The following is a 72,089-nucleotide window of genomic DNA, read 5'->3' as shown; positions in this document are numbered from 1 at the left end:
ATCAAATCTCTTTCGTAACACAAATATTCTTATTCTCACATCTTTCATGATTCTTATTCTCTAACTAACGGATAAATGATGTGTTTAGTGGATAAAGAATATATTATTATTCTTTATCCAATGAACAATGACTTGACCATCAAGAAAATTGATTAATGCCGGTTTTGGAATACGACTAAAATCCCAATGCCTAATCGCGACTCTTTTTTTCATTTTTATGAAAGATTAACTTAAGACAATTAACGAAAACTCGTTAAATTAATAAAGATGAGCATAATTATATTATGAATCATTTTATTAAAACGGTGGTTGTAGTTATTGACTATGACTCACGAAAATTATACTTCTAAGCCAAAACTGTAATCCCCCATGATTTTAAAGGATTTTATAAATATATTTTAGTATTTATATATTTATATTTAAACATAATTTAGTTTTAAATGATTTGACTATTTAAAAAGATTGACTATTTTAAAAGTCAAAATAAAATTATTTTAAGGATTTAAGAAAGTTAAAAATATTTTATTAAGGCATGCTTTGGAAAAGGTTTGAAGTACTAATTTAATTTGAAAAAGAAGTCTAATTGGACTTGAGGAACGTAAATTCTAAGTATATTAGGAAAGGGGAGTCATATTGATGATAGGAGTTCTAATTTACTTATCTTATTCATCATCAATTTTAATTGAGCCCAATCTACTTTTCCTAAGCCCAAAAGGGAAGCCTCCTTATAAATATCTTAATACCTAATTATTTTACCCCACACAAGAATTATTTTCTCCCTCCTCACCCTCAACTCTCACGGCATTCTCTTTCCTCTTCCACGATTTTTCTTTTTCCCTTCTCTCTTTCAAGTTCTTTCTTTCTTTCTTCTTCAAGTAATGTTTCTTCCTCAACCAGAGACGTCACAAAGCTTTCAAAAATCACCAAGTTCATGCACTGTGATGCTGCCGTGAGCCCTGTTTTTCGGCGTGTTCTTGGTTCTTCTTGGTATTGGTTAATTTCTTTTCTTCTTCCTCAAGATTCCATTAAAGACTATGTTTTCATTCTTTTAATGTTAATCATGATTGTTGGTTTTAATTTACTGTTTTAATAAATAATTTTGATTCATATATATTATACAATATAAGAATAAAAATTCAGATTTATTTATTATTGTTAGATTGAAGTTTTAATTATTAAAGCATGAATTTTTAGGGTTTTAATTACTCGAAAACCATAGTAGCATGTTATATACTATGAGATTGATTTAGATTATGATTTTAATCATCTCTACATATGTTTAAAGAGGGTTTTATGATTTTTAAAGTTGCTGGAAATTCAGAAAAGATTTTATTAATGGAATTTTAAGAGTTTTAATTACTAGTATGGTAGTACTATGCTAGGAATTAAAAGCAATTGAAATTTTGATAGTAAAATCAACTTTTGAAGATGTTTAAAGGGGATTTTAAATATTTTATAGTATCTTCTCCACTACTCTTCTCCTCCTTAATTTTTCCATCTAAGTAAAAGTATTAATTTGTAAGTAAAAGAAGTTCATCAAAAGGAAAAAACACAAAAAGAGTTTAAGTTAGCAATTAAGAAGATTTAGTAAATCACTTAGAAATTAAGATAGATAAAAAAAAAAAAAAAAGATAGAAAATTTTGCAAAAAGGGAAGTGCATCATTGAGCTAGCATGGTAAAGTTGAAGTTCTTGTTATTTTGATTATATTCTTAATCATTTATAAACTCTTTCCTTGTTTTCTTCTTATCATTTTTTAATCTTTGGAGTGATTTGGGTATGTGGAAGTCCTAATAGGTTCCCAACCTTAAATCACCCCACCTAGAATAGTCATCTCTAATGGGGTGACTCTTAGGAAACAATGTGATTATGTGATTTTCCTTAATCAAGTTGTTATTCATAACAAAAAATGATTTCATAAAAAAAATTCAAGGTAGTTATGCATAAACATCTCCATAAAAAATGAAAATGTGATGCTGTAACTATAATCAGTTTTAATTTCGTACTTCATTCCATTTTTCATCTGTATTATCAGAATAGTTTGTAGGATTTAATTTTTTTCCTATTAATTGCAAGATGTTTCTAGCAACTAGGCTTTGGAATTTCTAAAAAATAATTTTTTTGTAAATATATAAAAATCATACAATTTTGTTGTGCAAAACTGATTTTGTTCAGTACCACCTAAGCTTGTTCTGTCAGTAAAGTTAAAACTAAAATTATTTAGATAAAACTTGTTGGAGTTAAGGCTTGAAAAGCCTTAGCTTCTTTTATTCTTTTGTCCCACATTGCTTGTGGGAGGGAATGCCTCCTTGTTTTTATATTCCCTCCCTCCTTCCTATTATTGAGTTGGTACTTGAGATGCTTTTGTGGTTAGATGTCATGTTTGATTTGGGCTTTCTATCACACACGCGTGCGCGCGCCCGGACCGGGACAGGGCCATGGGCCTTGGGCCTTGGGATTTGGGATTTGGGCTTTGGGGAATTAACTTAACTAAAGTTTTGGACCGAGAATGAGCGTGTGTGTGTGACTGTTGGAGTTTTGACCGTTACAGGATTGACTGAGCGCGTGTCTTTTGGCCTGATTTTATCCTATAAATCAGTGCCTCTAATCAGTTTACGAAACACACGAAAAAAAACACTCTCTTCTCTTCCTTCTCTTCTCTCTCTTTTCCTGGGTTTCGTGCTCTTCTATGAAGTCTATTCTTCTAGTGGTCGCAGTCTAGGCTGCTGTGTAAACCTTGGGGAGCTTTCCGGCCAGATCGATTACCACCGTTGTTGTGCCGTAATTGCTTTCAAGTTAGTGGTCTCCTACCACGGCGCAACCTTGAAATCTTTCTCTTCTGCCATTGCGTACTATCATTTTATAACAATTTGAAAGCAATTAAATTTAATTTGCAATGGCTGAAAGTTCAACCAAGTCCATGGCTCATCTGTCCAAACTTGAGTCCCTTGACGGAAATAATTATAAACACTGGGCTCAGAAACTGCTCATGTTTTTTGAATAGTTGGACATTAACTATGTTCTCTTTAAGGATTGTCCCGCTGTTATTACTGCTACAGGTGACTCATCATCTTCTCTTTCTGCTACTGTTATTAAGCAGAATGAGGATGCAATTTTAAAATATGAAAAAGATAATAAAACTGTTCGTTTCCATCTCCTTAATCTGATGACAAATAATCTGTTTGATTTATTCATGGTGATAAGTCATCTAAACTGATTTGGGAGGCCCTTGAGAAAAAATATGGGGCTGATGATGCTGGGAAACAAAAATATGTTGTCAGAAAGTGGTTGTCTTTCCAGATGGTTGATGACAAACCTGTCATGGACCAAGTTCCCTACGAAAATTTGTGTGATGATGTTATAAATGAAGACATGAAAATTTGTGAAGTTTTCCAGGCTAATGTATTGTTGGAAAAATTTCCTCCCTCCTGGAGGGAGTTCCGTAACAATCTTAAGCATAGGAAAGAGTTCATGTCTCTTCGGGAACTAATCAATCACATGAGGATTGAAGAGGCAAACCGGATCAAGGATAATCAGGACTCGATTCTTGTCAATGTTACCAAAGCTAATCTGGTGGAATCTGCTTCTGCTTCTTCTGGTTCTGATAAGTTTAGAGGTAAAGGTAAGAAGGTCATCAATAAAGGTAAGAAGCAAGGGAAATTCAACAAACCAAAGGATTGTCCTTTGCTATGTATGCGGCAAGCCTGATCATAAGGCTTATCAATGTCCTTAATGCCAAAAGTCTGTCCAAAAGGAAACACCTCATGCTAACCTTGCTATATCTGATGATGTTATTGTTGCTGTGGTTGTTGAAACAAACTTGATCGAAAACAATTCTGATTGGATTCTGGACACCGGGGATTCAAGGCATTTCTGTTCGAACAAGGAGCTGCTCCATGATTTCCAGGATGCAACAGAAGGTGAGTGTGTCTACATGGGCAATGCAGCAACTGCTGGAGTGCTTGGACAAGGAAATGTCACTTTAAAACTTACCTCTGGAAAAACCCTCTCCCTTTCAAATGTCTTGTATGTTCCTACTATGCGTTGCAACTTAGTGTCTGGTGCCTTGTTAAACAAAGCTGGTTTGAAATTTTTTTTTGAGGCTGACAAGGTTGTAATGACTCGTGGTGGGAAATTTGTGGGGAAAGGGTATTTAAGTGGGGGTTTATTTATTTTGAATGTTACTTCTTTTGTTGTTCCTATTATTAATAAAACTGTTTGTGCATCTGCTTATATTGCCGAGTCTTTAAATTTATGGCATGGTAGATTAGGACATGTGAATGTTGCTTCTATTAAGAGACTAAGGACCTTAGATTTAATTCCTAATCTGTCCTCAACAGAGTTTTCTAAGTGTCCAGTTTGTGTCGAAGCAAAATTTACTAAGAAACCTTGCAAAACCGTGACTCAAAGGACCACCCAACTTCTAGAATTGGTTCATACGGAGTTAGCTGATTTTCAGAACATTAGAATTAGAGGAGAAAAATTTTGGTACATTTCCTTTGTTGATGATTACTCGAGGTTCACTAAGTTATACCTTCTTAAGCCAAAAGTGAGGCAGGGGAAGCTTTTATAAAGTTAAGGCCGAGGTAGAAAACCAACTTGATAGGAAAATCAAGAGGGTTAGGTCTGATAGGGGTAGAATATGAGAACTTCTCTTGAATGACCATTGTGAGAAATTGGGTATATTCATGAACTTAGTGCTCCTATGTACCTCAACAAAATGGTATAGCTGAACGAAAAAATAGGTCCTTGAAACATATGATGAATGCTATGCTTGTAAGTTCTGGGTTGCCTGATGAAATGTGGGGGGGAAGCAGTTCTTTCAGCCTGTCATGTTCTTAACCGAGTACCTCACAAAAGTTAGACAAGACCCCTTATGAGTTATGGAAGGGTTACCTCCGAACTTGAGTTTCTGAGATGTGGGGTGTCTAGCAAAGTTGGGCTACCTGACTATAAAAGTAAACATATGGACCAAGACTTTTGATGTTGTGTTTATTGGTTATGCTCATGCTGCTTATAGATTCATGTCTTTGAGTGATAGGTATTTTGTGAATACAGAGATGCTGATTTTTTGAACATGTTTTTCCTTTGAAAAAGGGTGATATTGCTCTGTGCCTTCTTGTTCTTCTCCTGCTGTTGATTTATCTACTTGTTCTACGCATGATGTTTTCTACCTACTAGTGATATTCCTGCTGATTTGACTTTGAGTAGTAGTTCAGTTGACATGCATGCTAGTAGTTCTCTGTTGTAGATGAGCCTAGGAGAAGTAAAAGACCTAGAGTAGCAAAAGACTTTGGTTCTGACTTTGTTATTGCTTTTCTGTCTAAAAGTTCTTGTGTTGACTTGTTGAGTGATGAACTAGTTTATGCTTTCATGATAGAAGAGGATCCAAAGACCTTTGAAGAGGCAATGAGATCTGTGGATGCTAGTTTTTGGAAAGAGGCCATTAAGAGCGAGTTAGATTCCATAGTGTCTAACTCTACTTGGGAGTTAACTGACTTACCTAAGGGATCAAAGACCATAGATAATAAATGGATCTTTGAAAAGAAGTTGACACCTGATGGGACTATTGAGAAGTTTAAAGCTAAGTTTGTCATCAGGGGCTTCACTCAGAGGAAAGGACTAGATTACTTTGACACTTATTCTCCTGTGACTAAGATAGCCACCATTAGGACCCTGCTAGCTCTTGCTGCTATTCATGACTTAATTATACATCAGATGGGTGTTAAGACTGCTTTCCTCAATGGTGACTTAGAGGAGGAGATTTACATGTCTCAACCTAAGGGTTTCGTGGTGCTAGGTCAAGAACATAAAGTGTGCAAGTTGATAAAGTCCTTATATGGTCTTAAACAAGCACCAAAACAATGGTACTGTTGTGTCAAATGGCTTCATTGTAAACAACTCTGATTCCTGTGTGTATTCAAAATTGATAGGATCAGATTGTGTTATTATATGTCTTTATGTGGATGACATGCTGATATTTGGTAACAACTTAAAGGTGGTTAATGATACTAAACTTTTTTTGTCTTCAAAGTTTGAGATGAAAGATTTGGGAGAAGCTGATGTGATTTTAGGAGTAAGACTTAAGAGAGTCTCCGGTCGCATTTCCCTTAGTCAGTATCATTATGTGGAAAAGGTGCTTAAAAAGTTTAATTCCTTTGATGTTGTTCCAGTGAGTTCTCCCTATGATTCTAGTATTCATTTGACCAAGAACTTAGGTGAAAGTGTCTCTCAAAGTGAATATGTGAAAATCATAGGAAGTTTGATGTACCTCATGAACTGTACTCGACCTGACATAGCTTATGCAGTGAGTAGACTTAGTAGATATACCCATAACCCTAGTAATGAACACTGGAGTGCTCTTCATCATATTCTCAGATACCTAAAAGGAACTGTTGATTTTTGTCTGCATTACTCTAAATTTCCTGCTGTTCTTGAAGGATTTTGTGATGCAAATTGGGTGTCTGGTGGTGGTGCTATATCCTCGAAGTCTTCGAAGCAGACTTGTATAGCACGTTCCACCATGGAGTCTGAGTTCATTGTCCTCGAGTTGGCAGGGCAAGAAGCTGAATGGTTGAGAAATCTATTGTCTGATGTTCCCTTATGGGGAGGACAGGGTGCATCTGTCTCACTTCATTGTGATTCTCAAGCAGCCATTGGTGTTGCAAATAACAATGTCTACAATGGTAAGAAGAGACACATATGGATCACACATGGAGTCGTCAAACAACTCTTGAAAAATGGGGTAATTTCTGTGGACTATTTAAGGTCCGAAAGAAATCTTGCAGACCCCTTTACTAAGGGGTTATCTAGGAGAGTTGTCCTAGAGTCGTCGAGGGGGATGGGGCTAAAGCCCATTAGTTGAGATTTTAAGGTGGATACCTCAAACTTGCACAACGTCACTCATCCCTATGACGCATGGTAGTGCTTTTTATCCATAGCCTACTGAATTGGTGGTGCTACTGAGAGGCACTTGATAAATATACATTGAGAGGTTGAGCTTTTGCTCTTAATAGTTCCATATCCCTCCGGGGTGGTGTTATTGAGAAACACTTGATGGACTACCTACGTACGTGTGGAGGTTAAGCCTCCTTCTATGAAAGACTGGGCTGTCTTTCTAGAGCACTTATTAGACCCGAGGAATGCGCATGGCTATAAAGCGCTAGTGATGTATCGCGGAGAATGCACGATCTTAAGGTAGGTATGTGTTGCGGGGGTCACAACGGAACTCTAGTGAGTTCAAGAGAAATTCACTCACTAGATAGTAAGTTGTTGCCTCATTTCACTATGCATCAATTCAAATCGAAAGATATTGGTGCTTAAGTACTTTCCTTTTCTTACCCAGGAATTTCTTTTGCTTTTCAGAGCCTTTGTGGGGGATTGTTGGAGTTAAGGCTTGAAAAGCCTTAGCTTCTATTATTCTTTTGTCCCACATTGCTTGTGGGGGGGAATACCTCCTTGTTTTTATATTCCCTCCCTCCTTCCTGTTATTGAGTTGGTACTTGAGATGCTTTTGTTATGGTTTAAAAGACATTTTCTTATTAGTGCATTGATGTGGTTTATGGGGAGAGGCATCCTCTTATGGCTAGGGACAATTTTGGTCCACAATCTATGGCGTATGAGGTAATATGTACAACCTAAATGTGTTTAATATGTTAAATATGACAGTTTTGTGTATTGAATTATGAAAATGTCTTTTAAATATATATATGAAATGTCATGTAAATATATGAAATCAGTTTTGTGTTTAATATGTTAGATTAGATGTGATATTATGAAAATGTCCATGTAAATATATGAAATCAGTTTTATGTTTAATATGTTAGATAAGATGTGATATTATGAAAATGTCCATGTACATATATGAAATTAGTTTTGTGTTTAATATGTTAGATAAGATGTGATATTATGAAAATGTCCATGTAAATATATGAAATCAGTTTTGTGTTTTATGTTAGATAAGATGTGGTATTATGAAAATGTCCATGTAAATATATCAAATCAATTTTAATTGAATTATGTATTTGTGTATTGAATTATTTAAATTGAAAATGTCAGATTGCGTAGATAGTACTAAGTGGATTGGGTGTAGAACTTCAAGGAGGTGGTTGAGTGCGTGACTGTAATACTCCGTATTTTTGGAGTTAATTATTTATAATTAAGAAAATATAAAGAATATAATTAAAAGGTATTTTAGTATTATTTACAAAATATAATAATAGAATAATAATAATATGGTTCGGTTTAGTTAAATCTGGAATTTTAAAAGATTACACCGAGTTTAGTTAGACCTAATTATGCCACACTATAAATAGAGGAAATAGAATAAAAAAATCAGAAAAAAACCCTAAGTTCTCTCTCCTCCCTCAGCCATTTTCGTTCTCCATCTCCCTCAGCCGTCCTTATTCTCCCTCTCTCTCAGATTCCCTCTCATTCTCTTCTCTCTCTCTCCTCTCTTTCGTCGTCCCCTTTCGAGTTGTGTGTGTGTGAAGTGTGTGCTGTTGTGCGAGGCTCGCGAGTTCGGACGAGGCTGCGAGGTGCGTCGCGAGCGGGGGATTTTGTGACGAGTGGTGAGGGTGTGTGTGAGGAATTGCGAGTGAAGTGCAGTTCGGTGCGACGTGCGAGCGAGGGCGTCGTGTGCGAAGTGGGGTGTGTACGAGTTTCGAAGTGTGCGAGCGACGAACCGAACGTGTTGTGCGAGCGGTTCGCGCGACGAGGTTGTGCGAGGGTTGGACTGTGACGCGAAGGTTGTGCGAGCGAGAGGTCAACAATGGTGGTGCGACGAGGCTGTGCGAAGTCGCAGGGTTGGTGCAACGAATCTGGTTGTGCGCGCGGAAGTGGTGCGCGAGTGTGGTGTTGTGCGTCGTTGCCGGAGGTCGGTCGTCGGAGTTCGGTTGCTGGCGAGATTTAGTGGTATAAAACCTAATATGTATAATATGATATTATATTAGTTTAGTATTATATTCTGTTTTTATAATTAAGTTAAGTTGTAATTAATTAATTTGTAATTCGAGTTAATTAGTAACTAACTAAGCTGTATAATTAGAGCTTGTTTGGTTAACCTTCAAAACCATGGGAAATTAGAATTCCTAGGAAGTAGATATATGTGTTGTTGTTTGGTTGGCAAAAACATGGGAAGTAGAACTTCCTAGGAAGTTCTATTTCCTACAAAATGGAGGAAATAACTTACCTAGCCCCCCCCCCCCTAGGTAAGTGGAAATTCCCATGGGAAATAGAATTTCCAATGTTCAACCAAACAAAAAAATGTACTTCCTAGGAAATGAAATTTCATGGGTAATGCAAATTCAAGCAAGCTATACTTCCCAACTTCAACCATATGACCCCTTAGTTTAAACTCTTAATCTGATTTATGTTGTGAATCTGGTTTTAGGATTGTAATTAAGTAAGGTGGGAAGTAGAGAAATTATATTATTGTTATTAGTTGGAAGTACAATCTTATTATGCGAACCTGATTTTGGACATGAGACTTGGTTGGACATAAGACTTGGTTGGACATAAGACTTGATTGGACATATGACTTGATGGGATTTGGTAAAGATAGTGGACCATTACACGAACTAAAACCAGTTTGCTCACTAACATTGACTCCTAAAAGACGCTAAACTCATTAGAATAGAAAAGAAAAGGAAGTTCATGAACAATGAGTTTAGCTATCGTTTATAATATTATCAAGGACGTAGCACTAAAGTATTTACTTAATCGTTTAGGTCTCAATTTCATAAGCGACACGTTCGGTTAATACAACAAAAATTCTCCATTACAGGTACGTACGCGTACCAGTTTAGTTGCAAAGTACTAGTATCATGATTAGGTTGTGATTTATTCTATTGGAACCTAGAATCATGATAGGAAACATTTTGTTTGTTGAGATTGTTTGGTAACATGTTTATGATTGGAAATTGATATGTTGCATTGGAATGCGTAATTCTGTCGTATTATGAACATGAGCATTGTATTCATATTAATCTTATCCATAGTGTAACAAAGGTGTTACAAGAGAAAAGATTTGAGAACTGTAACTAAGAGAACATGTTAAATGATCATGTGTGGTTGTGATATGAATGGACAATACTAAAAGGGAACTATGGCAATAAACTTCTAGTTGGACTCCCTACAAGTGATGAACAATGGGGGAAGTGTGGGACTTGTCCTACACTCCTACGTAGGCCTACTGTGACGACAGTAGTGTCCTTATAATTTTTGATAATTAGAGTAGGCGGAAGGTTATGTACGATCTTTGGGGTATGCATACTAAGGTGATGGGTGTGAGACGGAACGAAACCGTATTTGCATTTCAACTAATAGACCAAGTTGTCTATTAAGGATTAAGTAGCCCGTATGATTCTAGTAAGACGACGGTACCCGTTCGATGCCAATTAAATAAAGAATAAAGGATGTAACGTATGGTAGTATCATGCTTAGGATTGTTCACTATTGTTTTGTTATTTTTATATGCATTCAATGGTTCAGTATGTACTCAGCATAGCTGATTGTGTGTTATTATGTGCTTGTTGACCTGTGATGAACCATTGATGCTACAATGGGGAGTAGACTAGGTGTACTGGTGCTGCTGCATGATATCGAGCATACGGGGGATAATCATTAGTATTTGAATTTTGAAGCTTTTTGATTAAATACTATTAGATTTCTAAGATTTACGTAATTAGTTTGTGGTTTGAATAAAAAGGGTCGTTGATGATTCCCAAGTTGTAGTTACACTTTTATTTCCGCTGCATTTCAGTTTTCGAGACAATGATTTGAGTTAACGTTTTTTCTATTTATGCCTTGCGTTTCATCGCGGCGGTAACACTGCCAAAGTCGATGCGATGTAGTCGTAGACGTGTATGTATTTTGGGGGTGTTACAGTAACATGAACGAGAACAATGTGGTTGTGGAGTCGGAGTCGGATGGGGAACAAAATGTTGCACAAAGGCGAAGGGGTCCTAGGGATAACCTTAACCCCATATCAGCGGAGGATGTTGAGGAGGGCACAACAAGTCGGTGTTAATGTACAAAATGAGGGGTTTGAAGGTGGTGAAAATGAGGGGTTTGAAGGTGAACATGGGCAGGGATTTGATGTGGAGGATCATGTTTTTGATGATGAGCATGATGGTGAGCATGATGATGAGGGAGAGGTCAGAGGTGAGCAGGAGGTTGGTGGTTGTGTAGGTGCGCAGTAGGGAGGAGGGGAAGAAGGTGAGGAGATAGGTGGGTAGTAGGGAGTAGGGGAAGAAAGTAACGAGATGGTGGAAGAAATTTGTAGATGCTAATGTTCGATACGTGATGGACCCTAGATATGCGGTAATGTCCACTCAATATTTCTTTGTTGCTCTATATAGAGTAATTTATCTTAGCGGATATAAATTGATGTTATATTATCATACTGTGATTCTTGAAGAGGTTGGGGAACCTAATGCTTGGTTAGCAGCAAAGGTTTCTGCACGAAGATATGCTGACATCTTAAAAGGCGTTAAAGCACCAAGAATGTTTGTGGTAAATATTTGAGCTTAGAAATGGAACATTGTCTTATATTCTGTTATATAATTTTATGTGTTGTTGAATTACCGGGTTCTGGGTTTGGTGTTTGCATATTAGGTGTTTGTACCCGTATTTGACGGGAGTAGTTGATGGTGTGCTGCATTTTGTTTAAACACAAAGGAGGTTTGGGTAATTGACGGAAACTCAGAGATACGAGACCACGGCGAGTCCATTAAGAAACTTGTACTTAAATACACTCTATTTATTCTATATATACATGTTATGATGTCATGAATTTGAATGGTTATTGAAACTTTTAAATATGGTTGTAGACTACAACTAGGCGGATAGGGCGACATGTTTGTAACAAAGATTCCATACGGGTGTTTAAATTATGTAACACAATAATCATTTCAGTTGGGGTTTCAATTCTTTTTACAATTATATTGCCAAGGGGATTCTCACCTGAATCGTAAATTCGGCGACATTCGGTGGCTAATGTGTTCACCCGTATAGATGGGAATGGCCCACTTGTGTTCACGTATATAGATCGACAATAAAGTCCCCCTAGTGTTGGAGACTGTGCGCACATAACAACTTCTAGGCATAGTTGTGTTTTTCCAGTTGCATTCTCAACGCACACCTCGGTTAAACATCTTATCTGATTCGCCGTCCAGTATTTCGTCGATAGATGGACAATTTGTACTTATGTGTGACATTTGTATAAAAATATGTGGAAAAGAATAAAATTTGAAAGCTGTATACAGATTATTTATACTTTATGTGTCACTTAAGTATACAAATATTTAAGTAAAAAAACAAAATTGAAATACTTAATAAAGATTTCAAAAATTAATTTTTTTGAAACTATTATAAAAAAAATAGTTTGAATTCCGCCGTTTAGTATTTCCACAATTTATACTTTATGTGTCACATAAGTATAAAAATATTTAAGTAAAAAACAAAATTGAAATACTTAATAAAGATTTCGAAAATTAATTTTTTTTTACAACTGAATAAAGATTGTAAATATATCATTTAAAACATAAGTTATAAAATAAATAATTGCAAAAAGAAAAATTTTAAAACTTCAATTAGAAATGTAAAATTTTCGTACGAATTTCATATTCATTGGTCCACTTGTACTTTTTTTCACAACACGCAACCTTTTCTGACAAATTGGGCTTTGTGTTTCACGCTTTTTGCAGCCCAACAATACACTTTTTGCAACCCAGCAGTATATATTTACTTTAGTTTATATATATAAGTTTTGAAAAAATTAAATACCTAACATTTGACATAATATATCTAATTTGTTACGAAATTATTTAGTAAAAAAACAAAACAAAGCATTTCACATAATTTATGTAATTACATATGAACATTACATAAAAAAATATATAATGACGTACGACGAACATTACATAAAAAATACCTAAAAAATATTAAATATAATATACATATAATAGCCAATAATAACTAAAAATGAAGAGTACATAAACACCACAATACATAAACAAAAATAACCAAATTACTACATTAAAAAGCCGCTTTGTTACTCCAAAATGTGTTCAAAATTTCTACCCAATTTAATAGCAAAATAAGCTTCACATAGCATGAACATTTTGAATCTCCCTCTAATCGTCCATGTAAAAAATAAATTAAATTTGATATTATAAATGTTTGGTATTTACTTTGGAAATATAGTATAAAGTTCAATTACCTTTAACAAAATCTTCATCCGTATGTCCACCATGTCATTGACGGGAATGGTGCCAAAATCTAATTTCATTTTAGCTCCTCCCGCTAAGTACCATAAAGAATGGAATTGATTAGCTGTTTCCCGAATCTCTAGTAATACAATGAATCGAGGTCCATGGTCGCGAATAACCGCAAACAAATTATAGATGAACGCTTGCCTCGTGATTCCCCTCATACTCCATATTATGATTGGAGTATGTAACGCAATTGTCGGGGAATGATTGTTCATTTTTGGGTTTTTTATAAGAAAATTGAATGGCCTATAATAATTGTTTTCTCTCGTAACCCATTCTTTAATGACGATATTGATCTGATTCATTCCCCCTATATCACCTGGAAAATCTCCATGGAATCTTCAAATGTAGCCATGCATAAATGACATGGTCGCGTGCGCAGGAGTAAAACTCTTCCTCTAATGTACATGACGGGATAAGGGTCCATCATACTCTCGAAGCGCCATGGAACAGTTATATGTTCCACGCATTGCATGTCGAGTTACACCATCTCCCGCTTTATGAAGACCCGAACAACTTTTGGAAGCCCCCCCCCCCCCAAAATCACCCATTGAAGGTATGTACGCGTGATTAACGTACCCATCACTAGTAGAAAAACGACGACTTGGGTCTCCCCAAGTGCGTCGAATGTAAAGCAAAACGATGCAAAAGGGTAATTAGCCTCACACGCAAATTAGAGTGCGACACACATCATGTGTAAACAATCACCAGTATGAGCTATATGCGTCGCATATACCATAGGTGCGTTGCAAAATCCCAATGTGCGTCGGACCATCAGGCACATACGACGCAAATCGTCTTTTCTTTGAAAAAATTAAAGAAAATTCCACTATCTGCGTCGCATGGTACTTTAGTGCGTTGCAAAAGCCCAATTTGCGTCGGCCCTCATGGCCCATCCGACGCAGGTCCGCAGCCCACAACTTAACCTAAAAACTCCAGCCTTCACTAGTAGAATAAATGCTTATTGCTGCGGTCAAAAAGTGGCTTATTGCTGCTGTTTTGGGTTCGCAGCAATTAAGGGGGCAGCAATAGGTAAATAATATATTGCTGCGGTTTCTAGCACAAAACCGCAGCAATATTATTATTTTATATCAGAAAAAATCCAGTATATTGTTGCGGTTTCTAGCCAAAACCGCAGCAATATGACCTGGTACAGATATTTTTTTTTTTGCATTTGCCAATTAAATTTGAAATATTAAAACCAAACAACTAACATATTCACTAGCTATCCATTAAATTCATAGACAAACTGAAGATAAAATGTTTATTAATATATAAAGATGAAAAATCTAATTACATCAATATTACAAAAGAATAAAATGTAAAATAGAAAAGCAAGATTAAAAAAACAGTTACAAGTAAATGACTAATAAAAATAAATAATACTGAAACAAATAAAAAACTGAAAATAAAAAAAGAAATGTAACTGCAAACCGAACTTAAGAAACGAAATGAAAGGAAAATAAAATCGAAAAAAAAACAGAAAAATCTTAAAACAAAAAAACGAAAAAAAAATAGAAATTGCGTCGTTGTTGTCGTTGAACGAAGAATGAAGCGCGAACAGACGAATGGACGTCGTCGTTGAACAAAGAATGAAGCGCGAACAGACGAGGAAGACGAACAGACGAGGACGAGAGACGAACGACGTCGGCGGGGATATGAAGGACGAGGACGAGAGACAAACAGACAAGGGAGACGAACGACGTCGGCGAGCAGATGAACGAACCTCGCCGGAGCAGATGAACGAACCTTCACAATCGAAACCTTTTTTCTTTGTCAACCTCGGCGGGAAGATGAACGAACAAGCCGCGATTTAGGGTTAGAGAGATGAACGAACAAACAAGCCGCAAGCCGCGGTTTTGGGTTTAGAGAGGGTGAGAGGAAAGAGGAGAGAGGAGACAGGAGAGAGGTATGAGCGTTTGGCGTGAGAAACTGAAAACATGAGAGAGGAAAGAGGAGAGAGGAGAGGCGTGAGAGAGTGTAATAGACTAATATCCCAAATTTTGTAACTATTTTATAAAATTTATTTTGTTATAATAAGATTTTATAAATATAAAATTCTGAAAAATAAAGTAAAATCATAATAAATCAGATTTTTTTTTATGAAACTGTTTTATTTATTAAATCAGATTTTTATCTTTTAAAAAAAAAATTCGAAATCAAAATTTTTGAAATTAAATCAGATTTTCCGTTCAAAAAGGAAGATAGAGAGAAAAGAAAATTCTGAAATTGTAATTTGAGTTGGTTTTGGGAAAGGATTAAATTTTTTTTAGATACTTATCTTTTAGTGAAACCCTAGTTTTACATATATATATATATATATATACCCTAAACACCAAAAATTCTCACGTAATTCACCTCCTTCATCTCTTTGGTAAGTTTCAATTTCAAATCTGAATTTCCCATCAATATCATTATTCGAGGTTGAAAAAAAAAAAAAAAAGGAGAACCACCATCTTGTGTGCGTGTGAAGTTGGGGCTTCGCCGGAGTATCGACTGACCACCATACCCAATCTTCTTTCTCCTTTCCTTCTTTCTTCTTCCTTCTACCTTTTGGTTTCTTCTTTATTTTTTTCTCTGTTTTCTATCGTGTACAAGTACTGGAGAAAAGAGTTTTGACTTTCTTATTTAAGCTATGGCAGATGGGTTGATTTTGTTGCTATAGAAAAAAAAAAAAGAAAAAGGAAAAGAAAGTTTTGTCTTTAGTGTACTAGGAAACATGTTTATGAATTATGGTGAATTCATACGCATGGCAAGTCATTTTTTTTCAAGTAAATTTTTTTAAAAAAATTCTTCTTTCTTTTGTTTTCGGATTTTGGTTATTAATCTTGTAAACTTTGGTTAATTATTTTCGGGATACTATACTAAGTGACTAACTTTAGGTAATATTATTTGTTATAGACGGAAACTTCGTAGAAGGCGACTTTTAGTTGATATTGCTATACTTGGGAAGCGTTTGAGGTAATTCACAATGTCCATCAACAACTAGAATCCCGTTAGGAATTGTATGTGCTATGTGTAATACATGTGGTTGTGATTCTAGTTTATGTTAGATGTATATTATGTGACAACAATGATAGTACTTTCTATGACTAAAATTATTTATTATATATTACTATAGTACTATTATCCCTGCGTATAATATATTGTATCTACTAATATTGTTGTTATGAAATTGGATTTTTAATGTACCTAATTATACCATCGTATTAAAATTATAATAATATTGATAATGTACTTAATGGGTATAACTAGTGTGTTAATGATGTAATGAACGGTATTATAAGTTGATATGTATTGTGACTCTATGAGGCTCTAATGATGGATATATTGGTTACTATAAATTATGGACGTTGATTATTATAATTCTATAAAGTGGTTAAGTTGTGAAAAATATTTATTGAACTGAAGATGTTCCTGTTAATGTTAATGTGATGTTTGATGTGTCATAACTTTTAAAATCGATTAATCACGTAAAGTGGAAATATTATTGAGGAAATCATCCTGTGGACTTGGATCCTCCATAAGTGATGAACAATATTTGATTTTATTATGTTACAACTCTTTATTGTCTTCCTCCTAATACTATTGGTGCTCATTACGGATACCCATTAGATTAGTGAGGGGTGTGCACACTAGGGACGTTCTGCAAAACGATATTGGTCATTACTCTTAATTTATCTGGGTGACGACCCATGTTGAAGTAGGTGGTTACTAGGATTAGTCCCGGCCTACTGACGTTCAATTCCCTTCTAATAAATAAAATTGTTGTGTATGACTCATATAAACTTGAATAATTGAAATGGTTAATCATATTATATACTTGTCTGTATTATGTTATACTTGTCTATATTACGTTATATTGTCTGATTATGCTATAAAAATTATTTTTAAAATATAAACTTATTATGTTATTATTTTACGGGATGGAGTTGTAATTACTTAGCTTTCGCTAATTTTTGTGTTTTTGTTTTCTTTGTTCTGTTCCATAATATTGTGCAGGTTGGTGAAAGGGCTACGTTGCAGGAATGAGTGAATTTATAGTTTTTAAGTTCACCTAGTTTAATAACAGTACTGTCATTTGAGATTGTTTAGTTTTGGTTTGGTTTAAAGTAGACAACTTAGTTTGGTTTATTTTGATACTTTGGTTTGTGAGTTAAATTTTTATTTCTAATAATTAGCCTTGCATTTATTTTGAACAATAGATGTGGCGGTAACACCCTAAAGGTTTGGTCAGATATTTTAATGAAAAGAGGATGTTTTATAAAATTTGAAACCAAAGTTTTGGGGTGTTACAGAGAGAGGCGCCTAACATGATGTTTAGGGTTAGAGAGATGGGCTTGTAACCCTAACATCTTAAAATACTTTTTAAGGACCTATTGCTGCAGTTTTTGTCAAAAACCGCAGCAATTTATTAAAATAATATTTTTTACATTATTTTAATATATTGCTGCGGTTTTTGTCAGAAACCGCAATAATATGTTTGGTCAAATAATAATAAAATATTTCGTTTAAACCATATTGCTGCGGTTTTTGGCCGAAACAACAGCAATAGGGTTATTTTATTTTTTCCTTTTATTTTTATGTGATATATTGCTGCGCAGCAATAAGCAATTATTCTACTAGTGCTTATACCCTTAACCCCGCTGCTTCTCACTCTCACTCTCAAATTCTCCTCTCTCACTCCATTTCGTTCCTTAACCTAAAAACTCCAGCCGTCACTCATCTCCTCTCTCTCTCTCTGTCTCTCTCTCTCCCCCTCCCCCTCCCTCACTCCATTTCGTTCGTTCCCTTCACCTAAAAACTCCATTTCGTTCGTTCATCATTTCAATTTCTTCACGCTTCTCAAATTTAACATTCGAAGGTTATTGAAGAAGCGCAACGAACTTCGTGAATTTATTGAAGTGCATTTGTGAACAAGAAGTATCGATTTTGTTCTTCGAGTACCAATTTCGTTCTTCGCATTCCAAGAATAAGGTAACTTGTTTATTTTATCTTTTTCTTCTTTTTCGCCTGTCTTAATTTTTCGTTATTTGTCATTTTTTCCAGATCTGTTTGAAGACCTCCTTGTTTTTTCAATTTCGTCTGTGTCAACATTTCTTCGCTTTCTTCATCAACTCAACAAAAAAAAAGTTAGGCATTTCCCAGTTCGAATTTCCAGAAAATTTGACAAAGAACAATTGAAGAAGAGCCAAAAGAGAATTGAAGAAGAACGAGAGTTCGAACAAAATGACAGAAAATTTGGTGATTTAGATCTGATTTTGTTTTTTTAGGTTCAATTTTTTAACTTCGTTTTGTATTTTTTAGATCTGACAAAGAACAAAATTGAAAAAGAAGAATATTTTATTTTCATCCAATTATTAGATTCAATTTAGTTTTATTTTTGTTCAATTTTTAGGTTCAATTTCGTTCAATTTTTATGTTTAATTTCCTTTTATTTTCTTTCAATTTTATAGATCTGATTTCGTCTTACTTCATTCATGTGTTTCATTCTATTTTGACATTTTGTATTCAATTCATGTTGGGTTCAATTATGGTATAATATGAATTTTAATTATACGAAGAAGCCAGTATGGTGAGATGACTTTTTTTCTCGAAAAATGAGCCATTTGCGTCGGATGTGGCCCCTCTACTCGACGCAAATCCTACTTTTTTTAAAAAAAAAAAATGAAACATATACGTCGCACAAAGCCTAGGGTGCGACACTGATGAGTGATTTGTGTCGCACCTTTGGCTATGTGCGACGCAAATTCCCCTTCTTTGTTGGGCTGGGGAGAGCCATCTGCGTCGCACCGTTTACAACGTGCGACGCAAATAGCTAAACGATTTGCGTCGTTTCCACATACGATACAATATCAATTATAGGTCATCTGCGTCGAGACCTGTGCCACCGGACCCATGTCCGACGCAAATAGGGGTCCCAGGTCCGACGCAAATCGACATTTCTCTACTAGTGCATCGGGGCCGAACATATATAATGGTAACATATGTGGAGGCCATTAACAAAAAGGAATTCTCATTAAGTGCCTTACTTGTGTAGCACTTAGGTACACTTGATTTTTTTCACACACTTCATCTCTTGGAACGTGATAAAAGTATACATGTTCATTAACGTTGACTTGGGTAGAATCCCTAATGAAGAGGGGCGTTTTCCTAACCACCAAATTCGGGGTGTGTTCATAAATGAAATCAGGTGGTGGGTGTAGTATAGGATAAGAATTAGCCATATGTGAATGGGTTAATGATGAAGTGTTGAAGTTGTTGGTGATTTGTGTGGGGTAGGGATAAAATGAGGGATGGGGAACATGTATTTATATTAAACCATTGAAGTGGGGTACATACATAAGACAAGTGACCACCAATATATATATATATATATATATATATATATAAAAAAATAATATATATATATATATATATATATATAATATATTTTTTATATATATATAATAATATAATATATATATATATATATATATCTCTATTATATAAGGGAAGGGGGGAGCAATGGTGTCCTCTTTTGAAACGCCTATTCTGCCCCCTTCTCCTTCTAAATTACAAAAGGAATGTCAACATAAAAATACCGAAAATAAATTTACATCACTCACTCACAAATCACTTAAAAGAAGAAACTTTACAAAGCACCCATACAATTGAGAAAACACGTTATAAAAACACGCAAATCACTCAAATAATCAGGAAACTTTATTAAAACTTAAAAAATATACAAACTAAAACTAATAACCTAGAACGTCAATACATACAAAAACATTTACAAAAATTTACTTACAAATCACTATTCTGAAGAACCATTCACAATTAATGGTGGGTCATGATTAAATATAGAGGTGTATTTGTAGTGAAATCAGAATTTGGAAATTAGACAAGGAAAAAAATTATTTACTTTTTTTATAGTGTTTCCTATATATAATGTAACTTTTACATATATTTGGACGTATTTTTTTCTATTATATAATAGTGATAAATTATCAAGGTAAAAAGGTTTATATAATATCATTCAAGAATTAAAGTACAACATATCTCTATTATATAAGGGAAGGGGGAAACTATGGTGTCCCCGAATGAAGAGACTATCTTACCCCTTCCCATTCTAAATTACAAATTCACTTACAAATTAAAGGGGCTTCAAATAAAAATATCAAAAATATAATTATAATAATAACTCACAAGTCAACTAAAATTATAAAATTGCGTAATTTACGTTATGCAAATCACTAAAATGAGGAAACTTTACAAAAACTTAAAAATCACTTACAAACTACAACCTATGAACAAATTGACTTGAAATCAAAGTGTCTACTTTCTTTACAATTTATGAAGTACTGTACTTAATTCAAAAATCAACTAAAAAATTATAATATTAGAAATCATAAATAAATTCAGAAAAATTTCTATTTTATTCATAGAATTTAACTTTGAAAAGTAAAACAAAAAAACAAAAAAATGGTGAGAGACTTAAGTGACATAAACTAAACCAATCAAATTTTGCAACTAAAAACAATTATACTTCGTATGTCTAATGTTCAAATTTTGACTCTTATGCCGAAAAAAATTGAGTTTTTGTTCGAAAAAAAAAATTCAAGCACGCATCGCGTGCAAAAAATTCTAGTATATACATATTGGAAGTAAGCAACATCATTAAAGTTTGAGAGCACACAAATTTGTATTCATCTACACGTAGAAAAAACACATTAAAGTGTTACCACAAACGTGAAGCAAAAGTGCGTATTGCGATAGGCAAGGAAAAAATGTTTTTATTAAAGTATATACTTTATATTATATATGTGTTACAAGTATCCTGGAAAGGTTTATGAAAAGTTAAATGCTTTGAATGTTTAATTAAGTAAAGTGTTTAATATTCCGCATATACATTTACTCAATATATTTATTGACATGCTTTTATATTTGTTTTGTTTTGTTTATGGCTTTTCCCTGTGATGATCCTATTTTGGTGAGCAGAATTACATGTTGATATGATGCATACTTCAAATGGGAGAGCAAGTGTGGAATAATATTTGATCTAGGAGTTGTTATCTTATTTTCTCAAAATTCCATTATTATAGTTGGATAATTATTTTTACTCCACTAAAGATTCGTTATTTTTCAGTTATTCCGCTGCATTAGTTTATAGTTCAATTAATAACTAGTATTAAAGCCTTTTAACTTTATCACGTGGTGGTAATACTCTCAACTCTCAAGCTTCTCAAGAATTATTTATTTTATCAAAATTTGTTTGATTTAAAATATTTAATTGGCTATTTCAAGAAGAAAATGTAGGAAAATTGAGAAATCATATTAAAAACTTCTTTTTTTTTATCAGAGTAATAAGTTAAAAGTAGGTGTGGTGTATTTTAAAACAAAGACGTCGTATAATTGAGATTATTTATAAAATCTCCTATAGTTACAATTATTCAAAACTAGTCTTATATGCACGCGATGCGTGCGTTAATTTCAAAACTTGTTATTTTATTATAGATTTTTTTTCGGAAAATGCAGCCCTTCAAAGTGATCAATTTGTTTATTGCATCCCTTTGATTGCAATAGTAAAATTATAGTCTCAAGTAAACCAAACACTTTTAAGTTGCAGCCTAAATCCAACTTATCTTCATGCTTTTTGGGCTGCAACATAAAAGTGTTTGCTTTATTTGAGGCTGCAATTGAAGATATTGAAATGAAAGGGCTGCAATTAATAAACTAACCACTTTAAAGGGATGCCTTTGTCAAAATTATTATATATACTCCATTCGCTATAAGCATGATTACACTTAAAATGTCAAAGATTATTAGTTAGATGAATTTAGTTATATTGATTTGCGAATATAAAAAACTAATAAAGGTTGTGAGTGATTTTTAATATATATTTTTTGTGACTGAATTAAAGAATATCAACGGTAGCGTGTGTTTCAGACTTTTCAGGTGGACCGCCGTGGACGTCATGTACACCATATTCTCTTATAAAAAAAGGTCAAGATATTTTGTCCATTTAATCTTCTGTTTGAAATATTTGACATTATCATTTTTAATTTATTTTGGCTGACAAGTTCAAATGATAAATGATTTTTTAAATTATTATTTTTTATAATTTTTTTCATTCAATTAGATCATTAAGGGTAATTTAATACTTCCAAATGCGGACACTATCTTCCTTCCCCCCTTCCCTTATATAATAGAGATAGATGACCCAAAGTTTAGAATATTCCTAGTGGTTGGTGTGTAGGTGTTAGCTGTCCAAGTAGCGGTATAAAATATTGATGTTCGGTAAAAGAAGCTGTCAAAGTAGTTGTTTAAGAATAACTAGTTTAAAACTCTAAAAAAAAAATTGTAACATATAATTTATACACCACTGAAAGACCTTATCTGAACTGAACTTATTGAACCTGAACTGAACTTATTATAACTTATTAAACCTGATTGGACCTGATTCAACTTATTGGACCTGATTGAACCTGATTGGAACTTATTGGACCTGATTGAACCTGATTGGAACTTATTGGACCTTATTGGAACTTATTGACCTTATTGAAACTTATTAGACCTTATTGGCCCTGATTGAAACTTATTAGACCTTATTGGACCTGATTGAAACTTATTAGACCTTATTGCACCTGAATGGAACTTATTGCACCTGATTGAAACTTATTGGACCTTATTGGAACTTATTGCCCTTATTAGACCTTATTGCAACTTATCTGAACTTATTGAAAAACTTAATTTTTTAAGTTGAGCAGAACGCACCCTAAAAGCTACTTACACCACTATCTTGCCGAACACTCTTATTTTTTCTAAGGAAAACGATATACATAGCCCGGCCCGTTTGGTAATCGTTAATAAATTGTGGTAATGGGAATGAATTTCAAGTGTAATTTTATTAGGGAAGCACCCTTAAAATCTCCATGGGGATGCATTTTTTCTCCATGGGAAAGCAATCTTACCCCAAACTTGTGATTTTGTCTCCAAGGGGAAGCAATTTTCATTACCACTCATTACCACCCTACAAGTGGTATTGGATGGGAATGAAAATTCAAGAAGGAAAGTGGACACTTTAGGACAAATTAGCATTACCATGGGAATGGACAATGATATTTTTCACAAATTTACACACAAATTCATTCCCATTACCATCATTTATGACCAACTACCAAACGGGCCGTTAGGGCTATGTATAAGAAGCTTAAAATAGAAATAAAAATTTGAATCAAGCATTTATTACCTCAAGATGTGAAATTTGTCATGAATTCATGAATTGTTTCCATTTTAAGACATGTATTTAATGCTTTTTCTAATTAGTGTTTTGACCGAGTCAAGACACTAAGGCTATGTTTAGTTCACATGAAATTTTCTGATCTGAACTTATCTGAACTTATTTTTTCTGATCTGATCTGAATTGATTACAAGATCTTATCTTTTAGTTTTTTCTCAATATATAAGAAAAAATATAGTCATGTGGGGTCTTGTTTGATTCGTCTCAACGAGTACTTTATTAATATTCAATATAATTTTTACTAATATGTAATGAAAGATATAATGATTTTTAAATATAAGCATGATCTGAACCGGTCTAAACTTATTTTTTCTGATCAGATCTGATTAGCTTTGAAATAAGCAAAAATAAGGTGAATTGAATATAGCCTAAAAACTACTTAAAAAGTTTGTGCCGAACATGCCATAAATGTACAACTCAGCTTTTAAATGCATCTCTATTCTCATCTTCAAAAACTTAGAGCTCATTGAAAGAAAAAGAAAAATTCATAAAGAGGTCCTCATTATACGGGTAACACCATACCCACAACCAATTTGAACAAAGAGGAAAGGGACAGAGACCAAAAAGAAAAAAAAAAGAAAAAAAAAGAAAAAGTTTCAAACCCTAACCCTCGAATTTGCAGAAATTGCGCGATTACAAGGGGAATTCCATCTCTCTCCACAGTGCGCATTCCAGTTCTCTATCTAAAAAGTTGAATTTCGAATTTCGTTTTTCGCGCATCAATTCAAGTTCCTTTTCGCAGATCAAGAAGAGTTAGATGAAATAAATTGAATGATTTTTTCGACGATTTCAAGAAATTAAAAGGAATTATTCGACGATTCCAAGCAATTGAAGGATTGTTTCGACGACACCAAAAAAATTGAAGGTTTGTTTTGGACTAATATTGCTATTGTTAGTTTTAAGATTCAAATTTTGTAGTTTTCAAAAAAAAATTTCAGATTTTGGGGGTTGAGTTTACAGCGACCCTCAATGGTACCTGCAATGTGACTAAGAAGGACGATTGGATTGATACTATGTTTAATTTTAGTTGTAGTTGAATCTTGCATATTGGTACCTGAATATTGTTTTAGTTAGCGAAATGGCGAATGAGGGCTCAGTTGATGTGATTCTGGATTTTCTGCAAAAGAATGGATTTTCGCGGGCGGAGGCGGCCCTGCGTAGTGAGTTAAGTAACCGTCCTGATAATAATGGGTTTCAAAAGTTAACCCTGGAAGAGAAGGACAAGGACAAGGACAAGGACAGGGGTAAGAAGGCTCTAGGAGGAAATGTGGATAAGTCTAGCTCCTGGTCTAGCTCTGAGGTCTCTAAAGAGCTTATTGTCAAAGAGATAGAGTGCGGGACGAACAGTCATGATAAGAAGAGCAAGTGGAACTCGACGACATCCACTGTTGAGCATACAATTTCCGGTGATAAAGCATACAACTCGATCTTAAGCAGCTCGCAGGATACTGTGCTTGATCTGTGTACTTGGAAGTATAATCAAAATAATGCTTCTGGGGATCCCTATAAAAGCAGTAGTAATATTATAAATCCCGGCCCTGTTAAGTTGCAGAGTAGTGGTTCTGAGTCAACTAGTACGCGAAAAGTCGATTTGCCACTTGATAATGATGTTTTCCCTGAAAAGCGATTAACCTGGGTTTCCAGTTCTGGTAAAGCAAGTGTGGATACAAATTGTGAAACTAACCAACCAAATGACCCTAAAGATGACAAACGGAAAAGAAGTGAGTATATGCAGTCTGAAGGTAACTTTGCAGATGTAAAGGGGTCTAGAAATGAAGATGCTCCTAATTCCTCATCAGGCCAATGGAATGAATGCAGTGTGAAGACTGTTCTGTCATTTTCAAACATGGACATTCCAACTACCAGTGAGAGTGCTGTTGTTTCTGGAAACAAGGAAATATCTAGGAAAGCAGATATGGTTAGCATTAGAGCCGCTATTAAGGAGCAAGTAGATGAGGTTGGAAGATCTTTGTATCTTGCAAAGCTTCAAGGGATTTCTGACAAAAAGGATGTTGACTATTCAGGTCTGCCTCTGGTTTCTGAAATTTCAAAGGAAGATTATCCGAGGTTGCCTCCTGTTCGACTCAAGTCTGAAGATAAGCAACTGACTGCTAACTGGGAGGAGAGATTTGATAATGATGGTCCGAGCTTGAAGTTAACTAGTGCTGACAGTACCTATCTTTTAGGCTCTTATTTGGATGTTCCTGTTGGTCAAGAGATCAGCTCATCAGGTGAGCACGATTATGATTATTAGCTGGTTAATTTTATCAATTTGCTTTTAGTTGAACTCTTTAGCTGTTAGTTGCATATGTATCTGAAGCATCATTTTTTGAATTTCTTTTCAAAATGCACAATGTTGCATTTGCTTGTTAAAATGTTCTTAATTTTTTGTTCACTGCCTGGAATAGTCAGTCATTTGTTGTTCTGTATTCTTAGTTCCTAGGATATTTGTTCTGTGTAGAAGAATATTTTGATGGTACACCTTGTTAGTTTATGTTACATGATTGGATAATTTGTTCTGATTCTGACTTTTCCATGAAAGGCAAAAAGAAAGTTGTTTGAGAACTAAATTTTTGTCATTTTTCGAACTGGACATTTTAGTGACTCATATACTCAACTTCTTATGGGTACAAATTTTATAAGGCAAACTTGGAGGGGATGGCGGAGGTTGATTTTCTAGTTGTTAATCTCTTCTAGGACCATGCTTAGGATGAGAGTATTAATTGGAGGTAAAATATCATCGTGGAAACTAATATGTTAGCCTAGTAGGTAAACTATTACATTACGTAGCAAGGGAGTGTAATAGATCATTTTCAAACTCTGTTAGCCTCACACGAGTAAGGATGTAGATGAATGTCGAAGCTTAGTTATAAACATTCGCCAAGGTGTGTTTGGATTACATGCGAATTAGGTTTGAGGGAATTTTGCTTTTGAAGGGTTGGTCCAGAACGGCAGGAAGAGGAACTCAGCAGCGCGGAAAACGAAAAACAAAGCTCAGTCAAACTCAAAAGCTTCGGGGACAAAGAGGATGGTTTTCCCACTTAGTTCGTCCATCAATCAATGATTTTCTTCTCAAAAGTAATACAGAGATCTTTTTCTAGTTATACGTTTAGGTGACCGGGCAAGGCGAAGTAAGAAAAGCGTGAACATCAACATTTCTGGTTAAGCACGATTCCAGAATAATGATACTTTTGGGAAATAATGAGCAAGAAATAGTGTATATCTTAATGCGAAGCACATTTCACTTTTGAGGTGCATTTTTCCTACTATCGGAGTGGCGGGAGGGCGGGGGGATTGAATCAGAGTTTCGTTAGGTATCCTACTATCAATCGCAAAAGTCTTCCTCCCCTACTATCTGAATCAGATTCAAAAAATGAGAATCAATCAAAGTAAGTGGTTCTGAATTGAAACATGCTGTATTAAAGGTTCGTATATTAGGCCGCCCTAGATGAGGCACAAGGCAATGCGCCTAGCTGACTTTTGTCTAGACGTGCAAGGGACAAATTGATATGAGTAAATTGCCCAAAAAAAACCAATTCTCAGTTTGATCTTACCTAGGCTTTTCGTTGCAAATTCGGGCAAACATTTTTACTAAAAGAGAAAAACTAAAATAGAAAAGCTTATTCATTTTAGCTAAGGGCTTGTTCGTTATCGTTTTTTGGTTTTTCAGCTTTCAGTTTTTTCAAAAACCAAAAACAACATATGGAAAACCAGAAAAAGTTCAGTTTTTTGTTGTGAGTTTTCAAAATTAACATGATTAGTATAAGTATGACTAATTTTAAGTTTATTATACCCTTTATATCATATGAGTTTTACATTAATAAAACCAAAAAGTATCAAGTTTCAACTGACAATGATGCCACCATAAGTTCTCCGTTCTCCTGTGCTCCTTAAGTCCTTACCCCTTCCTTCCTTTCTTTTTGTTTCCTTTTCCTAGTTTATGAAAGCTATTTGTTTCTTTTTTCAAGGAAAATGTATCATATTTATTTACTTATATTTATAGAAAAACATATATTTTTTTACGTGACAAGTTTTTCAACATAAATTATACCTGACGTATTGTAACTTTTACAAAGATTTGGGCTCTCTTACTGAAATTTATACCAAAAACAAATTAATCTTTTGAGTGAATCCGGTACAATAGGGTGAGAACGAAATAAATTACACATGAATTTTATTTTTCAACAAGAAGAAGTTGAAAATTAGAAGGAAAAACAAAGCTATTGGTATGTAAAATCTTAACAGTGGAGAATGAAACTAGAAAGGTTCGTGGGGGTAAAATGTAAAGTCTTATTTGGTTTATTTGTTAGAAAAAATTGATTTGAATATAGCTGTAAAGCCACCCATTGAAATCCCTTTATTTGATGAGTTGACCATTATATACAAATGATGAGGAAAACCTAGTGATAGAACTACAAGAGACTAAAAACCCCTGCAGTAAATATATCTTCTATCTCTCTTTCTCTCCACTCTCCATCCTCGTTTCTATAGCAACAAGCATGTCTCTGGTCACTTGGTAAGTATCCAAAGCCACAGGCTTCTATCCCATCCAGAGAGCATATGGTGAGTCGCAAGACTAATGAAACAGGTTGTTACCTACAACGATCTTGGTCACGTTCAACCCGCGATTGGGAATGTGCTATCCGATTTGCGGTACAGGGGTCTGACCCGCAATTTGGATATTAGTGGGCACGCCTCAAGCTTAGGTCCAGGGACCCTTTGTGCCTTGGTATACCTCGCAGTGTTATAACTAGGTGTCCAATTGTCAGATAACACCATCTCTCAAAATTTAAACATGGATTGATTGCTTTAATTTCGGACACAGATTTGGGGACATGTTTCTATTTTGAACAGCTTGTGGAATTTCATGTTAGATATACATGGACATATATTAGGCTCATGTGTTCGCTAGCTTTTGCTAAATATCTACTCAAGTCCATCTGTGAACATAGATTGCATCACATTCTCTTCTTTTCTCTTATTCTTTCTCTAGTTTTTCTCCTTCCTTATAGACTCTAGAGTAATAGCTTCCTCTCTTTCGCTTCCCTTTCCTTTGCTTGCTGCTGACAACCATCACCAGCAATCTCCCTCCTCATTCTACTCCATAAGTGGTACGTTTTAGACTTTTAACTTATTCCCCGTCTTCCATCTTCGAAGCTTGGTTTTTAGTGGTACAAAAATGTCAGAATGCAGAACTCTGCTTTGAGATTAATGTATACAATCGACATAATATTGGGTTGTTATTGTAGAGGATTGAGTCTACTTTCTTTTAGTTCTTAGAAGGTTTGTTTACATCTGTCTCTCATGCTTTCAGAGGCATAGTTGGGGACGAGAAGGGCAAGAAAAGGGGAAAGTGTTTGAAGCCGTATTATATGCTGATTGCTTTGAAATCAGCTTGACACTATTCATTGTCTATGATCATGTTTGTTATGATAGCTGTATCATAGGGTACTGATGTAGTGCCATTTTCTGAGAGATTTTGCTTTGGGCATATATAGGTTGGACCTACTTAGCTTCTAAATTTGATGGTTTTAGTGACCAAATGGTATATATCAGTTAGAATACTTCAATTTACCATGGGGTAGTTGTGAACGAAGCACCAAAATAAAGAGTTGATTTGTCTGAGAAAATCACAGCAACTTATAAATCCATCTTTATCTTCAAGCGATATTTAGAAGTATTGCAGATCATTCAAAATTATCAAGATTGCTTATGGGCCTATATCAGAATTTGGTCCAAGTTAAAAAAAGAAAAGTGTAAATTTAGATTTTTCATTGCATCTAATTGCCAAATCTTGCTTAATGAATTGCATTTCGATCTGGTCTAAATGAAAGAGTATTCACCAAAAAATGAAGCTCTGTAGAGTTAGGAACTCATGAGGTTTTGCTCGATTGAACTGCTTGTTTTTGTTACTTGTGATCTATGCGGGTAGTAGGGAGGAGATAGTGCTCTGATCGCATCTGAAATTGGAAGAAGGAGAGGAGAGCTTGTTGTGTGAAAAGAGGTGGCATTTGGAGTGTGCTGAAGACAGCATGTGAAAGACAGGATCTAAGCTTATTAAGGAGATGTCAATCTTCTGTGAGGCAGCTCTATGTTTGAACTATTAGTCCCTTACAGAGGGGTCAGAACCGAGGATTGCACGCACATTCTACAGAATACATGCTGATCTATTTTATTTTTGATATTTTTCCATTTTAAATCGAAAACTTGGAACTCGTCATTTGAAGTAATGCTTTAGAATATCATATTGTAAGCCCTCTTTAATTTGCATGTGGTAATGTAAAGCTGTTTGGGATGATGCTTTGCTAACAATTCAACTAAGATTAAGAAGGATTAAGCAAGTAAGAAGAGTAGATAAGGGCAGAAGGGTTAGATGTTGTTTTAGAAATGATCAGAGTTTTCAAATCTGATTCAATTCTTTACTTTCAAGAGGTTCAGAGATCTCCAATGGATGCTTTCTCTCATTACTTTTTCAGATACTGTCTCATAGCACATGCTTCTTTTTATTACAAGTTTACAATGTCACTCACCCTTCCTTTCTAATATAAGACACAGCCTTATATGCACGCAATGCGTGCAAACTGTCGTTGCATTTTGTTTTTTCAAATTACTGCTGTCCAGTTTAAATGTGGTACTTTTTACCTTTTAGAGAATACTATTCTCAGCATGTCCTCTTTCAGCTCTGTGCTTCCTGTTGCAAGTCATCAATATGGGAGATCTGGGTTGGTTCACTGCATGCTTGGAAAGCATAACAATATTTACTACTTGCTTGACCAGCTCCTGAATGTTTTATGGCAATCTAAATTTCTTTCTTGTTGAGTGTACATGTGTTCAGATAAGCAATCGTTTCTCCTTGTTTCATTTCCCCTGTCTGGTTTTGTAGTCTTTTGTTATTTAAAGTGTCTGGTTTCTCTTGCATGTTTATCAGAATTTTTTATATGACCATATAAGAGCTAACTTTATACGTGATATGATAATTTAGGTGCCAAAAGAATGACAGGAGGCAACTGGTTATCTGTCAGCCGGGGTATAGCAGAAGATGCTTCCGATCTGGTCTCTGGCTTTGCAACTATCGGTGATGGATTGAGTGAATCTATTGACTACCCTAATGACTACTGGGACTCTGATGAGTATGATGATGATGACGATGTTGGGTACATGAGACAACCTATTGAAGATGAGGCTTGGTTTTTAGCTCATGAAATAGACTATCCTAGTGATAATGAAAAAGGACCTGGACATGGGAGCATTCAAGACCCTCAAGAAAGAGCTATAACTAAAGTTGAGGAGGATGATCAGTCTTTTGCTGAGGAGGATTCTTACTTCTCTGGTGAGCAATATATCCATTCAAAAAACATGGAGCCCATTTCAGCTTCAGATGATCCTATTGGGCTGTCTGTTACAGAGGTGTATGAGAAAGCTGATGGTAATGATATAATAGCTCATTATGATGGGCAGTTGATGGATGAAGAGGAACTGAACTTGATGCGTTCTGAACCTGTTTGGCAAGGCTTCGTGACACAGTCAGATGATCTGATCATGATGGGGGATGGGAAAGTTATGAACGAATGTGGAAGACTTGTGCTGGATGATGGGTGCATTGATGATGACCAGCATGGCTCTGTTAGATCAATCGGTGTGGGAATCAACAGTGATGCTGCCGACATTGGTAGTGAAGTACGTGATAGTTTAATTGGTGGAAGTAGTGAAGGTGACTTTGAGTACTTTCACGATCACGAGGTTGGTTTAGCCGCAGCGAAATATCCTCCAAATAGGACTATCAAAGACAGGAAAAAAACATCCAGACATGATACTGATAAATATTTGCTTGAAACTGATAAAGATACATGCTTACAACTCAGAAATCATTCAGATGTAGGGTTTTCATTTGTTCCTCCTGTGCGAGGTGACCCTGCAGGCTCTAGTAAACCTTTGTGGTCAAGCAACAACAATAGTGTTGGTGATGAGTTACATGATAATTTAAGAAGGGATGATATGCTTGCACCATGGAGACATAAAAGTAGCACTTCTTCACCTGCCAGGAGCCCTGGAGATGAAAATAATGCTCCTGTTGTTAGATCAGCTGAATCTACTCCCTCTACTATCTCAGATTATGCTTATGCTGAAAAGGAGCGTGTAAAAAGAGCAGATGATGAGAAGACGACAAGTGTGAGAGAAGATGATGCTGGAGCATCTTTAGAGGATGAAGAAGCAGCTGCGGTTCAGGAACAAGTGAGGCAGATAAAGGCCCAGGAAGAGGAATTTGAGACTTTTAATTTGAAAATAGTGCACAGAAAGAACAGGTAATCCTTTTCTTTCAGTAGCCAACTTATAGGACTTGAATTCTGGAGTGAAGCATATATTTGAAGGTGTCTTCGTCTTAGTCATCACATTGAAATATGAACCCAACTGATTGAGCTTTCAGCATAAGGAGTTATTCTTTGTTACCTGTTACGCATTATTGTGTAAACCATACTCCTTGGATCTGATTGTTCCTAATTTGAGAATAGGCTCTCGAGCCAGTCAATGCCTAGGCCGAAATGTCCGTAGCTGTCCAATAAACACTCTGAAGTTGACTTGTTTGCTTGGATAACTGTTGCTGAGCTCCCCCTCACTTGGCAGTTAGCACCATATATAATGATCACCGTGAAAATCGGATTTTAATATGTTCTATTATTTTCTGTGGTGTGAATACTCTCTCCGTCCCATAATATAGTGCTTGTTTCTTTTTTACACGGTCTTCAAGACGTAACTTTGACCTTTAATATCTTCAATTCCGTATCAATAAAAAATATAAAAAGTTGATATTATGAAACTACATATTGAGACGAATCTAACAAGATCTCACATGAATATGTTTTTTAATATATACAAATGAGAATATTCGGTCAAAGATTTTAAAGTTTGACCCACGAAAAATGAAGTAGGCACTATATTATGGGACGGAGGGAGTAGTATATTGTAAGCATTAGCTTATGTAATTTTGTTATCAAGAAAGATATTCCAGTATATTTTCTTTACAAAAATAGATGCAAATTTAGAAATTATAAATCTTGGATTAAATATATAAATGAGTAGTAGTATGGGAGGGATAGATGATCGATTTGGCTTATAAAATTGGACAAGTTTGCTACATCGTCGAAGAAGAAGAATGTGGCAACATTTTGGTTTATAGTAGTGACGAAGACAGATATACCTTAATGATGACCGCAATTAGTGTGTAATAATGTACTTTGATGTATCTTCTCCCTTTTTAAGCCAAACCCATTGGATTGACCCAATGCTCCTAGACCCATTGGATTGACCCAAACCTATAGATTGGATTAATGTTGAGCGCTTTTCAACTCTTAATAGGAATTGACCTGACGCAAGACATTCTGTGACCTTGAGTTGTCCGATTCGATAGATAGGTTGATATAATACATGCTGGTGTACCGTGTACATTCTTTTTGTAATTTTGTCTCATCTCTTCATTGACTTGTTGAAGGTGACAAGACTGACAACCTTCTTGCTGCTTGCAATAATTTTATCAAGAATGCTTATAGCCCTTAAACCTTTTAATTGTGCACAATTTTCTGTGCTTTTGACTTTAGTTCTCCTGGACTTGCCTTTTTACCTCAGGACCGGGTTTGAAGAGGACAAAAACTTTCATGTAGTGTTAAACTCAGTCGTAGCAGGGCGCTACCATGTTACTGAGTATCTCGGGTCAGCTGCGTTCAGTAAAGCTATACAAGCACATGATCTACACACCGGCATGGATGTTTGTGTTAAAATTATCAAGAATAACAAGGATTTTTTTGATCAGAGTCTTGATGAGATAAAGCTCCTCAAGTTTGTAAACAAACATGATCCTGCTGACAAGTACCACCTGCTTCGGTTGTATGATTACTTTTACTACCGTGTAAGTTCTTATTGTACTTCCTTTGATTTTTCAGTGTTTCTTCCTAGTTCCTGCTTTATAATTTTATATTCAACGATTTTTGCATAGTAACCATTGTTTCATGTTCCTTTTGGCTTTTTTTTTGGTATTAGGAAAATGTAGCTTTTGTACCCCCTTTAAAAGATTGCTCTGCCACTTCTGAACATCCAAACAAGCATTTATTAGGGGACATGGTCAAATTTTTTTTTACACAAATAACTGCTGAATCTCTTCTTCCAAGGTTCATTATATCTTTATCTATTGTTTTGCAGAATAACCTTGTTTTCGTCCAATCCTTAAATGATCTTCGCCTGGGATTTCTCATATCCTATAGTGATGCAGAATATGTTAGGTGCCTGATATGTTTCTTTTAGTCTATGACGTGGTTTATAGGAGTGATGTATTTAGTTAATCTGAACAGCAGTCCATAATGAATAAAGATAATGTGCCTTACGATTTTTTATGGCATCAGACTGTCAGCTGATAATTGTGTTATCTCATCACTGAGCTAGTTTTTCCTTCTCGTTCTATTCGGTTGATACTTGCACTAAATGTAAGATGGGCTATCTTAGAGTTATTTTCTGTTTCAATGACAGAATACATATGAAAGATGTGGGTTATATATGTTTACCTCTTATATATTATCTGTAGGTATTTTATATTTATAAATGTTGTGTTCATAACTCCATATACCTATGTCAACATAATTGGAGTGTTCCACGAAAAACTTTGAAGAGTGTCAACTAAACCATATTCAGGTTTGATGATTCAATTGTGTGGACCAGTGTAACATAATTCCCTAATCTCCCTACAAATTGCGAACCGAAAAAGGCAAATTATGGCCGGTTTGTGCGAACTGCGAACTGAAAAAGCAAATTATACAGCGAATTGTGAACCAAAAAAAGCGAATGATGGTTGGTTTGGGCGAACTGCAAACTGCTTAAGCAAATTATTTAACGAATTATGTTATACTGGCTTGGACTTTATATCTGACACAATGACACTTGTACTTCAGTGTGAGTTAAATGGAAGGTGTCCTAATAATCAGCTCTTGTTTTCATTTATGTGTGTGTATGTCGCATTTCTCATCAGCTTCTTGCTAAACTATTGATTACGGGCTAAAGCGATGATGCCTTGTTGCAGGAACACTTGTTGATTGTTTGTGAACTTCTCAAGGCAAACTTGTACGAGTTTCACAAGTTCAATAGAGAATCTGGTGGAGAGGTCTATTTTACTATGCCAAGATTGCAGGTTGAGAGAGTGCTAATCTCCCTTATGTTATTTCTCTTTCAAATGATTTTGAGCTTCTTTAAGTTTTAATTTTCATTCATGCAGTCAATTACAATTCAAGTTTTGGAGGCACTTCAGTTCTTGCATGGCCTTGGGCTAATACATTGTGACTTGAAGCCTGAGAATATCCTAGTTAAAAGCTACAGTAGATGTGAAGTAAAAGTAATTGATCTCGGGAGCAGTTGTTTTGAAACAGACCATCTATGCTCATATGTTCAGTCAAGGTCATACCGAGCCCCAGAGGTTCTGTTGGGCTTGCCATATGATAAAAAGATAGATGTATGGTCTCTCGGGTGCATTTTGGCAGAGCTTTGTACAGGCAATGTAAGTTCACTGGGTGCTTATATTACATTTTCCTTTTCTGAACTTAGTTTTAGTTACATACTGTTGAATATTTTGCATTCTATTATAATTTATCATTCAAACTTCAGCGCTTTATGATACAATATGATACTTGCGATTTGTTCTTTTCACCTTTGTAAAATGAGTTCAAGGAAAATAAGCCTAAGATAAGAGGTACTCGAAATCAATTGACAACTGAAATAAATTATAAGCTTAGATAAGCATTTTGTAGTTGAAAAGAACAAAGCTTTAGTCTTATGATTTCCCCTTAAAAGTTCGCTGAATTTGTGTCTCAGTTTTGAAGTTTGAATATGGTTTTGTCATGGTCTCCCAAATGCATGATGTAGTCTATTAGCTGTGCACCCGGTGCTATTCGTGTTTCCATTGTAGTCATTGGTTGCCATGAGACTTTGAATGATACTTTATAACTCTTAGTCCAATATATATTACAAAATTTCTGAATGTTTTTTACGGTCTCTTTATAATGCACGGCGCTGAACTTTTTTTTACGGTCTCTTTGCCAACATTTATGCTTTCCCATCATCCAGGTTAAGAAATTAACTCCAGAAATAATAGTTTCGGAGACAGGAGTTTTTAATTTATAAAATTTTCGGGGATGTTACGAAGTCCATTCGACTTAATTTGTCCAGAGAAGAGGATTGAGCAGATGTTTTCCAGAATGGTTTTCTTACTTTGCTATGTTGTGCAATGTGGTGTAATAAAAGAAAGCATTTTGATGTCACTTCACCCCATTGTATGTGGGTTGGGAAGGAGAAAATGGATTTGGCTGCTGGATGCGTTCGCGTAGGACTACTGAGTAATCATTTTATTTTCTCTTCTTTTTCCTTGGAAGATGGTACTCTGTATTCTGTAATGCTTGAAGATGTTTAGTAAATTTTATTTGGCTTGAATGCTCTTCTCATATTCTTGTGTTGACATTGAATCCTCTTGATTTAGTGAAATTTGTATTGATGAGGTTTGTAATTATAGGTTCTCTTCCAAAATGATTCACCGGCAACATTACTTGCCCGGGTCATTGGGATCATTGGCCCAATTGAACAAGAGATGCTTACAAAGGGAAGAGATACATACAAATATTTTACCAAGAATCACTTGCTATATGAAAGAAACCAGGTAAGTCATTGTATTGATTTATCCATTCTTTTTGTTTCTTTTGGTATTTGGAAGTATGGCTTATGGAAGTGAGTATACAGCATTTATCAGGCGCTGAAACTTTATACGACACCCCTACACAAAATGGAATACCATATAACAGTATATTTCTGCAACATGGTCCACTTCAAATAGCATTGTACTAACTAATTGTTGCATTGACAAAATACTCTGTTCAGAATTAATACGTTTCGTATCTCCAAAAAGAATTTCTTGCACAAAGAAACCTAGCGTTAAATCTAAATTACCTTTGGGATTTAGAATATACTACCTCTGTTTTTATTTAGTTGCAACAATTTCTACTTCTAGGTGTTTTTTATTAGTTGCAACATTTCTCTTTTTAGGAAAGCTTTTGGGATAATTTGACTATATTACCCTTACTTTACCTACTCTTCCCATTTAATTACAATACTAGTAGTAGGGGCAAGTGGGTCAATTATACTCTCTTTTCTAATTTCTTAAAGTTTGTGCAAAAAGGTGAATGTTGCAACTAAATAAAAACAGAGGTAGTATCAAATATAACTGTCTTCTCCCAATTCGTTTTTGGTGTCTTAAACTGCACCATTTTAGAATCTTTTCCATGCTTACCTCAAGTATGGTAGGCACGAAAGGTAAAACCGTTTTATGTTTTGAAATATGATCTAGTTGTCCTGTTAGATGGCATTACACTGAACTCCCTTCTGTTTTCATCATCAGATGTGGATTATTCCATTTATAGAAGTTGGACTCTTTAGAAACCTGAGGCTAACATGCTGGATGTTAAAATATCTTCCATCTTTTTTGAATTAAGGCTAGAAAGTTCTCTTCATCAATGTTTTCAATTTTTAATGACCATTTTTCATGATCTTTTCTTTGTTTGTGGAAGAAATTGACTATGTAGGCTGGTTTCTTTCTATATAGGTATAACCAAATTAATTAGTGTACAAGCCCCAGTGTAGGCAATATCTTAGCCTTTAACATTCTGCGAACTATGATTCCTAATAATCATGATTCGACATTAATAGATTGGTTGTGAGCTTGTATCATTGTTTGACCTGATGTCTCCAAGGTACAGCAGACCCCTTTGACATCAGAAAATAGCAAAGTATATAATCATCATGCAGCAAGATTATCACTTATTCGCTCACAACTTCTGTTTCTCTTGACTATCTCAATCAGAGCTTTGTTATTTAATTTGTGCTTCAATCTTGGTTCCTTCAGTTTATGAGTGGATGCATGTTGTTTCAGGAAACAAGCCGACTGGAATACTTGATTCCTAAGAAGACATCCTTAAGGCACCGGCTACCTATGGGAGACCAAGGCTTCATAGACTTTGTTGCACATTTGCTTGAAATAAACCCGAGAAAGCGTCCTTCTGCATCTGAGGCCTTGAAGCACCCTTGGCTATCATACCCGTATGAACCCATATCATCTTAGAATTAGTAAACAGCTAAAGGTCTAAACGACGAGCAGGGCTGCCACTGAAGTAACCTTGTCTGGGGTATAGAGCCTACCACGAACAAGTTGTGCAAACTGATCACCCTTGAGGGGATCTGTACTGCCAATTTTGTCCTTGTGCTTTGCCTACACAGAGGCACAGAGCTGCAAGAGGTGATTTTTGGTCTGTTTGTGACCTTCCCCAACTTACTGGCCCAATTTGTATTTTATTTTGACAGATATCAGAAGGCTTTATTTTGCTACTAAAACATGTGCTCTTAGGCCCACTTGTACGTTCTCATTTTTTCATTTTTCCTTTCTTTGACCTAAATTTTTTGTATTGGGGGAATGGTTTTCTTTCTTTTTTCTTTTTGGATTTTTTGGGGGTGTAGGTGGTGGTAGTGGGAGGAATTTCGGAGCTGGGCGGTTGTAAATGTTGTGAAATGTGAGTATCCTTTTAGTTCTAGCATTAGTTGTTTATCTCGTCTGTGGCAAGCTGTTTAGTCAACTTGCATTCAAGGTTACTTTAGCTTTAACATGTTACCTGCTACAACATTCCTACCGCATTGTTGTTAAGTTTGATGCTCTTATTTCAACATCTTGGTTCGTTGTTGGTCTCAGCATTCCTCGATTTTCATTTACCTCCCTGCCTTATTTTCGTAATCACTACATTAGCTATTTCTTCTGCATTCAATTCATCTGCATTGTACCCTATACAATCATAGTACTGTAGATGACAGTCTTTCACTTTCACTAAAAAAGAAAGTCTGCATCATATCATTGCCTTGGTCTTTATTGTGGGAAATGAATTGTAGATGACGAGCAGCGCAAAAGTGTGCAGTGTGCTTTTAAGAGGCCTTTGTTTTTTTTTCAGATGTAGACTAGACACACCTTCATACGAGGTCTTAAACTTAGGCAAAATCGTCACCATAATCTCGAGTTTGGGGTTTTTCCCCATATTAATCTTAGGTTTAATTTAAGTATGAATAATCCCAAAGGCCATAGAAGCTCTCAGAAATTTCATCCTTTGGGGGAGAAAGTTGAGAAAAGAGTTTCGAGTTGGCATCATCTTTCCTTTTTGCATGCAGGGCGAGTTATTCTCATCAGTAGCATCCTATCAATGCTTAGCCTCAATATTCTCAGCGTGTTCCTTATACCAAAGGCCACATCTAATAAGATAAACTTAGTTTTTGCTACATTCATATGGGTCGGCTCTTGGAATTCCAAGCCCACATTTTGGAAGAGTATGAGAACCCTTGAACTTCCAAAAGGTGGGGGAGGTTTTGGTAGAAGAAACGCTCATCTGTTCAACAAAGCCTTACTTACAAAACAAGCTTTTAGGATTCATAATTCAAACCAGTCTTTGATATCACAAGTCCTTTGCGCCAAGTACAAAGACTCCCCAGTTAACATTGCTTTACGCAAAATTAAGTTAGGCAGAGTCTCTTGGGGCTTTCACGACCTTTGCAGATCAATTCAAGATTGTCGAGGTGGTTTCACAAAGCAAATAGGAAATGGTTCACACACGAATATCCTAACTGACAAATGGCTTAGAGGTGATCCAGTCAAGATTAAACAGGGCATCATCCTGGAGGATATAGGAGTCCAAAGGGTCAAGGTTTGATGATCCCCAACCAAAAAACATGGAACCATTCCATCATTTGGAGGATTTTCTCCATCGACACAGCTATGAGAATCTTATCCACACATATCCCCACTAAAGACCTACAAGATAGATTTACTTGGAGTGAGTCAAAGTCTGGCTCCCTGAAAGTCAAAGATGTCTACGCTTACTACCTGATTCACAAAGGTAATTTGGATACGTTACAGTGCCCGGAGCAAGTTCTGGTCCTCCAATATCAGCCTCAAATGGAAGTTTTTCACTTGGAGACTTCTCAATAATGCACTTGCTACCAATTCCAACCTACTAAGAAGAATTATTCCAGTGCAGGAGAGTTGTTATCAATGCAAGATGAATAGGGAAAACGAAAGCCATCTGTTCCGAGATTGTGCCATTTCAACACGCGTTTGGGCGTGCTCTTCCTTAGACATCAAAACATGCTTGGCTCCTCCAACGCCTATTGGAGATTGGATTAAAAACTTCCTAAAGTTGTTCTAGAAAGAAGATGGTATGAAGTCAGAGCGAGCAAAAGATTTCATAACCACTCTTTGGGCTATCAGGCTTCATAGAAACAATGTCGTTTTCAGAAATTTGAATGAAAACCCTGTATCTATTTTAGAGCGGAAGGATGCCCTCCTCAAAGAGTTCACTGAAAGTACCAAGATCAGAGAGACACATTTAAACAGTACCCGTTCAGGCACCAATACCCAAGCTAAGATTCTAGTTTCAACTGGTTTCCGTCAATGAGAAATCTGCATCATTCTAGTGGATGGTGCCTGGAAACGTCATAAACAACATCCAAGAGTAGGAATTGGTTGGTTAGCCTATGTATGTAATATCAAAGCTTTCGAAGGAAACACAAAGATTATGGCACTGACACCACTTCAAAATGAAGCACATGCACTGCATCAAGGATTACACGAAGCGTTTCACAAAGGGTTTAGGTGTGTTCAGATTCACTCAGACTGCATAGAGCTAGTTCGTGCAATTGACAGTCATCAACAACCTGTCGAAATCTCCACTCTAGCTCACAATATTAAAGCTATTCGTAGGAAGTTTAGTTTTTGCGAAATTCGTAAGGTAAGTCGAATAGAAGTAGCCCCAACCCATGTGCTAGCTACTGCAGCAAGGCTTCGTAAGATAGTTTTTTAGTTCTTTGTTTGTTTGTCCTTGTCGCCAAAAAAAAAAAATCCCAAGTTTTGCGATACTATTTCATGTTTGTCCCTATCACCCACTTCACATGTAAATTATGCTATTTTTTTGGGTTTTAGACTCTTATTCTTCTAAATGCTCCTTGTGCTATTGACTTATTAGTAGGGGTGAAAGTTATTCGGATAAAATCCAAAATCCAATCCAATCCAATCCAAATTAGTAATTCGGATCGGATTCGAATTGTGTTCGGATTGGATTCGGATTGAGAATTTTTTGAAAAATTGATTTCGGATCGGATTGGATTGAGGTAATTGGATCCAAAAATCCAATATAACCAAATAGCAATATGCCTTGTATTATGTATCTGGATTGGCTTAAGTGTTATATTACTGATTTTTATTAATAAAAAACCTACTCCATAATCCAATACACATAGAATTCAATCCTTCCCTTAAAGCACTAACTGCACTTAATTCCTCATTTTCTAAATCTACTAGGTTGCTGTTGTGCTTAATTTATTTCATCGAAAAATAAAGTTTTAAAAAAAATCGGATTTTCGGATCGGATCCAATCTAGAGTATGAAATTTGGATTGGATTGGATCGGATTCAAACCTTAATTGGTTTGGATTCGGATTGAAAAATTGAAATCCAAATTTTATTCGGATCGGATTGGATTAGGCCCTAATCCAAACCGCACACCGAACTTTCACCCCTACTTATTAGACCAATCGCTTATTATTCAAGAGCATGTTACGTGGATTCTAAAAATTTAATGAAATTTTGATTGTGACCAATATAGGACAGACCAAACTTGAAATAATTTCTAACAAGTCTGTTTTTTCATCATATTTCTCCAACAATTTTTTAGTTCACATAAACCTGTGACCTTTCACAATTCGCCATATACCCTCCAATATTTAAAAAATTCATAAAATGTCCTTAATGACTAACGACTGTTAACTTTATTAGTCATTAATTTCTAATTGACCAAATTTACCCACTAACCTTTAATACCCCTATCCTAATTTCCCCCCCCCTCTTTTTCCTCCCTAACCCAAATAACCCACTTCCCCCTCTCTATCCTCCACCATAAACACCATTACCAAGCTAACTTCACTACCTACCTTCATGTATAGCTTCCTTCCTCATTTTCTCTCTCCTCCACCATTAACACCACCACCAAGCTCACTTCACTACCTTAAACTTCATCAATGGCTTCCTTCCTCATTTTCTCTGTCCTCTTCGCCCTCTCCACCACTACTACCTTTGCCATCATTTATACCGCATCAACCACCTCACTCTCTCTCCTCTCACCATCACGATCACCATATTTTAGTTCTCCATTTTCTCATTATTTACACCGCCTCCACCACCTCACTCCCTCTCCTCTCACCATTAATCACAATCTTTCGATTTTCCATTCTCTCTCCTTTCACGCCAAACTGAATTTGTACATGATCACAAGTCAACTATGAATAGTATCAAGATTCAGTTTGGCTAGAATTTTCTATTTAGAACGTCTAATTGGCTTCAGATCACTTGTAGGAAAAAAGAGATGGTTGTACGTTGTGGTTATGTTAGGAAAGAGAATGAAAAACTAAAAGATGGTAAGGGTGATGGTGATGGTGAGAGGAGAGAGAGAGCTAGCTGGTGGAGGCGTTGTAAAAATGGCAAGGTAGCAGTGGTGGAGAGGGCGGAGAGGAGAGAAAATGAGGAAGGAAGCCATGTTTCAATGTAGATAGTGATGAAGTGATCTTGGTGGTGGTGTTTATGGTGGAGAAGAGAACGGGAAGGGGGAAGTGGGTTAGGGAGAGAAGGGATGAGGAAAATTAGGGTAGGGATAATTAACGGTTGGTGGGTAAATTAGGTCAATGAGGGATAATGACTAACACAGTTAACAACTGTTAGTCATTAAGGAAATTCTATGTATTTTTTAAATATTGGATGGTATTTGGTGAGTTTTAAAAAGTTGAATGGTGAATAAAACAAATATCGGGCGTTTATGGTGAAAAAAAGATTTTTATTTCTTTGTTCATTTGATGTCCCTTTCTTAATTCATTTGTCAAAAATATTAATTCACATACGTCATAAAATAAAGTCATCTTGATCATAACTAGAGCCAAATGGTCACTTCATGAAAACCTAATCCTAACTTTAGAGTGACATGATGTAGATTAACTGGAAGATGAGGATGCAGGATTTGAACAATTCTTAACTCTATTCAAGAATGATCAACTTAATCTTGAATCGACAAGATAATAATCAAATTTGAATCCAAAAAATCTTCCTAATTCTGAATGAAGTCAATTGAACCAAATTTTTTTCTACACAAAGTTGGAATGAACTTTTATTTTTTGAGGGGAATGCTAGCTAATATTAATTCAGGGACAAATTGTTCATGAGTAAATAAGGAGCCATTTTCATAGGATAATGGTTCTCTCAAACTTGTTCGGTACCAATGGGAACTAGCTTAATTAGCTAAGTGATGAGCAACTGACTTACCATCACGTTTTACATGCGACCAACTAACAAAAAGAACAAACATACTAGCATATAGAATCATGAAGAACAATATCTAGATCAGAATGAACGATTGCATTCTTTGAAAGACGATTGATGACCACTTGACAATCCGACTCAAGAATGATATCATGAAGCTCGTATCTCTTGCCTAACCGCAAAGCCGTAAAAATAGCTTTTGCCTCTGCAAGTTCCGGAGCCTAGTAGGCTCTAGTCCATCGTGTAGCTCAAAATAGGATGTTGCCATGAAAGTCACGGGCCACAATACCAAGCACCACACAACCATCGACCACCAACGAAGCATCAACATTCATCTTGATGACCTCATTAGCAGGTGCTTCCCAAACTCTTGGACTTCGAAGATAAGGCACCAAAGGGGAACGATAGATATAAGCCGCATACTTACCATACTCCTCAAACAATTTGTTTACTCGCTCCATAATAACTTGGTTTAGGGTGTTTTTGTTGTTGAAAACGTTGATTTCTTTCGGCCCAGTTATACCAGGCGAGAAACAAGCCTTTGAGACGCATGCTTTCTCTACATCACGCCATTTCACCACTAGTTCGCACATGGGCAAAGTAGCACGTCCATCACGCAATCGTCACAACCACTTTCCCTCCAGACTTCTCTAAACCGAGGGAAGTTAAATATTGTGTGACTTGCTATCTCAATCTCAACAAACCCAAGGACAACATAACAAGAATGTCAGCCTTTAGCGTCCGCAAAAATCGGACGCAAAAAACACGGAATCGGACGCTAAATTTCAGAAAGCGGACGCTAATTAGCATCTGTCATTTATCGGACGCTAATATTAAATTTACCGTCCGCTTATATTGTCGGACGCTAAATTCAGACACTAAAAAGGCGGATTCTTGTTGTGCAAGTATCATCATCTATGAAATGGCGGTAATTTAGCAAAGAGCGAGTACGGAGAGAGGTTGTGCACAATCTCCATAAAAATAACGTACATTAGGACTAGCTTCAAAGCTCCAAATATCAACCCATTCTTGATGAAATTTATCAAGGTCGTTGCAACCTTTACCCAAAATACATGCAGTTTTCACAGGTAAAGACCATCCTTTGAGAAATCCCAAGTCATCTCATCCTCGCTAAACTCATCACTAAGAGAAAGCGGAAGAATTCAACGTTGATCTCGCTCATTAAACATACCTTCAATAACATCAATCTTCCATCCCATGTTGTCCTCATCAATTAACTCATGCAACATATGAACTTCATCATTCTTAGCGGTGGTGATGTTCCTACCATCTTCATCAAGAAGCCAAGGGTCATCCCAAATGCTGATTTTCCGACCATTCCCTACTCACCACAATAAACCCTCCTTAAGAAGAGCCTTGGAACTCCAGAGTCTTCCCAGAAAAGCTACCCGAGAACCCAAGAGAAGCATCAAGAAAGTTGTTGTTGAAGTAGTATTTCGCCTTTGTAACATGCCTCAAGAGTGAGTTGGGCGCACATATCAACCGCTAAGCTTGACGCCCTAATAAAGTATCATTAAGAACTGCAAGGTCCTTAAACCTCATACCTCCAAGACATTTCATTTGATCAAATAGAATCCCGATTCTTCCAATGAACTTTCTGACTAGTATCGCTGCTACCCCCACCAAAATCTTGCCATGGCTGAGTGTATCTTTTGGATGATCATATTAGGGAATCTGTAGACTTCCATCAAATAGGTTGGAATTTCGTGAATGTTAGCTTTAAGAAGAACTTCCTTTCCTGCTCTAGATAATAATTTCTCCTTCCACCCTTGGAGTTTCTTTCAAATTCTATCTAGGAGAGAATCAAAAATAGCTTCCTTTGATCTTCCTGCAATAGAAGAGATACCAAGGTACTTCTCGTGCTTATCAACTTGCCGCATATTCAAAATACTACTCAAGACTTCCCTTTGTTCAACGATAACACCTCTACTAAAAGATACCTCCGACTTATCAAAATAAATTTTCTGCCCGGATGCTGCTTCATATTGGTTGAGAATATCAACTATTATAACGCAAACCTGACGGGTGGCACTAGTAAACAATAAGCTGTCATTAGCAAAAAGAAGATGAGAGATTTTAGGACCACTGTGACTCACCTCAGCACCATGAATCTGTTTTGCATGCACTTTATATTTTATCATTTTGGAGAAAGCATCAACAATTAAAATAAAAAGATACGGGGAGATCAGAGAGTCTCCTTGACGAAGTCCTTGGGCAGAAATAACAGAACCACATACACCTCACTAACTTAATCTAACTTGAATATATAATTAACCTCACTATGAAGTTCAACTAAACCCAATATGTGTGCATTCATCCCAATCCGAAGTGACACATTGACTTTACAGACCCCGTTTTAAATGAACCAACAAAACATGATCTAATATGGAACTGATATGAACGCTACATGTAACAAACCTCGTCGTATAACTAAAGAATCGAAAAAATCAGCATAACTTAACTTATTTACTATCACATTAAAGAAAATTTCAAACCGATTCAATCTAAATATCGATAGTATACAGATTGTACATCTAACAACTCAACATAAAAGGTAACTAGTCATAATATATAGCATGCTATTTATGGCATGCAATTGGAAGGTAGAAAAAGAAAAAGGCAAACAAAAAAAGAAAGATAAAAAAACACATTTTAAAGTATTATATATAGTTAGAGAATTTGGCCTCTTAAGTGTTTAAGACAACTTGATGGTTGCTTGGAAATTTCGGTGAAAATGAAATGATAAAAGGAAACGAAGGAAAAAATAAAGGTAAAAAGAAAAGTCAACGTAGTAAAATATGACCAACTACCAGATCCAGCCAAAGGTAACTTCTTACAACATTGTTATTTATAATTATTAGGTTAGTTCTCACAAGAAAATAATAATAAGATAGTTTCTAACACATTTCGTTTTTTGGTAATGGTATATTAACATAAACTTTATATTGGTATGATTGAAGGTGAGCATTAATATCTCTAATTATGTAGTTGTAAATTTCATAAAAAGTTGATATTATAAATATATTATACGAAATAAATCCAATAATATTTTACATGACCATTTTTATTTCTATATATTAGTCAAATTAAAAAGATAATCAAAGGTGTGTGAACATGTAAAAGTCAAAGTGTTGCATTTGAAAAGACATAGAGGAAGTATAAGTTATTGGATTAAATATGGGTAACATTTAAAAAAATTTGAGAAATTCCCACTAGTAACCCTGTACTATGAAATATTTGTAATGGAAAATCGTTTTTTTGTTCAGTTCAAAAAATAGCACTATTCAAGACTATCATATCTACAAGATAGAGTAAGAGATAATCAGGGGCGCATCGAAGTAGGCAGAGGAGGAAGGAAGACTAGAGCAAGAGATAAAGGGGAATAACACCAACACCGACAAGCCACGGTCACAACAAGAGCATCACAATAAAGGTAGCAGCACCACCACCGAGTTAAAGAGAAGAATATATGCAACATCACATCCGACCCCATGAACATCACCAACGGCATCAACATGAAGGGGGTGGGGGGACGATGGAGATTTAGGGAGGCATCAGTGAAAGAGAAAGAGAGATGAGAGTCACTGGGAGGGAGAGAGTGACGAGTAGAGAGAGATAATCATCAGAAGGGAGAAAGTGACAAGAGTATATTGGCTGTGTTTGGTAATGAGAGGTTTGAGGTGTTTTTAGAGTTTTGGACCCCAAATGGAGTTTTTGACTGGTCAAAACTCTATTTGGGATGTTTGGTAAAATGGCTGATTTGATAGAGTATTGGGGTCAAAACTCTAATTTCTAAAAAGCTGGAAAACCCAACGTTTTGGACAGAGGTTTGAAATTTACATTGCAATATGACATATTTACCCATAAAACACCTCATTTCTTTTCTCACTCTTAACTCTTAACCCTAAAAATACGACTATCTCATTTTCCCTTATCTCTCCTTACTTCCCTCTTATCAGATCTGAAAGAGCTTGGTGAATTCTTGAGGTATCTTCAAAGAGGTTAGTGAATTTTTGCTAATTATTTGTTATTATTGTATTAATTTTCGGGTTTTCTCTGTATACTGATCTTCAAAATCGTCACTTTTGCATCTGATTAATGTCTAATTTACACTTTGGTGGATTATGAGTTTTCTTAATGGGAGAATAATTATCAGGAAATTTGGTGGATTATGAGTTGTTTTTGTGAGTTTAACTTTGTTGCATTGGGCGATTTTTAAAATAATAACATTTGGAATAAGAACATTTGAGTTCCCGAATGAGAAATAAAATGTAGAAGAGGGTTGATTTCGCTCTCCCAATAATGAGCGCCACCAAGAGAAGAGAGAGAATGGATGTATTGGGGTTAGTTACAAGTGTTTGTGGTAAGATTCTGCTTCATTAACCATTTGAGCTTAACACAAACAATAATGACATTTATATATTTTTTGATGTTTGGCAATGATGGATAGACTAAGAACATTCTTTATATTAGTGAACCTTGTTTTTTATATGCATGACCAATTAATCACCATGTATATACATCTCTCCTGCAACCCATGGGAGATTTGGAGTTACAGATATATTTATGCTTGTGGTTTTGAATTTGTGCAAATTAAATTTAATAGGAACTCCAATACTCTATTTTGAAGATTTCCCCCCTAAATGTTCATATAATAAAATTTTATATCAATGGTTGTGTTTGCTATTTGCTGCTAGTATGCTGCCATTTGCTATTTGTCTTTCTAATTTATTATATGAACTTCCCTCCATAGTCTGCTAATATTTGCTATTTACCTGATCAATCTTAATTTATTGATTGCTTAATTTAGAACCAATCATTCTTAGTTTTTATGATTGTGGTTGTTTGCATTTGTTGTCTATAAAAAAGGAAGATAATTTAATTATTTAAAATATTTCTTTTATTAATGATAGAAGATGACCGCAAACAACAAGAGGGACAATGAGGAAGGTGAGACTTCGGTGAAAGATGTGGGTCGGGCTAGTTGGTCTATGGAAACTTTACTCATATTCTGTGATTTGTGTATCCAATATGCCGAAAGGAGTAAGGGGAAACGAGGTGCAACAATTTCACAAAGAATGCCATGGAAAGTGCTTGAAGTGGAGTTTAGTAAAAAAACTAATTTGGCGTATGACAAGAACAAACTAAAAAACAAGTGAAATTGGATGAGAAATCGTTGGAGCCTTTGGAGAGCACTTAAAGGGAAAGAAACTGGGTTAGGTTGGGATCATGAAAAGGGTACAATAAGTGCTAGTGAAGAGTGGTGGCAGAAAAAAATTGAGGTCAGCTTATACATATACCCACTTTATCACTTACATTATCAAAATAAATTAATTTAACTACCTAGGTTGATTGTTATCTAATTTCATTCATCTCTTTTTATAGGAAAGCATTTTAGAGCTTTTCAATGTGAAGGTATTGAGCCCGAACTTGAGTACAAGATGGAACAACTCTTTGGAAGTTCGGTTGCTCAAGGGGGGCTAAAGTTTACTCCTGTTCAACGCCCAAAAGAATTAGTTTATATCCCTTCAACGACACATATCCACTCTTCACCCCTTGATGCTACCAATGTCGGTAATGTAATGGTTGACAACGAAGATGTAATGAGTGACAATGGTGATCTAAATCATAACGAAACTAACATGGAATGGCAAGAAGTTTGGAATGATTCAACTCCACTTCCTTCTCCTTCTCCACAATCAACTGAACACGTAGTTAAAGGAAGTAAAAGATGTTCTGAGAATGATGTTGCAGAGAGTTCAAAGAGTTGTTGGACTGAATCTGGTAGTAGAAAGGGAGGGGCTGGACTCTTAATGGAAAAATTGGATACAATGGTGAAAGTTGTGACTGAGAGGAACACTAAGGAGATGGAACTGATGAGTATTGAAGCACAAACACTTGCTGAATCCTCTCATACACTTGTTGATTCATTGGCAAAACTAGTGTCTATGCCTGACCTCATACTAGGAAGTCCAGAATTCTTTTTTGCTTGCACTATGATCGAAGACCCCCAAAAGAGGATACAGATGATAACTTAAGGCTTCAGTGGATAAAATATTTGTATGAAAAGGATAAGTGAAAAATGTATCGACTTTAACTATTAAGACTTGTTCTATCTAGTTTGGTTATCTATCTTTTTGACTGCACCCCTTTTGGATAGTAATATTAGGTGCTTTTGTATGACAGGAACATGTAAGTAGCATAGGCTTTGCAATTTTGTTCATATATGTAGCCTTTTAACATTACTAATATGAATATGTGGTTAGTGCGCTTATATTAAAGGTTGGTAGTTATGAATGTAATATGAACATGTATTTTATTTTTGCTACATTACCAGTAATCTTGATAGTAATGTATACACTTGCTAAGGTATTTGCAGGTATGGATTTGCATGGTATACGAAATCGAATGCGGAAAAAGCGTAGAAATAATGCATTTTGGGATAATGTGACATCTATATTAGGTTATGCCAGCCTTTATTATGTTAAATAGATACACAAGGAGCCATGTATGACATCGTTGCAAATAGGAGAAAAATGGATGCATGAAATATTAAATGGTCATGAAAAATGTTGTTTCAACATGTTTAGAATGACACCATGCACATTTCAACAATTATGCATGGATTTAGAAAATAATCATGGATTATCTCCTTCGGGTAGGATGTCAACTTTAGAGAAAGTGGGTATTTTTGTTTACATTCTTAGTAAAGGAGCCTCAAATCGAGATGCACAAGAGCGATTTCAACATTCTGGTGAAACTGTTAGCAGCATTTTTAAACAAGTTATGGATGCCATGGAAGGTCTATCAAGAGATTTACTAAGACCGAGAGATCCCAAGTTTACAAAAATCCCTTCATACATTGAGGATGATGCTCGATATATGCCACATTTCAAGGTATCTATTTGAATCATTTTTTCTATGTTTATATGTATTATTGGATGTCATATTAATGTCACTTATTTCATATTAGGATTGCATTGGAGCCATTGATGGTACTCATATAGATGTTATAGTTCCCTAGGAGGATCAATTACGATATAGAGGAAGGATAGGGACACCCACTCTAAATGTTATGGCGGCGGGTGACTTTGACTTGCTTTTTACTTATGTACTTACTGGTTGGGAAGGATCGGCTCACGATTCTAGAATTTTTCTTGATACTATTGGCAACGAAAGTCTCAATTTCCCAAAACGTTGGTATATCCGCGACATTAGCGTCCGCTGAGGGACTTTAGCGTCCGCTTAACGGACGCTAATTTGCGTTTGCTACAAAAACGGACACTAACGTCCCTAAGCGGACGCTAATTTCCGACTGAAAAAGAAACGAACGCTAAATGAGACGCTATTTACCGTCTGATGGTAAGTCGGACGATATTTCGATGTATACCGTCTGTTTTATTAGACGGACGCTAACGTCAGACGCTATATACGCGGATTCTTGTTGTGCCTCTTGGTAATTGATATTTACTCTGCTTAGTCATCTTGATTTTTTATTATTCCATTTTAATTATTATTCTTACTTTTTCCATGTTAGGCAAATATTACTTGGTAGACAAAGGATATCCGGAAAGAGAAGGATATCTAATTCCATACCACAAGACAAGGTATCATCAATCTGAATTTAGTGGTGCAAATCGAAGAGGGCCTCGAGAAATTTTCAATCGTGCACATTCTTCCTTAAGGAGTTGTATTGAGAGGGCATTTGGCATTTTAAAGGCACGATGGAAAATATTAGGGAAAATGCCAAAGTATTCGTCACAAGATCAAAATAGGATAATCTGTGCTGCATTTGCATTGCACAATTACATACGATTAAGCAAAGTTCCTGATCCGGCATTCAAGATCATAGATGAGACCCTTTTATTCCAACCGAAGCATCTCGAGATGTTGATGGTAGTTCTATGCAAGAAGCTCAACGTCTAAGTACTAATGAAATGGCAAAAGTTCGTGATGACATTACTACTAGTTTGTTGCGAAGTAGAGGACGACAACGTACTTCTTAAACATATGTAACAACTATTAATGGCCTTTTTTTTTTTAAAAAAAAAACTATTAAGGGCCTACAAGTAGTCTTACTGTTACATAAATCTACTAGTTCTACAAATTCGTATGAAGTATATTCTATGTACCGTTTGTGTAAGTTATATAAATGTGTTTGTGTAATGACTTTTTTAAGGAGAAAAATATGATTTAGTGGCACTCTGGATATTACTGAAGGGAGTATTACCTTGGACATATGTAGAAATGAAGGTATATGCTAACATGTTTTTAACAAATAATAATTTTCTAAATTTTTTTTTATTAAGGATTTCTAGTTATATTATATAGGTGGTGTGTGGTGGGGTGGGTTATAAGGGGAATGAAAGATAAAAGATAAACTAATAATAATAATAATAAAGACCAATGTCTATAATTGTCAGTTTACATCATAAAATACTTATCACCTTTTATCAAATAGCTAAGTGTTACCAAACACATTTATATAAACAGCAGTCAAATCCACAGTCAAATCCACTGAATAAAAAAGTTAAAACTCTAACAGCAAACTCTAAACTCTAACAGCAAACTCTAAACTCTAAACTCTATTTGCCAAACAGGGCTAATGTTTTCGGTGGAAGAGTGGTGGTGGTTGGGGATTTAGTGGGTTAGGTAGTGGTTTGGGGTTACCTTGGGTTAGGATAGTAAATAGGTCTAATGGTCGAAGTAACGGTTTAACCATCATTAATGTCACGATTGTATAATATTACTAAGTATAGGGTTATTTTTGAAAGTCAAAAGAAAAACGGTTTACAATTGCAAATTTTCCATGGTACAAGGTTGCCACAGGAAGTTTTCCAAATAATTTAGGGTACTATGAGCTAAAATAATAAAAAAAAAACTTTTTTTTTTCTTTTGAATATAGGATAGCTTTATAATTAAAATTAATAATATTGGGCTAGTAATGTAGTGGAAATCATACATTAACATTGGGGTTTAGTGTTAAATAAAAACAAAATTAGTAGTCAAAGTATTCGGATTTAAGTATCATATAGGATAACCGATATTTAATCCGAAAACAAGGTACTCGTTCGATTCATGGATATCAAATTTAGTATTATTTATTATTGAATACCCGATTCAATGACTATATTGGTTTGGATTACCCAACCAATGCTCAAACTGAGGTTAATAACGCATTATATACATACTTGCAAATGTAAATTTTACGAGTCCAAAAATGAACTTTGAATAATCAATCTCTATTATATAAGCCAAGGGGGGAGCAATGATGTCCCCCTTTCAATTTACATATTCACCCATTCACAATATAAAACCATTACACACATAAACTTACCAAGAAAAAAATTCAACCAAATCTCTATTAAACCCAATCAACTCATATAATTGTCAATCACATAAACTTGACAATAAAAACGATTCTATTAAATTAAATTTAGATCCAATCAACTAAAACAAAATCGTAATTAAGAACTTATCAAAAATTAATACCATAGACAATAAAAAAAGTATGACATTTTCATTACAAAGACAACTCAGGTTCAAAATTAATCACAAATACAAACTCCAAAAAAAAAATTCAGTTTTTTCATTACTTGGATATGCAATATATCACTTATAGTTACTTCAAAAATATATTTAGATAATATTGGTAGGTATTTAAATACTTCTTACTCACCTAATGAAGGTGAACGTAGATACGTATATTCATAATTTTATTTATCATTTCTTTTAATACCGAACAATAGTTATGCCTAAAATGTCACCACATCCATAGCGTGCAAAAAAAGCTAGTATTACAAGTGAAAAAGGCTTATCCGGGTAAGATCAGGGGAGTCGGTTTGTTGGTTGATTTTTCGCCGGTGAAATGGGCCCTATTTCTCCATAAACTGGCATTATGAAATAGTACTTCGTACTAAGTAAGTAACAAACTTACAATGAGGATGAAACATGAAGAGGTCCCCCCCCTCCACAATGAGCAGGCCAAGTTCGTGAACACTTTACAGTTTACACAGCCGATAGCCCGATACGATGGACCCGCGTTGCGAGGCAAAAACCCAAACCAGCTTGCATTGCAATTCTATTCCTATTCTACTGCTAATTTATAAAGTAGTTAATGCTTTTATTTTCAAAGGGTTGGCAATCAGTATGGTATACCCTCTTATTAATTGCACCCCTTCCAACTACCACCTGTTCTCATTTATTGTTGTCAATTTCTTCTCACTTTTTCTTTAGTATTAGTATGCCATTTTAATAAATGTACACCACATTTTAAACTTTACACCACTACTCTAAAACATCATTTTTGCAATCCCTCAAAACAAAAAACAAAAAACAAAAAACAAATGAAATTATTATTTATTAAGACTTCTCCTTAATTATGTACTTGATACATAACAACCTTTTGGTTAGACAAGACACTTAACTATTGCTGAAATTCGATATGTTATTTTTAAGTTAAACTAATTGAATTCACTCATCTATTTTCCTTACGTTAACAAAATTAATAAATAATGTAGTATATTGGATTACTCACTGCATATAAATTTATTATAAACTAATACTAACCGCAAACGAGATGAGGGAGGTCAGAGGTATTATTTGTCATCTCTATATTTCATTATTTTACAAATGAGTGCAACATTTTTTACATTTTACTGAACATATTTCATACTGACGCGCGTTATGCGAGTTTTTGCTTCAACTATTCGATATAATTAAAAACACATCATTAAGTACTTTTAGGATTAAAGACATGTATTAAATACCATAAAAAAAGCAAATATTACATTGATATATATGGTTAGGAAGAAAGTAGATAAGAAGCTTTTTGCTAAGAACCAAATCAAATGATAAAGAGTTAAGAGTGTATAAGACCAGTATAACCTTATTAGCTTAGCTGTGCTCTTTCTCTTTAGTCTGTTTGCATGCAAATACAATGGAGTTAATCATATGAGTTAAATTCCTTGACTAATAACTCCCCAACCTCCTAGTCAAATTCACGTTAAACCTCCCTCTCCATACAATCCTCATTTCTTCCCTTCATCACTTCCTCACACACTTCTCTCTCTCTTTATAAATACATCTCTTACAAAAAACTTCACTCTTCCATACAAAACTCAACTCCTTTTTTTTTTCTTTTTTTTTTTAACAATTCTTTAAACAAAAAACAAACCATGAAAACATCATCCTCATCAACAAATAATAACCATGTAATAATGGAGATAGAAGCCATAAAAAACCAAAACCAAGACGATAACAACAACAACAGTGATGAACACGGCACCGTAGCGCTTCCTGGGTTAAGTCCCTTAAGTGAGACCTTATGGAGAGATGTAAATAAAACAGAATTGATCGGCGATGTCTCAGCAAGACTAACATGGAATGATCTAACGGTGATGGTTACACTAAGTAACGGTGATACTCAAAAAGTATTAGAAAGTTTAACTGGTTATGCTGAACCTGGTTCATTTACTGCTCTTATGGGACCTTCTGGTTCTGGTAAATCTACTCTTCTTGACGCTCTCTCTAGTCGCCTTGCTGCTAATGCTTTCCTCTCTGGTACCATTTTACTCAATGGTCGCAAAACCAAGCTCTCTTTTGGCGCTGCGGTCAGTTTTCTCCCATCATCTGTGCCACTCAATCTTATCTTTAATTTTTCTTTACTCACTATACATATCTTAATTTGTTTTTTTTTTTTTTTTGGAAATTGGGTGGTTTAAATTTTTTTTTTATTAGGTTTTTTCTGTTTAAATAAAAATAATTTTCTTTTTTATCTTTCATTTCCAAGAAAAACCACATGTACCTAGGTTTATCCTAGATCTACATATAGTTTCTACGAGTAATTGTGAAAAAAGTTGAAAAAGTGAGGTGGATGGTTTAATAATAAATACTAATTAAGATGAATGTAGTATAGTAGCTTTTCTTTCTTATACTACGTATGTTTTTTTAGTTGCAACGATTAGATATAAAGTGTGAGTAGAAATTGTCTAATCGTTGCAACTAAAAAAACAGATGTAGTATATATTCAATATTTTTTCTAGTATTTCATATTTTCATGAGAATGATTTTTTTTAATAATATTTTTAAAAAAAGGAGTATTACTATAAATATGAAATTAAATGAAATTGGTTAGATGGAAAGTGACAGAAGATATTAATGGCATCATTGAACTCAATTAACTAATGTTAGCTAGACTGTACTTCATCTCATAGGTAGATAGACAGGAGAAATTAATACACTTTAATCAACTCACTTTAGCTTGCTATTCTAAGATAAGTGTCACTTGTATAACTATTATATAAGCTTCATTTCCAGCTTAACTTGTTCAATTATAGAACCTAAACTAAGCTAGATATATAGCAGTATAAGTTAATATATAATTGTATACAATTTCAAAAAAAATTATTCAAATGCTAATGCTATGTGTAACCTTTGATATTAAAACTTGAAAGTTGTCTTAAATTCCACATTTCGTGGAAATCGATCGAGAGATAGATTGTATATGATGGACATCTAAACTAAAAATGAATGAGGATATGCAGGCTTATGTGACACAAGATGATAACTTGATCGGGACATTAACTGTTAGAGAAACTATATCATACTCAGCTCGGCTTCGTTTGCCAGACAAAATGGCGTGGTCGGAAAAACAAGCACTGATAGAAAGCACCATCATTGAAATGGGGCTACAAGATTGTGCGGACACTGTGATCGGAAACTGGCATTTGAGAGGCATTAGTGGTGGTGAGAAACGGAGGGTTAGCATTGCTATTGAGATACTGATGCGACCTCGCTTGCTCTTCCTCGATGAACCTACTAGTGGTCTAGACAGGTTACTTCATATCTTCCCTTTTGTCATCATTTTCATACTTGTTTTATTTTACATTTTCTGTGTCGTGTGGGAAATGCAGTGCGTCTGCATTCTTCGTAATAGAGACATTGCGAGGACTATCAAGAGACGGAAGAACTGTCATTGCCTCGATTCATCAGCCGAGCAGTGAGGTTTTCGAGCTGTTTGATCGTTTGTACTTGCTTTCAGGGGGGAAGACTGTTTATTTTGGCCAAGCATCAGAAGCATATGACGTAATTATTCTAAACTCTAAAGTGTTACTTTGTTTCCCCTTTTGTATATATAACTTGTGAAATGTCTAATTATGTTGCTGTCTTTTCTCTGTTTTTGTAGTTCTTTGCTCAAGCTGGTTTTCCATGCCCTGCTTTGAGGAATCCATCTGATCACTTCCTTAGGTGTATTAACTCTGATTTTGACAAAGTCAAAGCTACATTAAAAGGATCCATGAAATTACGGGTAAATTATTCTACTTCACTTTTGTAATTTGATTTCATCCAATTTATGAGACATTAATGTTTCTTTAGCTTTGTAGATGCAAATATGGCGCTGTAGTATTGTATTCAAATTAAAGATCACTGAAACTTAATTGGGGTTTATGTTCATGTTCGAATGTTTTTACCACGACATGTTCATGATGGAGGGTAACATCATATATAAAGTAGTAATATAAATGCAAGAATTTCCCTTGCAAATTTTGACATAACTTTTTCGTTTGTGTATTTTTTCATGTACTCACTTCAAATAATTACTTTTTTACATATTGACTAGTTTGAGGCTAGTGATGACCCATTAGAGAAGATCACAACAGCTGAAGCTACTCGAACTCTGATTAGCCATTATAGTACGTCCCAACAGTCTTATTCAGCTCGACATAGAGTAGATGAGATCTCTAAAGTGGTACGTTTTTCTTTTTACCTGTTGATTTCTGTCTTCGTACTTGTTAAACTATTCTTCAAGTGATTTTTCTGTAAACTATGGCAGAAAGGAACTGTTTTAGACTCGGGAGGAAGTCAGGCTAGCTTCTTGATGCAGACTTTCACCTTAACCAAACGTTCATTCGTTAACATGTCGAGAGATTTTGGTTATTACTGGTTGAGGCTGGTAATTTACGTAGTGGTTACCATGTGTATCGGATCCATCTTTCTAAATGTTGGAACCAGTTTCAATGCCATCTTGGTAATTCGCTCGTGACATTACTAGTAGTTCTTTTGAAATTTCGAAATTTGTCTATGAAGAATACTGACTTTCTTGTGTGATACAGGCAAGAGGCTCTTGTGCATCATTTGTTTTCGGCTTTGTCACCTTCATGTCTATTGGTGGATTTCCGTCTTTTGTGGAAGATATGAAGGTTAAATCTTTCAATTTTATAACATTTCTTTGTGCCTTCTATTTACTCTTCGGTAAATTAATATTCAACTTGGCAAATTGATGAATGTTAAAAGAAATTTTAGGCCACAACAATCACCACCCTATTCGAAACCATTGTACGCCAAAATGTTACTTGGACTCTTCAGTTTACCTCAAGTTCCATGTTCCCATGTAGAACTCCTACACACTCTAACCTTGGTTAAAATGTTTGAGTCAACCAGAGTCATGTATCCATTAACTGAGTACCTGAGTTCCAATAACATAGGCAGAAAATACTAAACTAAAACAACACTTTTTCTCGAAAGTAATTAAGGCATGTTATTCAGGTATTCCAAAGGGAAAGGTTGAATGGACACTATGGTGTGGCAGCATTTGTGATCAGCAACACAATATCTGCGATGCCATTTCTAATGTTGATAACCTTTATTTCGGGGACGGTGTGTTACTTCATGGTTCATCTTCATCCTGGCTTTGAGCACTACATCTTCTTCGTGCTGTGTCTTTATGCAAGCGTCACAGTTGTTGAGAGCTTAATGATGGCCATTGCAAGTATTGTTCCCAATTTCCTCATGGGTATTATCACTGGTGCTGGAATTCAGGTAAAACTTCAAAAACTAGTACTATTAGCTTTTTATAGAAATTATTTATTATCAGACATAGTTATGATAGATTTGTTTCTCCAACTAAAATCATGAATTCTCTCTGTAATTTTAGGGAATTTTCATGCTAGTTTCGGGCTTCTTCCGGCTCCCCAAGGACATACCAAAGCCAGTATGGCGTTATCCCATGTCTTACATCAGTTTCCATTTCTGGGCTCTTCAGGTACATACTCCCCTGTACTATATGCCTCTCTAAGTTGAGATAAGTAGCATTAGTAGTTTAGTACTACCATACATCTATATATATCAACAATATTTACCTGGAAACTGTACGTTATCAGAGGACATATAGTACCAGATGATATTTGTCAACTAATGCAGACAAAAAAGCTATTGATCAGTAAATAACGAACAAAGTGTAACCCATATCACAGGGCATTCGTATGTGATTGGCGAAACCAGTTACTTTTTTTTTTTGCCTCTCATCTCAACAGTGTCTATTCAGTATTCATTTCAAAATTGCATCAGTTGTAATTGTTTTGAGGCCAATTTGTTGACAAAGCGCTGTTTTCTGAACGTACAGGGACAATACCAAAATGATCTGAAGGGACTAGTGTTCGACAACAGAACACCGGATCTCCCGAAGATCCCAGGGGAGTACGTACTGGAGAATGTATTTCAGATTGATGTAAATCGTTCGAAATGGGTGGACCTAAGTGTAATCTTTAGCATGATTATCATTTATCGAATCATCTTCTTCGTGATGATCAAGATCAATGAGGATGTTACGCCTTGGGTTGGAGGATATATTGCTAGGAGAAGAATCCAACACAAGAATCGAAACCAGAATTATACTACTACTGTTGCACCTGATCGTCTCTCTCAATCCCCTTCCCTTAGAGCTTATGTAGCTCGTCGTTCTGCATATGCCGCTAATAAGTAATTAATAGCAACACCCAACAGGAGTAGCTCACCTGGAAATGTGTTCATACTACTCAAGAGTGTAACGATTTATATCTATATATATATATGCTTCGAGTTGTGAATGCGTGCATGAATTTTCTAGTAGGACTAACTTTTCTTCCACTTTTGGTTTATTTTTTTATGTGTTCTGAAGATTTTATTCTTGGAATCTAATACTACTATTGTGTGGGATATAGCGAGTTGCCACACAAAGGTTTATAGACGTACTCCATTTGTCTCAAGTTATTTGCATTAATTTTTATTTCACAATCTAACGGACAAATTAAATATTTAATAATTATTTTATTAGTATCTTTTGTTTTTGATAAGTAAGTATTTTGATTTGTAAGTTCTATTGACTATCAATTTAGCAAGTAATAACAAATAATAATAGAACAACAAATAACAAAGCAATAAATAACACACAAGAACTTCTACTTGGAAACCCAAGAACTGGGAGAAAAACCATGAATACGCAATAGGAATCGATAAACATTCAAGAAAGATTACAAAGGCACTCAAAGAACTCTCTCTCTAGCTTTTTCTCTCTTGAATATGTGAATAATGATGTAGAATACAATTAGAGATGTATTAGGGTAGCCCCATTTATACCCCTTCGTAAAAAACATGTTTCCGCGTCGAATTAAGCCTAAAAAGCCCACCACTCGATTGGGTCAGGCGAGACTTCCCGATCGGGAACTTAATTCCTAGCTTAAAACGTATGCGAGCCCGATCGGGTGAAACACGCCCTGTCGTTGTTTGTTGTTTCCTCCCCATCGGGCGCTCCACAAATTCCCCTGATGTAAATTTTGTTACGGGCCCGATCAGACGACACTGCTCAACCCGATCGGGCGAACTCCCCTTTACAACATTTTGAGCGTTTTTCCTTCTACGCAACCTAATCTCTACACCCATACACCTCCATGAGCTTCATATATTCAATATACCCAACAATCTCCCACTTGGAGATAGGTGTAAGTGAAGAAAACCTCATACCTTCATCATCCTCTCATTCATCTCACCTCCTAATGCACCACCTTCGCTAACAATCAACGAAGGCCAACTAAGGTCCCGCACAACCTTTGTCACAACTCACACTCTTAGTGAACATATCCGTTGGGTTCTTAGCACCAACACTTTCTCCAGACATAACACATTCTTCTCCACTAAACTCTTGATGTAGTGAAAGCTCCTACGAATGTGCTTAGTCCTACAATGATACATGGCATTCTTAGCCAAATGCACTGTACTTTGACTATCACTTTGAAGTACCACATTTTCCTGTTTAATGCCCATATCCTCAAGAAAACCAATAAGCCATACCATCTCCTTACCTGCCTCCGACATAGCCACATACTCAAACTCTATAGTAGACAAAGAGATACACTTTTCTGTAACTTGGACATCCAACTCACCGCAATACCACCTACAGTAGAGACATATCCAGATATACTTTTGCTTGTATCGATATCTCCACTGAGATCAGCATCAACATAACCCTCAAGCTTTACTCCCTTCTGCCAGAAGCAAAGCCCCATACCTGAAGTGCCCTTCAAGTACCTTAGTAACCATTTTACATCATCCTAATGTTTCTCACCTGGATTAGAAACAAATCTACTAACAACTCCCACTGCAAATTAAAAGTAATGTCTTGCCGTGTGCACACAATGGCATATATCAAGCTACCAACAGCTGAAGCATAGGGAACAGTGGCCATCCGCTCCTTTTCTGCTTCTGTAGTTGGTGAATGCTCCCTTGTCAATTTGAGATTGCTAGGAAGCGGCGAGTTTCTGGGTTTTACATCTCCCACATTAAACCTCTTCAGCACCTTAAGAATATAATCTTCCTGAGACAACTTCATTCAACATACTAGTAGACTTGTCCCTGAAAATCTTCATACCTAAAATTTGTGTAAATTCACCCAAATCCTTCATCTCAAATACATGTGACAACTTTCCCTTCACACTATTTATCACCTCCATGCTCATACCAACAATCAGCATATCAACATATAGAAATAAGTAAACATAATCTTTTACATATCTCTGAAAATAACAACAATGATCATTATCAGCTCCTTTGAATCCACTGCTACACATGAATGTGTCAAACTTTATCCATATAAGCTCCTCTTGAGCTTGCACACTAAGTTCTCCTTACCCTAAACTTTAAAGCCATCCGGTTGCTCCATGTAGATCTCCTCATCCAAATCATCATGTAGAAACGTGGTCTTAGCATCCATCTGTTCTAAGAACAAATTTTCAGCAGCAACAATGTTAGATACGAATGGTAGTCAACTTCACAATAGGAGAAAATATTTCATTGTAATCAATGCCCTCCTTTTATAGGAGCCCCTTTACTACCAATCTCGCTTTATACCTGACACTTCCATCAGGCTCTTTCTTCAGTCTGAAGATCCACTTGTTGCTAAGTGCTCTTATACCTGTAGGCAATGCAGATAATTCCCATGCCTGATTCTTTTTCAGGGATTGCATCTCAACTTTCATGGCTAGCTCCTACTTAGATGAGTCAGTCGAGTTTATTGCTTCCCTGTATGATTTTGGTTCACCTGCATTAGTTAGTAGCAAATGAAACATAGAAGGTGAATATCGATTTGGTGTTCTGGACACCCTTGTGGATTTTCTCGAGTCAACTTGAGAGACTATTCTCCATGTACTAGAACTGGAGCCTCTTGGTGGTGTGATAGCAGAACCCTCTGAATTACCTGGCAGTGAGATATCTGACTCATCTGAATCAGACCTTGTAGCAGTGTGAGCTTCATATCTATGTTGCTCAACCCATTCTGAAACAATGACATCTCTTCCATCAATGCCTCTAATCTCCACAAACTCCTTCTCCTGAACTCTCACTATCTCAGTAATCTCAGATGTATCACCACAAACACCCTTATACAACTTAGTCTCATCCAAAGTGACATCACAGTGTCTCAGAATTTTCCTACCTTTAGGTTTCCAACATCGATACCCATACTTCTCAGAACCATACCCAAAAAAATAACATTTGACAGCCTTTGGGTCTAACTTGTCACGTTTTTCATCATGAACATAAGCAACACAACCAAATAATTTTAGAAAAGAAAGATTTACCTCCTTTCCACTCCAAACCTCCTCTGGCAACTTGAATTTCAATGGAACTAATGGTCCTTTGTTGATCAAGTAGGCTGCTGTACTAAATGCATCTGTCAAGAACGTCTTTGGTAGCCTTGCATGCAGCCTCATACTTCTAGCCCTCTCAGTCAGTGTCCTGTTCATTCTCTTTACGACTCCATTCTGTCGAGGTTTCCCTGGAACTGTCCTCTTTAGAATGATGCCATTCTCTTCACAAAGTTTTGTATACTCTGTCAATTCACATTCACTTCCATTATTAGACTTAATGTACTTAATATTCTATTAACTCTGATTCTCAACCCCAGCTTTCCAATTCCTGAAGGTTTCATGAAGCTCAGATTTCTTCTTCATGAAATAGACCCATACCTTCCTGCTATGGTCATCAATGAAAGTAATAAAATACCGTGAGCCTCCAAGGGATCTGACTGGGGAAGGACCCCACAAATCAGTGTGCACTAATTATAGCTTCTCACATTTCAACTCTTTCTTCGCTTTTGTGAAAGTCACCTTTTCTGCTTGCCATAAACACAACTCTCACAGAATTCCATGTCAACTGATTTCAACCCTGAGAGTTTACCATTCGAGACTAAAATTTCATCCCTTTCTCACTCATGTGACCAAGTCAAGTATGCCATAACTTGGTCTCATCCACTGTAGCTGCAGCAACCATGTCTATACACCCTGCAATAGTGTATAGGGTTCCCATCTTAGTACCTCTAGCCAAAATCGTGGAACCTTTGGAAAATTTTCATCTTCCCTCACATAACATAGTTCTGTAGCCACATGAGTCCAATTGACTCACCGAAATCAGATTCTTTGCTAGGCCTGTAATGTACCTAACATCATGCAGTTTTAATGTCCCTCCATTCGTAGTCCTGACAACCACATCTCCCTTCCCCATAATATTCAAGGTCTTGTCATCAACAAGATATACCTTTCCTAACTTCTTTGCCTTGAAGTTATGAAACAACTCCCTCATGGGTGAAGAGTGAAATGATGCCCCCGAATTTAGGATACACAACTCTATGGAACTATCAACACTCAAAATCAATGCCTCCTCAACCTCATTGGATGCAGAAAATATCGATGAGTTGTCACTATCCTCTTGTTTCTCACTATGGTCAGATTTTCCACCCTTATTCTTGGGATGTGGACAATCCCTCTTTGGATGACTCTTCTTACTACAATTCCAACAGGTAAAACCAGTCCTACTCTTTGACTTACTTCGACCCCTTGACTTTGATCTTCCCTGATGAATATTCTTCCCTTTTCCCTCTTGTTTTCCCCTCCTTCTACCCTCTGCATTGTATGCTCCAGATGATTCTCCACTCTCCTTCCTTCGAATGCTCTCACTCAAAATCAGATGACGGACAACATCATATACTAATTTTTCTTTACCAGAAGAATTACTAACAGCAGTTACAATAGTTTCTCAAGCAGTAGGTAAGGAGGACTACAAAATTAGGGCTTTCACTTTATCCTTAAAGACAACATTAATCGAAGATAATTGACTTATTATTGAATTAAATTCATTAATATGTTCAGTAGTAGAACTACCATTATTCATCTCTAAATCAAATAAACAGCGCATCAAATATACCATGTTCATTGCCGAGGGTTTTTCGTACATATCTTACAGTGCTTTGACTAATCCCGCCGTTGTTTTGATATCCTGGACATTGAACGCCACAGACAGAGCTAATGTCAACCGCACCACCGCTAGTGCCTGCCGATCGAGTACCTTACACGTAGCCTCATCGGTGTTATCTGGCTTTGCAGACAAGAGTTGATACAAATTCTTCTGAGATAGGAAGTCTTCAATTTGCATCTTCCAATATCCAAAACCAGTTCTATCAAACTTCTCAATTCTTATCTTTGCATCCTCCATTGTTAATTACTTCTAGATCTAGACAATAAACCAACCTAGCTCTTGATACCACTTGTAAGTTCTATTGACTATCAATCTAGCAAGTAATAGCAAATAATAATAGAACAACAAATAAAAAAGCAATAAATAACACATAAGAACTTTTACGTGTAAACCCAAGAACTAGGAGAAAAACCACGAATATGCACTAGGAATCGATGAACGTTCAAGAAAGATTACAAAAGCACTCGTAGAACTTTTTCTGTATTGAATATGTGAATAATGATGTAGAATACAATTAGAGACGTATTAGGGTAGCCTTAGTTATACCCATTTGGAAAAAACACGTTTTCGCATCGAATTAAACCTAAAAAAGGCCACCACCCGATCGGGTCTTTATTCCCAGCTTAAAACGTATGCGGACCCCATTGGGCGAAGCACGCCATGTCGTTGTTCATTGTTTCCATCCGATCGGGTGAAGTAGCCCGATGGTATCGGGTGTTCCACAAATTCCCCTACTGTAGATTTTGTTACGGGGCCGATTGGGCGGCATTGCCCGACCCGATGGGGAGAACTCCCCTTTACAGCATTTTGAGCGCTTTTCCTTCTACACAACTCAATCTCCACACCCAGACACCTCCATGAGCTTCATATGTTCAATATACCCAACAGATCGTTCACAAAACTTACAAAAGATTTAATATTTGAAATTACACATTGCAATAGATTTAACAAATTATCTCATATAAAAATATAGGAAAAATTGAAAAGAATAAGTTAATTAACCTTTGAGGCGTTTTCTTAAAATAAGTCATACTTTGGATTAACTAACGAAAAGCTAAGAATAAACCCCCTTAAGCTTTGGAAAAATTGTCAAAAATAGTAATCCTTTAAGCCGTCCGCTAAAAACAAGTCAATCTTTTGATTATCTTTTAATAAGTCAACCTTTAATACTAATATGTTTTTAACAAGTCTTTGCCTGTTATTAACTCATTTAACTGCTTAAATATGATATGTGTAACTATTGAAAGGGATGAGAGAGAAAACAAAAAGAAATTAAAAATTACAAAAAAGAAAGAAAAAAGTCATATTATTTGAAATTTAATTTGTTAAAAATTAATAAGTACTAAATGTAGACTTATTCAATAAATAATCAAAAAATGACTTATTTTTAGCAGATAGGACAAAGGTTGACTTATTATTGATAATTATTCCTTAAACTTTTGTTAAGTTGTTTTCTTGGTAACTGGTGCTAATAATTGACTTGTTGACTTTTTATAAACCGTTATGCCCTTTTCCTATTCCCACCCATTTTCTCCCTCTTCTCTTCTAAAACCCTGCACATTAAGGCTATGTTTGTCAACACTGGCTGAAACGGACCTGAAATTGATAAGGTGGCCGAAACTGATTAGGTAGCAGTTAAAACGTTAAGGTGTTGAAACTGATAAGCTAGTTGATTGAATAACCTATTTGGTAAAATTATTTATAACTGTAGCTGAAATATCTTTTTAGACTTAAAAAGAAAAAAGAAAATATCTTTTCAGGCTTAAAAAGATAAAAAGAAAATAAAAAAATAAAAAAAATTCACCACCTGCTCTCAGACGCTATATTTTACTCCAACTCAATTTCAGTCAAATTTTGGACTTAAATTTTATTTAAGTTCCTCCACCAAACACCACTAATCATATAAGGTGACTTAGAATTATAGCACCTTATCATTTAATTCATCTGAAATGCGTCCCCAAATAGAGCCTAACTCTAAACATATCTACTAAAAAATAGCCTTAAATTGGTAATACAACTGTACAATTGCTCATCATAAATAATACTTGTATACCCATCTTACTGAATATCGTAAACCTCCTAGAGTCATGCACGCAACATAACTTATTGTAATAGACATACTGGAACTAGTCTGCCATACCTAAAACGGAAAATAAAACATAAAAGAAAATGTCATGAGTCGAGGCTCATTAACATACTACCCGACATCGTAAAAGCATTTCAATTCATTTTAGTTGCAAACAGAGAGAGGAGGATATAGTCAAATTATTTCATAAACATAACAATTAAATCATAATCATAATATTATCATAAACCTATTATCATGTTCATAAACATAGATCTTTAATTTGGTAACTTGGATAGTACAATGGAAGGGACGTCTCCCCAGAAAAAAAAGGAACATGTAAATGAGAGGCAGCTATCCGAGGAAAATAGCCCTCACATCCGGGAGGTTTGACATGCTCGTTGTAAATACGTCAAAAATAACATAAACTTTCCAATATAGGGTAAGCAATGGTCGAATCCACAAGGACTAAGCGAAACACCAATAAGTATTGACTTTTAATAAGCTAGGTCAAGTCTTTTTTTTTTTTTTGAAGATTTATAAATGAAAATACAATAAAAAAATAAATAACATTGGGAAATGACATCCATCAATTAACTCAATCATAAACCAAGCAATCACAATGGAAATCAATAATTGAGATCAATTGAGGGGAATTATTCATCCGTTGATACTCTAACTAATTTCTCGAGCTAGCTAGATTGGCCTATTATCTTACCGAAGACCTATTCTTATGACTATTGCACATCCATAAACATGATAGATATAAACAAGGAAACTCACAATCCAAAATGTTTCTGCAGGGCCTTCATGGATTCCACCATAAGGTCTGATGCAATTATAAACTATGTGGCAGTTGCATTTAATGGGTACATACTCAATGCTAGGACTAAGCATTTGATTTTAATTTTTTCACTAGGCTAGGTACCAGCTGAGGTTTAACAATGGACTAGGTACACCTCTTGTTTAAGAGATGCACCAAATGCCCTTGAATTTTACAAATATGCACCAAATACCATTACTGAGTAACAACGTCAGTTTGCCATTACGGGGTGCAAATTTTATGCACCAAATACCCTTAAGATTTTGAAAAAATATACAAAACACTTCTTACCGCTAGTTTTTCCAAATTTTGAAAAATGTAACAGTTGGGGAATCATTTAGGTTAATATTTTAACTCTAACTGTATAATTTGAAACCTCCTCACCACTTCTGCGTCTTATACTATACCGATTTGCAATTATTGTTTATTTTTAGTCAAATGCTAGAATTGAAATGCTATTTATGACAATTTAGGTACTTTAATACATTAAGTTGAGTTCCTCATTATAAATAAAAGAATAACAAACATGAAAATGCCTATTATGATATCCACTTGTAAACTCAATTCTTATAATAAATAATAAATTTTTTCTTTTGCTTATGAAGAATGCAAATATTTTCTTATTAACTTGACAATAAGTCACACTTTCATAAAATATATTCAAAATAATTATATTACAAATAAAATAATAAACAGTAAACAATTCTCTAAAAAAATTAATACTTTAGATTGCGAGTTGACATAAAAGTCAAAATAAAAATAACATTTGAACTATAATTTGAAATGAATAAAAAAAAAAATTGAAATTCCTAAAAAACAAAATTCGTTTGATATTTTTTGAAAAGTACATGCATCTATATGTATTTGACCATAAGAGTTATTTATCTGAGTACTAGGTTCATAGTGTATAAATAATTAGTCGAGTGAGTTCTCAAGAAAGAGAGGTGCGGCACAAACGGCCAACTTAAGTACCAAGTATTTCCTTAGCCAGAATTTTCCTCAGAAAAATAAATCCACATACATATCTTGTTCTTCAAAATATAAATCAAAAAATATTTATACTTGAAAATATAAGTATTTGCTTAAAAAGAAAGAAGTACTTTTTTCACATAATATAAAATGTAAAAAAAAAAAAGCAAATAGAATGAGAAACTCTAGCTTATATGCCCTTCCTAAATCTACCTATACTCTCATTGACTGTTTATTTTTTTTCATTTTCAAATTAAAAAGAACCTGGAAAACTGATATCACTTTGTAACACCTCCAAATTTCTCTCTTTTGGAAAATTTATTTTAATATAAAACTCTTTGAGAAACATGAGAGTATTACCGTCACGTGATAACGTTAAAGGCTTTAATACTAATACTAACTCGATCCTAACTAAATTTTAACTAATGCACCGGAATAACTGAACTAACTTCTCTTTATTGAAATAACTTCATTGTATAACTATATAAAAGTGGAAATAAAATAACAAATCCTTAACTAATTATGCATCATATCAACTTGTAAAATCCGCTCGCCAAAATAGGGTCATCACAGGGACAAAGTCATAAACAAAACAAATAAAAGCGTGTAAGTAAAAATAGTAAGTATATGTATACGCGGAATATTAAACATATTATTTAATTAAACTTTTGAAATATTTAATTTCGAAAAACCGTTTTGGATATTTCATGATACTTGTATAGTATAAAGTATATAACCTTGCTAAATATCCTTTTTCCTTGCCTAAGTACCTTTCCTAAAGTATTCACACCCCCAAGTTTAGTATTCCTTACTGAGTCTATTACGAGGGGTTACTACCTTGTCCACATGACTTATACAAAAAGTACATAGGTAAATAATATAATGGCTACCGTTCTTGCTAATAAATTAAACAACAAGCCATTGCTTGGGTAAATAATATTAATAGCTACTGTTCTTGCTAATAAATAACAAGTCGTTTTCTTTTTATAATTGCGATTACAAAAGATCATATATCTAATAAAAATCCTTCTGAAATAATCCTCCCTTAAAAGAAATAGTACTACTTATATATTGAGTCATATAAAGACATAAATAAAATAACTTGCTTAAGAGGTAACTTTTAAAAAATAATAATAATTCAAAACAACTCCTTTTTAAATACTTAAACATGAATCTAAAGATCAAACTCCTTCTAAGATATTTTAATATAAATTCAAAGATCAAACTTTAATTTATATTTATATTAAACGAAAGGCATAATTCAAAGTTCATAAATAAAATTTGTAAACATTCAAAAACATGTTCATATAAAACAGATGGAGTTCATAATAAAACTCATAAAAACATGTATTGCAATCTAAATATTTTCCTAAACCATGATAATATGCTTGCAAAAACATTTATTAGAGATCTACACATACACGCACCTTGAAAATTAATAACTACTAGGAAAGAGGAGAAATGGTAGGCTGAGAGAGAGAGAGAGTTTAAATTTGAGAAAAGAGATGTATGTCTCAAATTTGGTGTGAAGAATATGATGGGTGGAGATTCCTATTTATATTAGTTGGATAAGTAAAATCGGAATAGGAATAGGAAACTAAAAGATGAATTTAGAAAAAAAGATAAAGCAATCTAGCTAATATCTAACTAATATTTATGATTATCTAACTAAGATTTGGAAAAGATATAAATATTTATCGTATTATACATAATTATAGAAGGTAAAATAACTAAAAGATAAGAAAAACAAAGAAAAAATAACCAAAATCTTATTAAACCACCTAACGAGATGTGCGCCGGAATATTTTTTCTTTTTCTTTCGTTTTTTCTTTTGCAAACCTTTTTTTCTTTTTTTCTTTTCTAAACCTTTTTAGATTTCTTTAAAACATTTTAAAATTTTGTTACTAAAGTACTTGAGTTTCAAAATTACTAAACTTAGGCCCAACATCTATTTGGTCTACAATTTATTTTTAAATACTCAAAATCTTTTATAAAAGCCTATTTCAAAAACCTTTTTAGTAACTATCAAGCCTTTTTACTAAATAACAAGTCTTTTTAATAAACATAAAATTTTTGAACGTATACACATTAACTTCCCAAAAATACGGAGCATCACAGCTCGTTATGAGCAAAATATATCGAATTTTGTCCAGCACTATACACACCATCACCATCCAGCATCATCACCTATTTCCCCCTTCTTCGCAAGCCACCACTACCCATATCTAACTCGGGCAAAGCATTCGAAATCTAAGTAAAATCAAGAGTGAGATATGGTTGTAGGGGGCTAAAAAAGTGGTTTTAAGGATGAGTGTATTCGCAAAGGGTGGTGATTAGGGTCGTAGGGGGGAGAGGGGGCAGTCGCAGCCTAGCAGGCAACAGGGATGGGGTGTGCTCACTGGGAGTAGGGTGGGGAGGGGAGGAAGGTGCTCGTAGGCAACATGGTTGGGGGTCGTTTACAAGGGTGTAGGGGTGGGAGGAGTAGGAGGGTGGGAGAGGGGGTGGGGGCCGGGGGATTAATTAGTGAGTACCACTAGTAGAATAATTGCTTATTATTGTAATCATTAAGCTATTGGCCTATTGCGGCGAATTTGACCGCGTAGAAATTAAGGGTGCAACAATAGGTAATTAACCTATTCCTGCGATTTTTGACTGCAGTTATAGGGCAAGCTATTGTTGCGGTTCCTAGCCAAAACCGCAGCGATAGGTTTATATTTTATTAAAAAATTTAAAACTTATTGCTGCAATTTTAGTAAAAACCGTCTTCAGGTATTTTGCTTCGCCATGGGTGTTAGTGTTTCTCGTTATATATATATATATATATATATATATATATATATATATATATATATATATATATATATATATATATATATATATATATATATATATATATTTATATATATATATTTTATTAATATTTAATATTTATATATAATATATTTATATTATATATATATATTATATATATATATATATTTATATAATATATTATTTATATTTATATATAATATATATATTTTTATATATATTATATATTTAAGTTCATATGAAACCACCCTTATGGTGAGAACCGTCAAAACTACTCATTTTTTCTCAATTTACGAAGATTTTGCTCATTTCAAAACATTTTTGCTTAATTTATGTTATTCTTACGTTATGTTTTTGCTCATTTAACATGTTTATGCTCATTTCACAACGTTTCTTTCCCCATATATGTATATATATATATTGTATATATATGTATATATATATGTATATATATGTTATATATGTATATATATATATATATATATATATAATATATATATATATATATATATATATATACATATACATATATACATACGTATATATACATACATGTATATATATATATACATACATGTATATATATTATATACATACATGTATATATATATACATACATGTATATATATATATATACATACATGTATATATGTATAATGTATTATATTATTATTATATATATATATATTATATATGTATATATGTTATATGTATATATGTATATATGTATATATGTATTATGTATATATGTATATATGTATATATGTATATATGTATATATGTAATATATATGTATATATATATATTATATATGTATATTATATATATTATATATATGTATATATATATATATATATATATATGTATATATATTATATATATATATGTATATATATATATATATATATATATATATATGTATATATATATATATATATGTATATATACATATATATATATATGTATATATATATATATATATGTAGATAGAGAGAGAGAGAGAGAAATTGAGCTTGTAGCTCTAACAACGAGTGAAATTATAAACAATCATATATGTATATATGTATATATGTATATATATATATATGTATATATATATATGTATATATATATATATGTATATGTATATATATGTATATGTATATATATATATATGTATATATATATATATGTATATATATATATATGTATATATATATATATGTATGTATGTATGTATGTAGATAGAGAGAGAGAGAGAAATTGAGCTTGTAGCTCTAACAACGAGTGAAATTATGAACAATCAGTCTACTCAAATTTGGAGGCCTGGCCCATAACTAGCAAAAGGAAGGCAAATAGATTACCACCAAAAATGATAATCAGGCTGTCAATAAAAACAATTAACAAAAGGAACAATTCATTGGAGAAGAATTTAAGAAAGGAACTTAGGCTATGTTTAGTTCACCTGAAATTTTCTGATCTGAACTTATCTGATCTGATCTGATCTGATCTTATTTTTTCTGATCTGATCTGATTACAAGATCTTATCTTTTAGATTTTTCTCAATATATAAGAAAAAATATAGTCATGTGGGGTCTTGTTTGATTCGTCTCGATGAGTATTTTATTAATATTCAGTTATTATAATTTTTACTAATATGTAATAAAAGATATAATGATTTTTAAATATAAGCATGAACTGATCTGATCTGAACTGATTTTTTATGATCTGATCTGATCTGATTAGATCTGAAATAAGCAAAAATAAGGTGAACTTAACATAACCTTAGTTGCTTTTGATAGTTCAAATGGAATTGAGGATATTTTGATGGTTTCTTAGGGTTAGGGTTTATGTGGGAATGGGATCGGATTTGCATTGGGAAGCTCGGGGC

General features: G+C 34.8%; 3 protein-coding genes across 4 annotated transcripts; all 3 read left to right on the top strand.

The window, feature by feature from the left end:
- Positions 1-24,000: 24,000 nt before the first annotated feature.
- On the top strand, positions 24,001-38,291 carry LOC104901400 (hypothetical protein). 2 transcript variants are annotated; one of them, XM_048634359.2, is made up of 8 exons: positions 24,001-24,420; positions 24,626-25,786; positions 30,538-31,858; positions 33,177-33,456; positions 34,618-34,725; positions 34,810-35,088; positions 36,097-36,240; positions 37,507-38,291. In XM_048634359.2, exons 2-8 carry the CDS (start codon positions 24,634-24,636, stop codon positions 37,693-37,695), a joined length of 3,474 nt encoding a protein of 1,157 aa, XP_048490316.1. In that variant the 5' UTR covers positions 24,001-24,420; positions 24,626-24,633; the 3' UTR covers positions 37,696-38,291. The 2 variants fall into 2 exon arrangements, with proteins under 2 accessions (XP_048490316.1, XP_010687274.1); XM_010688972.4 differs by having other exon boundaries at positions 24,583-25,786.
- A 10,957-nt stretch (positions 38,292-49,248) lies between these two features.
- LOC104901495 (uncharacterized) lies at positions 49,249-50,179 on the top strand. The gene is made up of 2 exons (XM_010689084.4): positions 49,249-49,886; positions 49,963-50,179. The coding sequence occupies exons 1-2, from the start codon at positions 49,500-49,502 to the stop codon at positions 50,011-50,013; spliced, it is 438 nt and encodes a 145-aa protein (XP_010687386.4). The 5' UTR covers positions 49,249-49,499; the 3' UTR covers positions 50,014-50,179.
- A 3,730-nt stretch (positions 50,180-53,909) lies between these two features.
- Positions 53,910-58,855, top strand: LOC104901399 (ABC transporter G family member 11). Its single transcript, XM_010688970.4, has 10 exons — positions 53,910-54,601; positions 55,535-55,824; positions 55,904-56,075; positions 56,176-56,298; positions 56,611-56,739; positions 56,824-57,018; positions 57,104-57,190; positions 57,537-57,809; positions 57,925-58,032; positions 58,393-58,855. Exons 1-10 carry the CDS (start codon positions 54,167-54,169, stop codon positions 58,750-58,752), a joined length of 2,172 nt encoding a protein of 723 aa, XP_010687272.1. The 5' UTR covers positions 53,910-54,166; the 3' UTR covers positions 58,753-58,855.
- Positions 58,856-72,089: the final 13,234 nt, after the last annotated feature.

This window comes from Beta vulgaris, chromosome 8, assembly GCF_026745355.1.
Source record: "Beta vulgaris subsp. vulgaris cultivar EL10 chromosome 8, EL10.2, whole genome shotgun sequence".
Classification (NCBI taxonomy): Eukaryota; Viridiplantae; Streptophyta; class Magnoliopsida; order Caryophyllales; family Amaranthaceae; genus Beta; species Beta vulgaris.
This window is presented reverse-complemented; position numbering and strand designations above follow the sequence as displayed.

Coding starts and splice junctions, on each gene's coding strand:
- LOC104901400 (XM_048634359.2), top strand. CDS start 24,634: ATGGCGAATGAGGGCTCAGTTGATGTGATTCTGGATTTTCTGCAAAAG. Junction 33,457..34,617: donor ATGATTACTTTTACTACCGT/GTAAGTTCTTAT, acceptor GCCTTGTTGCAG/GAACACTTGTTGATTGTTTG. Junction 34,726..34,809: donor TTACTATGCCAAGATTGCAG/GTTGAGAGAGTG, acceptor TCATTCATGCAG/TCAATTACAATTCAAGTTTT.
- LOC104901495 (XM_010689084.4), top strand. CDS start 49,500: ATGACATCGTTGCAAATAGGAGAAAAATGGATGCATGAAATATTAAAT. Junction 49,887..49,962: donor GATATATGCCACATTTCAAG/GTATCTATTTGA, acceptor ATTTCATATTAG/GATTGCATTGGAGCCATTGA.
- LOC104901399 (XM_010688970.4), top strand. CDS start 54,167: ATGAAAACATCATCCTCATCAACAAATAATAACCATGTAATAATGGAG. Junction 57,810..57,924: donor TCACTGGTGCTGGAATTCAG/GTAAAACTTCAA, acceptor CTGTAATTTTAG/GGAATTTTCATGCTAGTTTC. Junction 58,033..58,392: donor TCCATTTCTGGGCTCTTCAG/GTACATACTCCC, acceptor CTGAACGTACAG/GGACAATACCAAAATGATCT.